Here is a 72089-nt window from a genome sequence, read left to right on the forward strand (position 1 = left end):
GTGTCAGCCTACCTCTGAGTTGGAAATAACAGTTATTACAACGATGCAGACTGATTGTTCGCATATTCTCCAAGGGATATGGAGGGCTGCCAATGCTATTACATCCTGCACATTTCCAGCCAAAGGCGATGGATGGGACCCAAAGTGTGTGTCTGTACGTGTGTGTGTTTGTGTGTGTGTGCGTGCGTGCGTGTGTGTGTCTGTATGTGTGCATACGTGCGTCTGTCTAACTGATATGGAGACGTCAAATCCAATGCCACGTGTGTGTGTGCTCTCGTGTGTGTATTCTTGTATGCATGCGCATGTGTATATATGTGTGTGCTTTTGCTTTGCCTGCTGGCCATAGGCAAACGCTTGAAAATCAGCTGGACATAATTTTTCTTCTTCTCCAAGGGGCTCAACAGCTGGTGACTAGAGGCTTGAGCGACAGTCTTCTTACTTCTTTCACTGATATATACTTAATACATGAAGGGATTTCAATGGAAAGCTTTGTATCAATGACTGATTGTATCACATTCCAATGGGGGTTTGAATGTAGTCAGTATGCATAACTTTGCTTTAATAAACATTCATGTAAATTAGGAGTACATGTTGGGAGTGCATGTTGGGAGTACATGTTGGGAGTACATGTTGGGAGTACATGAACTGCAGTAATTTCCCTGAGAGGGTGATCATCTCAGCAGCATGTGGAGTTATATTATTAAAGTAGGGCTAATAGCATTTCTTAGTACAGTAAATGAAACTACTGCAAGTGCTACCAAGTCATCATGGCTGGAGATGAGCCATTTCAACTGATAAATACATTGTACATCTCTCCATGTGCAAAATGAGGCCCCTTGTTTTCAATGACAAAAGCAGGGGAGAAGCAAACAAGTAAATACATGAAAGAGAGCAATTAAATTGATTAGGGAGTCTGGGAAAGACATCAAATGAGTCTGGAAAGATGTAGCTTAGCAACAGGCTTTATTAAGTCGGAGACACTATTTCCTATGTGCCTTGCTGCTTTTAATAGGCTTATAGGCGGATGTGTGATTTCAGTGCGCTTGTACAGCAGACCTGAGCCATTGTTACATACCACTATTAATCAAAAGCACCCACTGCCAAATGGGACACGCAGTATCAAACACACAGACACAGAGTGATTCCAATTTACAAGCATTTCTTTGACGTAGGGTTGTATCACAAAAGTATGGATTTGTTATTCACACTCAGTATAGGATATAGGACTAATAAATGTTCATGATTTAATTGCAAACACTGTTACAAGCATGAACTGTATATATGCTCATCAACTCTATAATGTAAGAGCATAATATGATAAAGAGCTAAAATAACCTAGTTCACTTTACCAAATGTAATATTACCCTCACACTACAGACAGCACCAAATCCACCGATACACTGTACCACAACATACAGTGAGTGAAAAAAGTATTTGATCCCCTGCTGATTTTGTACGTTTGCCCACTGACAAAGAAATGATCAGTCTATAATTTTAATGGTAGGTTTATTTGAACAGTGAGAGACAGAATAACAACAAAAAAATCCAGAAAAACATATGTCAAAAATGTTATAAATTGATTTGCATTTTAAGTAAATAAATAAGTATTTGATCCCTCTGCAAAACATGACTTAGTACTTGGTGGCAAAACCCTTGTTGGCAATCACAGAGGTCAGACGTTTCTTGTAGTTGGCCACCATGTTTGCACACATCTCAGGAGGGATTTTGTCCCACTCCTCTTTGCAGATCTTCTCCAAGTCATTAAGGTTTCGAGGCTGACGTTTGGCAACTCAAACCTTCAGCTCCCTCCACAGATTTTCTATGGGATTAAGGTCTGGAGACTGGCTAGGCCACTCCAGGACATTAATGTGCTTCTTCTTGAGCCACTCCTTTGTTGCCTTGGCTGTGTGTTTTGGGTCATTGTCATGCTGTAATACCCATCCACGACCCATTTTCAATGCCCTGGCTGAGGGAAGGAGGTTCTCACCCAAGATGTGACGGTACATGGCCCCGTCCATCGTCCCTTTGATGCGGTGAAGTTGTCCTGTCCCCTTAGCAGAAAAACACCCCCAAAGCATAATGTTTCCACCTCCATGTTTGACGGAGGGGATGGTGTTCTTGGGGTCATAGGCAGCATTCCTCCTCCTCCAAACACTGCGAGTTGAGTTGATGCCAAAGAGCTCGATTTTGGTCTCATCTGACCACAACACTTTCACCCAGTTCTCCTCTGAATCATTCAGATGTTCATTGGCAAACTTCAGACGGGCCTGTATATGTGCTTTCTTGAGCAGGGGGACCTTGCGGGCGCTGCAGGATTTCAGTCCTTCACGGCATAGTGTGTTACCAATTGTTTTCTTGGTGACTATGGTCCCATCTGCCTTGAGATCATTGACAAGATCCTCCCGTGTAGTTCTGGGCTGATTCCTCACCGTTCTCATGATCATTGCAACTCCACGAGGTGAGATCTTGCATGGAGCCCCAGGCCGAGGGAGATTGACAGTTATTTTGTGTTTCTTCCATTTGCGAATAATCGCACCAACTGTTGTCACCTTCTCACCAAGCTGCTTGCCGATGGTCTTGTAGCCCATTCCAGCCTTGTGTAGGTCTACAATCTTGTCCCTGACATCCTTGGAGAGCTCTTTGGTCTTGGCCATGGTGGAGAGTTTGGAATCTGATTGATTGATTGCTTCTGTGGACAGGTGTCTTTTTGATATAGAAATTAAAATATATACAGGTTAAAAGTAATGACAAAATGTTCCACCCTTAAATATAGTTGTGAAATGTTCTTGTTTTAAGTATGATTAGTACTTTCTTAGTAGTGACTAATTATTATACTCCGAAACTGTGTGAGATGTGTTAGAATCTACTACCTGGTAATGTGTGAGTGTAGGACCAGTAAAGATTATGACATTGTGTTACTATTTAGCAATGTGAGTAGGAGTTAGACCGGAAGGCGAAGAAGAAGGAGAACTGTTAAACATGGTGCAGAATATTGTGAGAACGGCGATAACTGAGGAATGCAGGGAGTAGAATATGTGTGTGTATGTGTGTGTATGTACAGTGGGGAAAAAAAGTATTTAGTCAGCCACCAATTGTGCAAGTTCTCCCACTTAAAAAGACGAGAGAGGCCTGTAATTTTCATCATAGGTACACGTCAACTATGACAGACATATTGAGAAAAAATTTCCAGAAAATCACATTGTAGGATTTTTAATGAATTTATTTGCAAAATATGGTGGAAAATAAGTATTTGGTCAATAACAAAAGTTTCTCAATACTTTGTTATATACCCTTTGTTGGCAATGACACAGGTCAAACGTTTTCTGTAAGTCTTCACAGGGTTTTCACACACTGTTGCTGGTATTTTGGCCCATTCCTCCATGCAGATCTCCTCTAGAGCAGTGATGTTTTGGGGCTGTCGCTGGGCAACACGGACTTTCAACTCCCTCCAAAGATTTTCTATGGGGTTGAGATCTGGAGACTGGCTAGGCCACTCCAGGACCTTGAAATGCTTCTTACGAAGCCACTCCTTCGTTGCCCGGGCGGTGTGTTTGGGATCATTGTCATGCTGAAAGACCCAGCCACGTTTCATCTTCAATGCCCTTGCTGATGGAAGGAGGTTTTCACTCAAAATCTCACGATACATGGCCCCATTCATTCTTTCCTTTACACGGATCAGTCGTCCTGGTCCCTTTGCAGAAAAACAGCCCCAAAGCATGATGTTTCCACCCCCATGCTTCACAGTAGGTATGGTGTTCTTTGGATGCAACTCAGCATTCTTTGTCCTCCAAACACAACGAGTTGAGTTTTTACCAAAATGTTTCATCTGACCATATGACATTCTCCCAATCCTCTTCTGGATCATCCAAATGCACTCTAGCAAACTTCAGATGGGCCTGGACATGTACTGGCTTAAGCAGGGGGACACGTCTGGCACTGCAGGATTTGGGTCCCTGGTGGCGTAGTGTGTTACTGATGGTAGGCTTTGTTACTTTGGTCACAGCTCTCTGCAGGTCATTCACTAGGTCCCCCCGTGTGGTTCTGGGATTTTTGCTCACCGTTCTTGTGATCATTTTGACCCCACGGGGTGAGATCTTGCGTGGTGCCCCAGATCGAGGGAGATTATCAGTGGTCTTGTATGTCTTCCATTTCCTAATAATTGCTCCCACAGTTGATTTCTTAAAACCAAGCTGCTTACCTATTGCAGATTCAGTCTTCCCAGCCTGGTGCAGGTCTACAATTTTGTTTCTGGTGTCCTTTGACAGCTCTTTGGTCTTGGCCATAGTGGAGTTTGGAGTGTGACTGTTTGAGGTTGTGGACAGGTGTCTTTTATACTGATAACAAGTTCAAACAGGTGCCATTAATACAGGTAACGAGTGGAGGACAGAGGAGCCTCTTAAAGAAGAAGTTACAGGTCTGTGAGAGCCAGAAATCTTGCTTGTTTGTAGGTGACCAAATACTTATTTTCCACCATAATTTGCAAATTAATTAATTAAAAATCCTACAATGTGATTTTCTGGATTTTTTTCTCTCTCAATTTGTCTGTCATAGTTGACGTGTACCTATGATGAAAATTACAGGCCTCTCTCATCTTTTTAAGTGGGAGAACTTGCACAATTGGTGGCTGACTAAATACTTTTTTTCCCCACTGTATATGTGTGTGTGTGTATGTATGTGTGTGTGTGTGTGTGCATGTGTGTCCCGCCTACAGAGGGGTGGGATTTTTGTATGACGTGTGCGTATAAAAAATATTGTACCACCATTTTGTGGGAGAATTCTCAATGAATAAAGGCCTGACTATGCAGACCTGGACTCTGTCCGTTTCTTGATCCAAAAGCCTTACAACCTTTTGGGAGACGCACAGAGACACTGAAATAGTTAGTTAATAAATTCTCTTAAGACTTTTATACAGGTAACAAGCTGAGATTAGGAGCACTCCCTTTGCACTCCCTTTAAGAGTGTGCTCCTAATCTAAGCTCGTTACCTGTATAAAAGACACCTGGGAGCCAGAAATCTTTCTGATTGAGAGGGGTTCAAATACTTACATGTATTTCCCTCATTAAAATGCAAATCAATTTATAAAATGTTTGACATGCGTTTTTCTGGATTTTTTTGTTGTTATTCTGTCTCTCACTGTTCAAATAAACCTACCATTAAAATTATAGACTGATCATGTCTTTGTCAGTGGGCAAACGTACAAAATCAGCAGGGGATCAAATACTTTTTTCCCTCACTGTAAGAGCAGCAGCAGATACACCTTAGGGGCAGTGTTTCCCAACTCCGGTCCTCAAGTACACGGAACAGTACATATTGTTGTTGTGGCCCCGGACAAGCACACCTGATTATACTTGTCAACTAATCATCAAGCCCTTGAAAAGTTGAATCAGGTGTTTTTGTCTGGGGCTACAACAAAAATGGGTGCTGTTGGGGGTACTCGAGGAGCGGAGTTAGGAAACGCTGCACGTTTTGGTTTTTGCCCTAGCACTACACAGCTGAATCAAATAATCTAAGCTTGATGATGAGTTGGTTATTTTGAATCAGTTGTGTAGTGCTAGGGCAAAAACCAAAATGTGCACCCAGGGTGGTCTCCAGGACCGAGTTTGGGAAACCCTGCGTTAGGGAGCATAATAATAATATTTATAATATGCCATTTAGCAGACGCTTTTATCCAAAGCGACTTACAGTCATGCGTGCATACATATTTTATTTTTTTGTGTATGGGTGGTCCCGGGGATCGAACCCACTACCTTGGCGTTACAAGCGCCGTGCTCTACCAGCTGAGCTACAGAGGACCATGCATCAGATGACCATAGCGTCAGAGATCATGCTTGTAGTTGAGATTAATGTAAGGCAGCATCATGATGCCGGTCCTGGTCGAGCGGTTAAGGCCGTGGCCTCCATCACATATAAATGTCCCCCTACCTGCATGGGATTGAATCCCAGCACCCCCCTGGACTTCTAAACTATATATCCCTCTTAATTTCATGCCTCTATATCAATACAACATTGAAATAGATGACTTCTGCAGATTTTGGTTAAGATGATTTACTAGGTATGTTGACAGGGGAACAGGTTTGCCATTACGTCAAACTCCTTGACATGTGCTGACCACCTTTGCCGGCCTCTACAGAGTGGATAGCAGGTAGCCTAGCGGTTAAAATAATTGGGTCGGTAACCAAAAGGTTGCTGGTTCGAATGTCTTAGCTGACTAGGTGAAAGATCTGTTGATGTGCCATTGAGCAAGTCACTTAACCCTAATTGCTCCAGGGTTGCTGATCCCTGGCTTTGACCCCACTCTCCAAGGGTGTCTTAAGTGGAGTGGGATATGCAAAAAAAAACGAATTTCCAATTCACACGTGTATAATACACACTTGTACATAGGCAAATGTAAGCACCCACCTAATTCTATTATTACAGAGCTCCCCATCTGACCTTTCTGTGTTCTACTCGGTTTGACATCAGAACAGCCTGTTCTGTCTTCAGTCCCACCTGACAAAACTGGATGGAGCTGTCAATCAAATGTTCCTTCCGGGCCAGTCGGTGTGAAATCAACATGCTTCTGGTCAATCATCTTTTTTTCATGTCTCTTCCACACAGATGTTACAGCACTTCAAGGGCAGATCTAAGGACAGGGAAACATTTTTGCAGCATATGTTGTGTAGGCATGCAGTTTTTGTGAGGTACACAGTACACAAATGTTTTGCTGCATGCTACGACTGATTGACAAGTGCAAAGTGACATTGTCAACTTATTGATATTAAGAATTATGATATAGTGAATAATGATGATCTGCCTATGATTTCCTCAAGACCACTTTTTTTAATGATTTTTTTATTTATTTGATTTTCCCTATTTTCCTTATCTATAATTTAGTGCAGGGATGGAAAACTCCTGCCCTCGGGGCCTGATTGGTGTCACACTTTTGCCCCAGCCCTAGCCCCAGCTAACACACCTGACTCCAATAATCCACTAATCATGATCTTCAGTTTAGAATGCAATTAGTTTAATCACCTGCGTTTGCTAGGGATGAGGAAAACGTGTGACACCACTCTAGCCCCTGAGGACTGGAGTTGCCCATCCCTGACTTAGTGTGGTAAAGTCCACAAAACATATTGCATGTAACAAACAGTTACAAGACCTACAGCATGATCAAGCAAGATATTGTTTCCGACATTTTCGGACTACTAAACAACTATTGAGTCACCACAAGTCGCAAAGAAAACAGGAGCTGCCTCCACTATTCCAGCACAATTTCAACTTCAACATTTCAACATAATCTAATCCCCTACGTTTAGTCTAATACAACTAAAAGATACCAAAAAAATGTCCAATCAACGTAAGCTAAATACGATGTGGCTGTCCATGGTTCTGATTTGTGTGTGTGTGTGTGTGTGTGTGTGTGTGTGTGTGTGTGTGTGTGTGTGTGTGTGTGTGTGTGTGTGGTGTGTAGAAAAAAACATGTTGACTCACCCTACTTGTAGAGAAACGCCAATGCCATCCTCCTCTTTCATGTTGCCTAAACGGTCTATGACTCTGTCATACAGTACACACTTTTATTTTTTGTTGTCCTAGGCTACCTGGCTAAAATATTTGCTCACTAGCCTAACTTCCTTTCATTGGCAACTATACGCTAGACCAGCTAGCTAACAATAGCATACTACATCTAGCTACATGTTGAACTTCCATCCTCTCAGGCCAGGGGCACAATGTATGAATTTATGGTTGTATCAGAATCGCCATTATTATCCTTGGCCAGTACGGAGAATTAAGTCAAACCACAAGTCCAAATCCCTATCTCCATCCATGGTTAATTTAGGAAAGGGACGATTTTAGCTAGCTAGCTAGCCACCGGAGGACAACAACACAACGAGATGCAACAATTCAAGTTTTTTTCTGTCAATAATGACATTTGGCTTGTGATGTGATTGATCTGAAGCCAAATCCAAACTGGCTTCCCTTCACACTTTTTGGTGCGCCAGGACCATTCACAGCTGAGCTCACTCAGTTTAGCTCAACGCTGATTGGCTATTATTCTTTTTATTTTTTATCAAGGGAGGCCAAATTCTCGCTGGCTTCCCTTGCATTCAATACTACAGGCGTCAACAATGTCATACTCTTTCTGACCAGACAGCATCCGTTAGATACGCTACACATACTAAGACAGAGGGGCGCTGTTTAGTTCGCTCGGATGCCTCTTGCGAATTGAAGGAAATGTTTTCTTGGTCCATTTTTTGGGGAAGCCTGGCTTCCCTTGGCACCCATGAATACACACCACTGAGTTTGAATCTGGGTTTGGAAGATTAATGTTCAGTTTATGCAATTTTTTCAGATTTTGTTTGCTATCTCCATTACATTACAAAAACAATGTCCATTTTCCCATCCTGCTCTGTTGGTAAACTCAATATGCCCTTGCTCCATCCATCCTCTGTCAGTTCAACTGCCTTTGGAAATGTGTGAGCACTGAAATACTGTCACGTTCGTTGAAGGACGGGACGGACCAAGGCGCAGCGTGATATGCATACATGTTTATTTTAACTTAATAAACACTCGACAAAACAATAAACGAAGTCCACGGTAGACACAAACAACATACCTTATACGGAACAAGATCCCACAACCCACTAGTGCCATTAGGCTGCCTAAGTACAGTGGGGAAAAAAAGTATTTAGTCAGCCACCAATTGTGCAAGTTCTCCCACTTAAAAAGACAAGAGAGGCCTGTAATTTTCATCATAGGTACACGTCAACTATGACAGACAAAATGAGAAAAAAAATCCAGAAAATCACATTGTAGGATTTTTAATGAATTTATTTGCAAATTATGGTGGAAAATAAGTATTTGGTCAATAACAAAAGTTTCTCAATACTTTGTTATATACCCTTTGTTGGCAATGACACAGGTCAAACGTTTTCTGTAAGTCTTCACAAGGTTTTCACACACTGTTGCTGGTATTTTGGCCCATTCCTCCATGCAGATCTCCTCTAGAGCAGTGATGTTTTGGGGCTGTCGCTGGGCAACACGGACTTTCAACTCCCTCCAAAGATTTTCTATGGGGTTGAGATCTGGAGACTGGCTAGGCCACTCCAGGACCTTGAAATGCTTCTTACGAAGCCACTCCTTCGTTGCCCGGGCGGTGAGTTTGGGATCATTGTCATGCTGAAAGACCCAGCCACATTTCATCTTCAATGCCCTTGCTGATGGAAGGAGGTTTTCACTCAAAATCTCACGATACATGGCCCCATTCATTATTTCCTTTACACGGATCAGTCGTCCTGGTCCTTTTGCAGAAAAATAGCCCCAAAGCATGATGTTTCCACCCCCATGCTTCACAGTAGGTATGGTGTTCTTTGGATGCAACTCAGCATTCTTTGTCCTCCAAACACGACGAGTTGAGTTTTTACCAAAAAGTTATATTTTGGTTTCATCTGACCATATGACATTCTCCCAATCCTCTTCTGGATCATCCAAATGCACTCTAGCAAACTTCAGATGGGCCTGGACATGTACTGGCTTAAGCAGGGGAGACACGTCTGGCACTGCAGGATTTGAGTCCCTGGCGGCGTAGTGTGTTACTGATGGTAGGCTTTGTTACTTTGGTCCCAGCTCTCTGCAGGTCATTCACTAGGTCCCCCCGTGTGGTTCTGGGATTTTTGCTCACCGTTCTTGTGATCATTTTGACCCCACAGGGTGAGATCTTGCGTGGAGCCCCAGATCGAGGGAGATTATCAGTGGTCTTGTATGTCTTCCATTTCCTAATAATTGCTCCTACAGTTGATTTCTTCAAACCAAGCTGCTTACCTATTGCATATTCAGTCTTCCCAGCCTGGTGCAGGTCTACAATTTTGTTTCTGGTGTCCTTTGACAGCTCTTTGGTCTTGGCCATAGTGGAGTTTGGAGTGTGACTGTTTGAGGTTGTGGACAGGTGTCTTTTATACTGATAACAAGTTCAAACAGGTGCCATTAATACAGGTAACGAGTGGAGGACAGAGGGGCCTCTTAAAGAAGAAGTTACAGGTCTGTGAGAGCCAGAAATCTTGCTTGTTTGTAGGTGACCAAATACTTATTTTCCACCATAATTTGCAAATAAATTCATAAAAAATCCTACAATGTGATTTTCTGGATTTTTTTTCCTCAACTTGTCTGTCATAGTTGACGTGTACCTATGATGAAAATTACAGGCCTCTCTCATCTTTTTAAGTGGGAGAACTTGCACAATTGGTGGCTGACTAAATAATTTTTTTCCCCACTGTATGGTCCCCAATCAGAGACAACGAGCGACAGCTGCCTCTGATTGGGAACCACACCGGCCAACATAGATCTAGAATACTAGATCCTATAACATCGAACAAGCACAACAAGGAATATACACACCCTGACTCAACATATAAGCGTCCCCTGAGTCAGGGCGTGACAGTACCCCCAAAGGTGCGGACTCCGACTGCGCAACATAAACATAACAGGGTAGGGGCCGGGTGGGCATTCCGCCTCGGAGGCGGATCCGGCTCCGGGCGTGACGACCTCTTACTCTCCGCCTCCCTGTTGCGCCCCTGGTCTGGTCTAGACCTCGGCGCGTTGCTTCCCCTCTCCTTCCTCCCACGATACGCCAGGCCCAGTCTGGACCCTGGTGTGGGAGACCCCGAACCTGGAGAGGGGCTGACGTCATGGTCTGGACTGGAGCCGCTGACCGGAGCTGGACTGGGCACCGGTGGAGCGGACTGCTCTGGCTCCGGAGTGGAGTCGCTGACCGGAGCTGGATCAGGCACCGGTGGAGCGGACTGCTCTGGCTCCGAAGTGGAGCCGTTGACCGGAGCTGGACTAGACCCCGGTGGAGCGGACAGCTCTGGCTCCGGAGTGGAGCAGCTGACCGGAGCTGGATCAGGCACCGGTGGAGCGGACTGCTCTGGCTCCGGAGTGGAGCAGCTGACCGGAGCTGGATCAGGCACCGGCGGAGCAGACTGCTCTGGCTCCGGAGTGGAACAGCTGACCGGAACTGGATCAGGCACCGGTGGAGCGGACTGATCTGGCTCCGGAGTGGAGCAGCTGACCGGTGCCGGACCAGGCACCGGTGGAGCAGGAACAGGCCGGGCCGGACTGGCGACGCGCACCACTGGCTTGGTGCGAGGAGCAGGAACAGGCCGGGCCGGACTGGCGACACGCACCACTGGCTTGGTGCGAGGAGCAGGAACAGGCCGGGCCGGACTGGCGACGCGCACCACTGGCTTGGTGCGAGGAGCAGGAACAGGCCGGGCCGGGCTGGCGACGCGCACCACTGGCTTGGTGCGAGGAGCAGGAACAGGCCGGGCCGGGCTGGCGACGCGCACCACTGGCTTAGTGCGGGGAGCAGGTAGGAGCCGGACCGGACTGGCGACGCGCACCACTGGCTTAGTGCAGGGAGCAGGAACGGGCCGGACCGGACTGGCGACACGCACCACTTGCTTGGTGCGAGGAGCGGGACTGGGTTCCTTTATTAACCCCCGCTCCTTCTGTTGCCTAACCAGCTCCTCTCGCCGTGCCTCTACACTTTCCTTCTCCCTTTTAGCCTCCTGTAGCGCCTCCCTCTGACCGAATAACTCCTGCTCCCTCTGAACCAATAGCCCCCGTAACATGGTGGCCTCCTCTCCTAACCTGCAGATTTAACCTTCCACGGCCTCCTGCTGCCTCGTCATCCACACCGTGTGCCCCCCCTCCCAAAAAAAAAATATTGGGGTTGCATCTCGGGTCTCCGTTGTCGGCACTCCTCTTCCCGTGAGGACTCCTCCGGGAGCCCCCACGAGTTAGGGAACAGAAACTCGTCGTCGTCGTCATCCTCCGACTCCTCAGTATAATACTGTTCCCACTCCTATTCCCATGGTCGTAGGGACCCAATCTGAAAACCAACCGGGTGCAGTGGTTGGGGCTCTTCTCTCTCGATCCCCGACCACCCCTTTAGCCCCCCCCAAAAAAATTGGGGCTGCTTCTCGGGCCTCCTCCTCGGCCGGCTTCCGTGTTGCCGTTGCTCCTCTCCTGCCTGGGCTTCCTTCTTCGCCCAGGGTCCTTTTCCCGAAAATATCTCCTCCCATGACCACCAATTGCCCACCTGTGACATGGCTACTCTCTCCGCCTGGGCACGCTGCTTGGTCCTCGTTTGGTGGGATCTTCTGTCACGTTCGTTGAAGGACGGACCAAGGCGCAGCGTGATATGCATACATGTTTATTTAAACTTAATAAACACTCGACAAAACAATAAACGAAACTAAACGTGAAGTCCACGGTAGACACAAACAACATACCTTATACGGAACAAGATCCCACAACCCACTAGTGCCAATAGGCTGCCTAAGTATGGTCCCCAATCAGAGACAACGAGCGACAGCTGCCTCTGATTGGGAACCACACCGGCCAACATAGATCTAGAATACTAGATCCTATAACATCGAACAAGCACAACAAGGAATATACACACCCTGACTCAACATATAAGCGTCCCCTGAGTCAGGGCGTGACAAATACATGTATGTATGCCGCTCAGTAAAGCAATTTCATCAAAGTGATCCAATGATGCACCTATCTTGTCCTACTGCTCAGTGTGATCTTTCATTTTTAATGTTGTATTCCAACATCCCAAAAATGTTAAACAACCTGAGGACAATAGTCTGTTCCAGTCCAGGAGCTCTTGCTAAGCATGAACTGCTGTATTGTTTACCCTAACCATCTTCAAATGAGAATGGAATCCTGGGCAAACCTTGTGCCATAAACACTTTGACATAATACAGAGGAATGTTATTCTCTGAGGGTTGAAGTGAGAGTTGATCTGTTGTGTAACATAGAGAGGCACTTGAACAGACCTTGTGGGGATGAGAGCTGAGAGGACTCCACTCTGCAGTGAGGAGAGACAAGTGGCTTCACAGAGAGTGAGGAGGGGACAGAACAGAGGGTTCCTAACTTGCACAGTAGCCGTCTAGTTGTCCCTGGCATTTGCCTGCCCTGAAACCGTTCTCCATCACAAGTGCTATTTCAGCAGAAAGTAAAGTGCACATGCTGGCAGGAGGGAATGCAACAAGCAGCCCATTTCAGTTCATTTAATAAACATCTGATGAGAGGGCATGCGCCCTGGACATGAGGTCCTTCTAAACCAATTTGAACTTAAATAAACCTTAGATATAAACCCTAGACGCTTATCTTTAGTAATATACCTGTATATATTATGCTTTTCTTTCACCCCTCAATATTTTCAGGAATTAACATTTAAAGGTTCAATATGTAGCAATCGCTCCTCCATTTCCTGGTTGCTAAAATTCTAATAGCTTACCTGTAGTGCAGGGGTTCCCAAACGTTTTCACTCAGGCCCCCCTTCCAGCATTGGGGAACATCCTGTATCCCCCTTGCACACTATTTCTATGGACACAAGCACTGTTCATGACACAAACTGTTCACATCCTTCTTATTGGCAGAGAGATTCTTCACATTTCTTCATGGAGTGCAGAGAAAATGTGGCCGTTTTAAAGCTCATTTTCCTACAATTCTATACATTTTCCCATGTCTAATGTGTATTCATGTGATATTTGTGTGACTCAAACATTGCAACAAACTCTATGGGCTAAAAAACATAGCAAAAACTGTTTTGCTGACATGGGCTAGTTAGTTGATCTGGACATTTTTGACAAGTTATAAATAGCTCTCTAAAGTATGCAATGATTGACATGACAAGAGGAAATACTGATGATGCACTACCCAATTTCGAAATTGCACCATATGTATTCTACTATTACAACTTTCAAGAGTAAGTTGAAAGCCGGAAGTAAAAGACACAAAAACTAAACTTAAGAACGGGAAGCATAGAAATAGTGCACATAGAACAGATCTACCGCATCTTGGACTTGCTTTCAATGAGAATGACAGGTCTATAACCCACATTTCTATGTTACATGTTGCAGCTTTAAGTCAGTGGACATAATTGGATGAAACAATGTGTCTGAAAAAAAAAGAGATGTGCGTATTGTCATGTCAATCAAGCCAGGTCGGTGCGTATTATGTGAGGTCTGGGGGCCTTTCTTTAAGGATGACAGCTGTCCTTGACAAACTGCTCTGCTCATCGACCTGGCTTGATTGACATCCTCTACACTAGCTCTGAGCAACTCAGAGAGGTTCTTGCAGAACAAGCCAGAGCCAGCCAAACCACTTAGGACTTGTCTGCCATCTGCTGTCCATATTTGAAACATTCAATGATTATCATGTTTTTGAATACAGTAACCAACCTGTTATGGTGCGGGGGTGCTTTGCTGGTGACACTGTCTGTGATTTATTTAGAATTCAAGGCACACTTAACCAGCATGGCTACCACAGCATTCTGCAGCCATACGCCATCCCATCTGGTTTGGGCTTAGTGGGACTATCATTTGTTTTTCAACAGGACAATGACCCAACACACCTCCTGGCTGTGTAAGGTCTATTTGACCAAGAAGGAGAGTGATGGAGTGCTGCATCAGATGACCTGGCCTCCACAATCCCACAACCTCAACCAAATTGAGATGGTTTGGGATGAGTCGGACCGCAGAGTGAAGGAAAAGCAGCCAACAAGTGCTCAACGTATGTGGGAACTCTTTAAAGTGTTGGAAAAGCATTCCAGGTGAAGCTGGTTGTGAGAATTCCAAGAGTGTGCAAAGCTGTCATAAAGGGAGGCTATTTGAAGAATCTCAAATAAAAAATATATTTTGATTTGTTTAACACTTTTTTGGTTACTACATGATTCCATATGTGTTATTTCATAGTTTTGATGTCTTCACTATTATTCTACAATGTAGAAAATAGTAAAAATAAAGAAAAACCCTTGAATGAGTAGGTGTGTCCAAACGTTTGACTTGTACTGTGTAGGCAAATGGCTCTTTTTTATGTCTAATGTCTGAGACTTTCCAAAAGAATCAGAATTATTTTTACATACACATGTTTAGCAGATGTTCTTGCAGGTGTAGCGAAATGCTTGTGTTTCTAGCTCCAACAGTGCAGTAATATCTAACAATTCACAACAATACACATAATACACACAATCTAAAAGTAAAAGAATGGAATTAAGAAATATATCAATATTAGGACGAGCAATGTCGGAGTGGCATAGACTAAAATACAGTAGAATAGAATACAGTTAATACGCTACCGTTCAGAAGTTTAGGGTCACTTAGAAATGTCCTTGTTTTCCATGAAAACATGCATGAAATGAGTTTGAATAGGAAAAATAGCAAAATGCATAGGAAATGTAGTCATTGACAAGGTTAGAAATAATGATTTTTAATTGAAATAATAATTGTGTCAAAGAATCCTCCATTTGCAGCAATTACAGCCTTGCAGACCTTTGGCATTCAGGTTGTCAATTTGTTGAGGTAATCTGAAGAGATTTCACCCCATGCTTCCTGAAGCACCTCCCACAAGTTGGATTGGCTTGATGGGCACTTCTTAAGTACCATACGGTCAAGCTGCTCCCACAACAGGTCAATAGGGTTGAGATCCGGTGACTGTGCTGGCCACTCCATTATAGACAGAATACCAGCTGACTGCTTCTTCCCTAAATAGTTCTTGCATAGTTTGGAGCTGTGCTTTGGGTCATTGTCCTGTTGTAGGACGAAATTGGCTCCAATCAAGCGCCTTCCACAGGGTATGGCATGGTGTTGCAAAATGGAGTGATAGCCTTCCTTCTTCAATATCCCTTTTACCCTGTACAATTCTCCCACTTTACCACCACCAAAGCACCCCCAGACCATCACATTGCCTCCACCATGCTTGACAGATGGCATCAAGCACTCCTCCAGCATCTTTTAATTTGGTCTGCGTCTCACAAATGCTCTTCTTTGTGATCCGAACAACTCAAACTTCGATTTGTCTGTCCATAACACTTTTTCCCAAGCTTCCTCTGTCCAGTGTCTGTGTTCTTTTGCCCATCTTAATCTTTTATTTTTATTGGCCAGTCTGAGATATGGCTTTTTCTTTCCTAGAAGGTCAGCATCCCGGAGTCACCTCTTCTTGTGGTCCTCTGTAGCTCAATTGGTAGAGCATGGTGCTTGTAACGCCAGGGTAGTGGGTTCGATCCCCGGGACCACCCATTGGTAAAAATGTATGCACGCATGACTGTAAGTCGCTTTGGATAAAAGCGTCTGCTAAATGGCATATTATATTATTATTATTCACTGTTGATGTTGAGACTGGTGTTTTGCGGGTACTATTTAATGATGCTGCCAGTTCAGGACCTGTGAGGCATCTGTTTCTCAAACTAGACACTCTAATGTATTTGTCCACTTGCTCAGTTGTGCACCAAGGCCTCCCACTCCTCTTTCTATTCTGGTTAGAGCCAGTTTGCGCTGTTCTGTGAAGGGAGAAGGACACAGCGTTGTATGAGATCTTCAGTTTCTTGGCAATTTCTCGCATGGAATAGCCTTCATTTCTCAGAACAAGTATAGACTGACGAGTTTTCAGGAGAAAGTTCTTTGTTTCTGGACATTTTGAGCCTGTAATCGAACCCACAATTGCTGATGCTCCAGATACTCAACTAGTCTCAAGAAGGCCAGTTTTATTGCTTCTTTAATCAGCTCAACAGTTTTCAGTTGTGCTAACATAATTGCAAAAGGGTTTTCTAATGATCAATTAGCCTTTTAAAATGATAAACTTGGATTAGCAAAACACAACGTGCCATTGGAACACAGGACTGATGGTTGCTAATAATGGGCCTCCGTATGCCTATGTAGATATTCCATTAAAAATCAGCCGTTTCCAGCTACAATAGTCATTTACAACATTAACAATGTCTACACTGTATTTCTGATCAATTTGATGTTATTTTAATGGGGGAAAAATTGCTTTTCTATCGAAAATAAGGACATTTCTAAGTGACCCCAAACTTTTGAACGGTGGTGTACATATGAGATGAGCAAAGCAAAAATATTAAACATGATTAAAGCGGCCAGTGAATTCAAGTCTACGTACAGTGAGGGAAAAAAGTATTTGATCCCCTGCTGATTTTGTACGTTTGCCCACTGACAAATAAATGATCAGTCTATAATTTTAATGGTACGTTTATTTGAACAGTGAGAGACAGAATAACAACAAAAACATCCAGAAAAAACGCATGTCAAAAATGTTATAAATTGATTTACATTTTAATGAGGGAAATAAGTATTTCACCCCCTCTCAATCAGAAAGATTTCTGGCTCCCAGGTGTCTTTTATACAGGTAACGAGCTGAGATTAGGAGCACACTCTTAAAGGGAGTGCTCCTAATCTCAGCTTGTTACCTGTATAAAAGACACCTGTCCACAGAAGCAATCAATCAATCAGATTCCACCATGGCCAAGACCAAAGAGCTCTCCAAGGATGTCAGGGACAAGATTGTAGACCTACACAAGGCTGGAATGGGCTACAAGACAATCGCCAAGCAGCTTGGTGAGAAGGTGACAACAGTTGGTGCGATTATTCGCAAATGGAAGAAACACAAAAGAACTGTCAATCTCCCTCGGCCTGGGGCTCCATGCAATAATCACCAGAACGGTGAGGAATCAGCCCAGAACTACACGGGAGGATCTTGTCATTGATATCAAGGCAGCTGGGACCATAGTCACCAAGAAAACAATTGGTAACACACTATGCCGTGAAGGACTGAAATCCTGCAGCGCCCACAAGGTCCCCCTGCTCAAGAAAGCACATATACAGGCCCGTCTGAAGTTTGCCAATAAACATCTGAATGATTCAGAGGAGAACTGGGTGAAAGTGTTGTGGTCAGATGAGACCAAAATCGAGCTCTTTGGCATCAACTCAACTCACCGTGTTTGGAGGAGGAGGAACGCTGCCTATGACCCCATGAACACCATCCCCACCGTCAATCGTGGAGGTGGAAACATTATGCTTTGGGGGTGTTTTTCTGCTAAGGGGACAGGACAACTTCACCGCATCAAAGGGACGATGGACGGGGCCATGTACCGTCAAATCTTGGGTGCGAACCTCCTTCCCTCAGCCAGGGCATTGAAAATGGGTTGTGGATGGGTATTCCAGCATGACAATGACCCAAAACACACGGCCAAGGCAACAAAGGAGTGGCTCAAGAAGAAGCACATTAAGGTCCTGGAGTGGCCTAGCCAGTCTCCAGACCTTAATCCCATAGAAAATCTGTGGAGGGAGCTGAAGGTTCGAGTTGCCAAATGTCAGGCTCGAAACCTTAATGACTTGGAGAAGATCTGCAAAGAGGAGTGGAACAAAATCCCTCCTGAGATGTGTGCAAACCTGGTGGCCAACTACAAGAAACGTCTGACCTCTGTGATTGCCAACAAGGGTTTTGCCACCAAGTACTACATCATGTTTTGCAGAGCGGTCAAATACTTATTTCCCTCATTAAAATGCAAATCAATTCATAACATTTTTGACATGCGTTTTTCTGGATTGTTTTGTTGTTATTCTATCTCTCAATGTTCAAATAAACCTACCATTAAAATTATAGACTGATCATGTCTTTGTCAGTGGGCAAATGTACAAAATCAGCAGCGGCCTCTAAGGTGCAGGGTTACGTAACCGGGTGGAAGCCGCCTAGTATTGTCTATTTAACAGTCTGATGGCCTTGAGATAGAAGCTGTTTTTCCGTCTCTCAGTCCCAGCTTTGATGCACTTGTACTGACCTCGCCTTCTGGATGATAGCGGGGTGAACAGGCAGTGGCTCGGGTGATAGTTGTCCTTGATGATCTTTTTGGCCTTCCTGTGACATCGGGTGCTGTAGGTGTCCTGGAGGGCAGGTAGTTTGCCCCCGATGATGCATTGGGTAGAACGCACCACCCTCTGGAGAGCCCTTTGTAGTACGTGATTGTCTGTAGACCCTGCCACATACGTCTCGTGTCTGAGCCGTTGAATTGCAACTCCACTTTTTTTACGGAGGGAATAACTACACTGTTTGTATTCAGCCATATTCCCAGTCACCTTGCCATGGTTAAATGCGGTGGTTCGCGCTTTCAGTTTTGCGCGAATGCTGCCATCTATCCACGGTTTCTGATTTGGGTAGGTTTTAATAGTCACAGTTGTTACAACATCTCCTATACACTTCCTGATGAACTCAGTCACCGTAATCTTGTATTCGTCAATGTTATTCTCATAGGCTACCCGGAACATATCCCAGTCCGCGTGATCAAAACAATCTTGAAGCATGGATTCCGATTGGTCAGACCAGCGTTGAATAGTCCTTAGCACGGGTACTTCCAGTTTGAGTTTCTGCCTATAGGAAGGGAGGAGCAAAATGGAGTCGCGATCAGATTTGCCGAAGGGAGGGCGGGGGAGGGCCTTGTAGGCATTTCGAAAAGATGAGTAGCAGTGGTCTAATGTTTTCTCAGAGCGAGTTCTACAGTCAATGTGTTGGTAGAACTTCGGTAGCGTTTTCCTCAAATTTGCTTTGTTAAAATCCCCAGCTACAATAAATGCGGACTCAGGGTATGTGGTTTCATTTTTTAGTGATCCAATTTACATTTTAGTCATTTAGCAGACGCTCTTATCCATAGCGACTTACAATTAGTGAGTGCATACATTTTTCATACTGGCCCCCCATGGGAATCGAACCCACAACCCTTGCGTTGTAAGCACCATGCTCTACCAACTGAGCTATAGGAGGGTCAATTTGCATAATGTCCAGCCAATTTGCATAATGTCCAGCGTAGATCTTTGAGGGCCGTCGTGGTATTGGCTTGAGGGGGAATATACACGGCTGTGACTATAACCAAAGATAATGTCACGCCCTGGCTCTGGGGACTCTTAAATGTTGAGCCAGGGTGTGGAGTTTCTATGTATTATTTTCTATGTTAGTTCTAGATCGTGTTAGATCTATGTTGGCCAGGGTGGTTCCCAATCAGAGGCAGCTGTATCTCATTGTCTCTGATTGGGGACCATACTTAGGCAGCCTGTTTGGCACTAGTCGGTGTGGGATCTTGTTCCGTAAGGTTTGTGTTGTGTAACCTAGGACTTCACGTTTCGTTTGTTTGTTGTTTTGTCGTGAGTTAAGTACTTAATAAAATATGTACGCTAATCACGCTGCGCCATGGTCCGTATCTTCCATGAACGATCGTGACAGAAGATCCCACCAAAAGAGGACCAAGCAGCGTGCCCAGGAGGAGAAGATAGCGATGTCTCAGGTGGGCAAATGGTGGTCATGGGAGGAGATATTCGCGGGGAAAGGGCCATGGGCAAAGGTAAATGCCCAGGCAGGAGAGGAGAAACAGCGGCAACCGTGCCGACGACGGACACGCGAGAGGCAACCCCAATAATGTTTTTTGGGGGGCACACGCCGTGGACGACGGGGCAGCAGGAGGCAGCTACAGGGCGAATCTGCAGACTAGGAGAGGAGGCCACCAGGTTACGGGGGCTATTGGTCATGAGGGAGCAGGAGTTAATTGGTCAGAGGGAGGAGCTACTGGAGGCGATAAGGGAGAAGGAGAGTGTAGAGGCACGGCGAGAGGAGCTGGTTAGGCAGCAGAAGGAGCGGAGGTTTATCAGGAAACCCAGTCCCGCTCCTCGCACCAAGAAAGTGGTGTGTGTCACCAGTCCGGTCCGGCCCGTTCCTGATCCCCGCACTAAGTTAGTGGTGCATGTTCCCAGTACGGCCCGACCCGTTCCTGCTCCTCGCACTAAGCCAGTGGTGCGTGTTCCCAGTCCGGCCCGGCCGTTCCTGCTCCCCGCACCAAGCCGGTGGTGCGTGTTCCCAGTCCGGCCCGGCCCGTTCCTGCTCCCCGCACCAAGCCAGTGGTGCGTATTCCCAGTCCAGCCCGGCCCGTTCCTGTCCCTCGCACCAAGCCAGTGGTGCGCTTCGCCAGCCCGGTCCGGCCCGTTCCTGCCCCTCGCACCAAGCCAGTGGTGCGCGTCGCCAGCCCGGCCCGGCCCGTTCCTGCCCCTCGCACCAAGCCAGTGGTGCGCGTCGCCAGCCCGGCCCGGCCCGGCCCGTTCCTGCCCCTCGCACCAAGCCAGTGGTGCGCGTCGTCAGCCCGGTCCGGCCTGTTCCTGCTCCTCCCACACCAAGCCAGTGGTGCGCGTCGTCAGCCCGGTCCGGCCCGTTCCTGCTCCCCGCACCAAGCCAGTGGTGCGTGTGTCCAGTCCGGCACGGCCCGTGCCTGTTTCACCGGTGCCTGGTCCGGCACCGGTCAGCTGCTCCACTCCGGAGCCAGAGCAATCCGCTCCACCGGGGTCCGGTCCAACTCCAGTCAGCGGATCCACTCTGGAGCCAGAGCAATCCGCTCCACCGGTGTCCAGTCCAGCTCCGGCCAGCGGCTCCAGTCTGGAGCCTGTACGGTTTGATCCACCGTCGTCGGGTCCAGCTCCAGTCAGCGGTGCCAGACCAGATCAGGGGCGCAACGGGGAGTTGGAGAGAAAGTGGTGGTCACGCCCGGAGCCGGATCCGCCTCCGAGGCGGAATGCCCACCCGGCCCCTACCCTGTTGTGTTTGTGTGGCGCGGTCGCAGGCCATTGGGCCCACAGGGGTCCTCAGGTTAAGAATCACAACTAAGCTGATATCCCCAGTTATGTTCCCTGGTAACAATACATTCTAATCTTGTCAATAAGATGCTCTATGTGTCTAAATGTTGTTTTTCTGCAAGTAAACAAATGATTGTCCTTCCAAGTGAATGAAGAGAAGCTTCTGCCCACCGCACATTGACAAAAAAACAACACCAGGAAACTGGCTCGTGGGGCATTTATGTCCTGAATGATGCCTGACAGTTAACCTTGTCTCCCAGGCTTCTTTCCGCCCCCAAGACTACAGCCAATCGCATGCAAGGCACAACGGCCCTTACAAAAATGAATTTGTTGCTGCAAACTTCCCGCAAGTTTGTGGCAAATTTTTTGCAAACTAAATAGTATTCCACAAAATGTTGCCTTATTTACATAAGTATTAAGTATTCAATATCAATAGCAGCCTCTGAGGCTGCAATTGAATCTGATCAGCCTGCCAGGAATAGAGCTAACCCATTCTGGATCATATGCATCAGCCTATAAGGGAGTGACAGCTAATCTGCCTGCAATGATCTTTTACCTATGAAACAGTCCACAAGACAGCATCCTGATTTATCAGCCTCTGAGGCTGCAGTTGAATCTGATCATCCTGTCAGGAATGGAGCTCACCCACTCTGTCTATTTTTATCCACAAAACATGACGTGTCCCTTATAATTATACACAGTTATACAAGCTAACAACCCGCATAGATAACAAGCTAGCTTGCTAGCTAGCTAGCAAGACTACCTAGCTAACTAGCTAGCTCACAAGACTTGCCAAGTTAGCTGCCCCTTACCGAAAAAAACAGGCTTCTGGCAAACAGTTGTGGCAAAACTCTGGCCAATTTGCTCATATTTTCACATGCAAATTAGTTTTGTGGCAAACTGTTGCAGTAAATTTGCAGCAACTTGTGAACTTCTGGAAACAATTCTGGGAAACTGCAGATGTATTGGAAATTGGAAGCGGAAATATCACATTTACATAAGTATTCAGACCCTTTACTCAGTACTTTGTTGAAGCACCTTTGGCAGTGATTACAGCCTCGAGTCTTGGGTATGACGCTATAGGCTTGGCACACCTGTATTTGGGGAGTTTCTCCCATTCTTCTCTTCAGATCCTCTCAAGCTTTGTCAGATTGGATGGGAAGCATCGCTGCACAGCTATTTTCAGGTTTCTCCAGAGATGTTCGATCGGGTTCAAATCTGCAAGCTAGCTTGTTGTCTATGCTGGTTGTTAGCTTGCATAACTATGTATAATTATAAGGGACACGTCATGTTTTGTGGATAATATAACAATTGACAGAGTGGGTGAGCTCCATTCCTGACAGGATGATCAGATTCAACTGCAGCCTCAGAGGCTGATAAATCAGGATGCTCTCTTGTGGACTGTTTCATAGGTAAAAGATCCTTGCAGGCAGATTAGCTGTCACTCCCTTATAGGCGGATGCATATGATCCAGAATGGGTGAGCTGTATTCCTGGCAGGCTGATCAGATTCAATAACAGCCTCAGAGGCTGATAAGTCAGGATGCTGTCTTGTAGGCTGTCTACAAGGAGCCTTAGACTACCTATGAAACAGCCTAAAAGGCAGCATCTGAGGCTGAAATTGAATCTGATCAGCCTGTCAGGAATGGATCTCACACACTGTACATTTTAATATTATCCACAAAGTATGAAGGGTCCCTTTATAATTATACACATATCAGTTATGCAAGCTAACAACCAGCACAGATAATGTGTTCGCTCCTAGTTAACAAGACTGCCTAGCTAAATAGCTACCTCACAAGACTAGGCAAGTTAGCTGCGTTGTTTGTTGAATCTTGGAGGTGACACACAGCCTGGGGGATATGGTGTAATGTTAAAGTCCAGCAGTGAGGTAGGAGGGGCTTGGAGGTGGTGGAAGCCTATAAATATTTTAGCCAGCATGTGTGTTCAATAAAAGCATTTTATTGCTTTATTTTAAACAAGATAAACGTACAGAAGTAGTCCGTGTCTTCATAAAGTAGCCTACTCGGCAGGAGACAGGGTTGCCTGTCAGGCATTGTTCAGGGCTGAAATGCCCCACGAGCAGGAAACCGTCCTTCACTGCTCGTGCGCACTCAGTCAGCTGACACACTCAAAGTCATGTGATTTCATTTTTTTAGGCAGATGTAGTGCAAACAGTTGCTGTTAAACATCTTGAAGTGTTCGAAACAAAGTCTCTAGTAATTGTATATTATATCCTCTCGCACGTCCAACATGGCTTGGACAAAGTATCAACTATTTCTTGCGGGTCTTATGCTAACAACAGGCTCAATCAACACGCTATCCGCAAAGTAAGTGAACGCTTCAGTTATGTTGTCATTGATGTCACGGTGTTTACAATGTAGCCAACGTCTAATGTAATGCGGGTTAGACCATCAGGCTGCAATATTTTTCCTGTTTATTGCACTGTTCCTGGTAAACAGAGTTGTCCCTCAATATATTTGTATCTACAGTAGTCTAAATTGGCGATGTTTCATTGTATTTTTTCATTTGGGAAAGGTATGTATTTCCACCATCTTTGTGAATACCTTTTCATACAAAAACACATGGTTGATAATGATATTCTGTAAGTTTACTTTCAGGTGTAAATGTAATGTATGATTACATTTGAAATTGTGAAATTGCTAGACATGCCAGACACAGGGAAACCTTTCACGTGCGCCTTGCGTCACTGTTGATTCATTTCTTGTCATGAAGTGCGAGGACACTGCTGCCTCAGCAAATCAATGGCTTTGTGCCACAAAATAATCAGACTCTCGAAATTGCCTTCTGTAAGTTACGGCAGTTTAACTTATTTTGCTGTCATGCAAAATAGTATGTGGATTGGTTTTATAGGTCGTAGTTCTGATACTCTGTGCTTGTTTATGTAATGTGGAAATGACACCTGATCAACTTTAACATTTTGTCAAAGAGATGGTCTAGTCTGGCAAAAGTCCCTCAGTATGGATCAATCACAGCTGTACTGGAATACTTTATGTTACACATGGTTGCTCTTGTTCAGTGAAATGGGACAATGTAGCAAATATAGAGATCTAGTTTCATCCACTTTTTTGGGCTTCTTACCAGAGCAGTCACCTGAAACCAAACCCTACACTGTCTGCGCTTCACTGAGGATAATGTTATCTTGAGCTGAGAACAGTTGCTTCTTGTGTATAATGGTTTTGGGTTATGTTGGTAGCCCTTTTTGATGGCCCCTTTGAGTTGATTTGACCAACTGTGTATGTTATGACTTGGCAATGTGTGAATGTCAAATTTCGTCAGATCAAGAGCTACATTTGGTCAATAAACCAGTGACTCAATTGGGCATAGTTGTGATATGGAGCTTAAACTGCTGATGTGTGAGTGAAAAGGCGGCATCATCACTTTGTGAGGCCCTATGACTACTACATCCCTTCCTTCTATTGAATCAGCAAGGAGAACACTCACATGCTAGTCATGCCTCTACTGATTAGGCCTATTGGACTATAAAAGTCAATAGGTGCTAGTGCTGAGCGATTTAACTAAAATGTTGGTTATTTTTTGATTTTTAAACAACTGATTGACCGATATCTGTTAAATTATTGGAATTCCATTTTTCTATGAGCTCGATGTGCAGTTTCTGTAGAGATATATCAGATCAAGCCTGAACTGTGCGATGTAGTAGGGAGATGTAGATTCCAACAGGCCAATATTCTACATAGTTTAGCGCAGAAACGTGGTAATTAACTACAGTGGCCCGTTTAAACTTGTCCGGTCTGTGCGGAGCAGACACGAGACTGACGCCTCATGTCCACCAGATGCATCAAACTCATTGAGTTCCGGCGGAAGCCATTCATTGTCAATGGCGCAGTCCGTAACGCAACGTTGGGGGTACCGCACATTCTGTGTACCGCATGCGCTCAATATTTTTACAGTGCGGTGATACAAATGGAAGTACACACACAAACTCCAACTAACTGGCTTTTAGCTATTTGAAAAGCTAAGCACTTGGTCGTCATGTACAGAAAATGCAGGCTAGACATCCGGCAAAACAAAACTATTATTAGTTTTTTAGACTGTTCCTAATAATATTTATTATAATAACGCTCCTTTTTCTTGATCTCCTTCTTATTGTTATTATTACTATTAATATTATGATCATAAGTAATGTCATTATCATTAGTAGCCTTAGTATAGCAGCCTTGTATAACCACCACTGAGCTATAGGCCTAAGAGCGCATCCTGTTTAGTCTTAATACCATAACTTACTTAGGCCTATATTTCAATACTTACAGTGAGGGGGAAAAAAGTATTTGATCCCCTGCTGATTTTGTACGTTTGCCCACTGACAAAGAAATGATCAGTCTATAATTTTAATGGTAGGTTTATTTGAACAGTGAGAGACAGAATAACAACAAAGAAATCCAGAAAAACGCATGTCAAAAATGTTATAAATTGATTTGCATTTTAATGAGGGAAATAAGTATTTGACCCCCTCTCAATCAGAAAGATTTCTGGCTCCCAGGTGTATTTTATACAGGTAACGAGCTGAGATTAGGAGCACACTCTTAAAGGGAGTACTCCTAATCTCAGCTTGTTACCTGTATAAAAGACACCTGTCCACAGAAGCAATCAATCAATCAGATTCCAAACTCTCCACCATGTCCAAGACCAAAGAGCTCTCCATGGATGTCAGGGACAAGATTGCAGACCTACACAAGGCTGGAATGGGCTACAGGACCATCGCCAAGCAGCTTGGTGAGAAGGTGACAACAATTGGTGCGATTATTCGCAAATGGAAGAAACACAAAAGAACTGTCAATCTCCCTCGGCCTGGGGCTCCATGCAAGATCTCACCTCGTGGAGTTGCAATGATCATGAGAATGGTGAGGAATCAGCCCAGAACTACACGGGAGGATCTTGACAATGATCTCAAGGCAGCTGGGACCATAGTCACCAAGAAAACAATTGGTAACACACTACGCCGTGAAGGACTGGAATCCTGCAGCGCCCGCAAGGTCCCCCTGCTCAAGAAAGCACATATACAGGCCCGTCTGAAGTTTGCCAATGAACATCTGAATGATTCAGAGGAGAACTGGGTGAAATTGTTGTGGTCAGATGAGACCAAAATAGGGCTCTTTGGCATCAACTCAATTCGCCGTGTTTGGAGGAGGAGGAATGCTGCCTATGACCCCAAGAACACCATCCCCACGTCAAACATGGAGGTGGAAACATTATGCTTTGGGGGTGTTTTTCTGCTAAGGGGACAGGACAACTTCACCGCATCAAAGGGACGATGGACGGGGCCGTGTACCGTCAAATCTTGGGTGAGAACCTCCTTCCTTCAGCCAGGGCATTGACAATGGGTCGTGGATGGGTATTCCAGCATGACAATGACCCAAAACATACGGCCAAGGCAACAAAGGAATGGCTCAAGAAGAAGCACATTAAGGTCCTGGAGTGGCCTAGCCAGTCTCCAGACCTTAATCCCATAGAAAATCTGTGGAGGGAGCTGAAGGTTCGAGTTGCCAAACGTCAGACTCGAAACCTTAATGACTTGGAGAAGATCTGCAAAGAGGAGTGGGACAAAATCCCTCCTGAGATGTGTGCAAACCTGGTGGCCAACTACAAGAAACGTCTGACCTCTGTGATTGCCAACAAGGGTTTTGTCACCAAGTACTAAGTCATGTTTTGCAGAGGGGTCAAATACTTAATTCCCTCATTAAAATGCAAATCAATTTATAACATTTTTGACATGTGTTTTTCTGGATGTTTTTGTTGTTATTCTGGCTCTCACTGTTCAAATAAACCTACCATTAAAATTATAGACTGATCATGTGTTTGTCAGTGGGCAAACGTACAAAATCAGCAGGGAATCAAATACTTTTTTCCCTCACTGTATATAGGCTACTGTATCAATCAATCATTCATTTGTTCATGTCATCACACAGCATACGAGTCATTCATGATTTTAAAATAAAGCAAACCTTGAATAATTTGCTTAAACAATAAGTAAACCGTTCCATTTCAGAAATTGCATCCGTTCCATTTCAGAATGCGACTGTTTTTAAGTCTTTGCTGTAATAAAGGCTTAGCCAAAAACATTACAACAAACTCTCTGGTACGCTTATCATTTATTTAGTGTTTACATTGTTCCAGATGGTCAGGAAAAGTATATTGTAATCTATACAGCACCTGTTTGGCACACATAATATGCACGCAGAGCTTGCTCCTCACCTTATTTTTCTTGATCTCCAGTATTTTCCACAACTACTCAAATGTATCCCACACATCTGACTTTCCCTTTACCTCCTGAGCAACGAGTAAATATTCCCCTGTTTTGAGTTTATTTGTCATGTCCTCTGCATCCATTTTGCTGTCATATGTGTTACGGTGTTCAGAGTTTGTTATAACCAATTTATTGATGTGATTATGATGCTATATGTCAGGCCCTATTGTGCCCTATTCGGACGGGATTAGTTTTACTGGCGGAGGTCGGGTAATGTAATTACAGTGGGGGAAAAAAGTATTTAGTCAGCCACCAATTGTGCAAGTTCTCCCACTTAAAAAGATGAGAGAGGCTATGACAGACAAAATGAGAAAAATAAATCCTGAAAATCACATTGTAGGATTTTTAATGAATTTATTTGCAAATTATGGTGGAAAATAAGTATTTGGTCACCTACAAACAAGCAAGATTACTGGCTCTCACAGACCTGTAACTTCGAGCACAAAACACCACATCTGTAATTTTTGTCCTGTCTGAATCTGCCATGGCAGTAATTTTTACATGGCAGGAGAGTAACAATTCCAGACAGAATAACCTACTGTTTTTTGGCGATGATAATACTAGTCCCATGCGAATCGATATCCCTGTGTTTTGAGAGAAATGTCTGAGTTTGACAGGTGATGCTCGGGGTTGGCGCAAGAAAACAATAACTGATTCGATAATCAAATTGTATTTGTCATATGCACCAAATACAACAGGTGTAGACCTTACAGTGAAATGCTTACTTACAAGCCCTTAACCATCAATGCCCTGCGGCCTTGTGAATGTTGACCTGTTTAAAGGTCTTACTCACATCAGCTACGGAGAGCATGATCACACAGTCATCCGGAACAGCTGATGCTCTCATGCATGCTTCAGTGTTGCTTGCCTCGAAGCAAGCATAGAAGTAATTTAGCTCGTCTGGTACGCTCGTGTCACTGAGCAGCTCGCGGCTGTGCATCCTTTTGTAGTCCGTAATAGTTTGCAAGCCCTGCCACATCCGACGAGCGTCAGAGCCGGTGTAGTACGATTCAATCTTAGTCCTGTATTGACGCTTTGCCTGTATGATGGTTCGTCGGAGTGCATTGCGGGATTTCTTATAAGCGTCCGGGTTAGAGTCCTGCTCTTTGAAAGTGGCAGCTCTACCCTTTAGCTCAGTGCAGATGTTGCCTGTAATCCATGGCTTCTGGTTGGGGTATGTACGTACGGTTACTGTGGGTATGACGTCATCGATGCACTTATTGATGAAGCCAGTGACTGATGTGGTGTACTATTCAATGCCATCGGAAGAATCCCGGAACATATTCCAGTCTGTGCTAGCAAAACAGTCCTGTAGCTTAGCATCTGCGTCATCTGACCACTTCTGTATTGAGCGAGTCACTGGTACTTCCTGCTTTAGTTTTTGCTTGTAAGCAGGAATCAGGAGGATAGAATTATGGTCAGATTTGCCAAATGGAGGGCGAGGGAGAGCTTTGTATGCGTCTCTGTGTGTGGAGTAAAGGTGGTCTAGAGTTTTTTTTTTCTCCCTCTGGTTGCACATTTAACATGCTGGTAGAAATTAGGTCAAACGGATTTAAGTTTCCCTGCATTAAAGTCCCCGGCCACTAGGAGCGCCGCCTCTCTATGAGCATTTTCTTGTTTGCTTATGGCCTTGTACAGCTCGTTGAGTGCGGTCTTAGTGCCAGCATCGGTTTGTGGTGGTAAATAGACAGCTACGAGAAATATCGATGACGGCGAGTGGGTAATCTGCCTCAGTCCATCAGTCCTATTAGCCAACGTACAATCATTGGATAACAAAATGGATGAGCTTCGATCAAGACTATCCTACCAACGGGACATTCAAAACTGTAATATCTTATGTTTCACAGAGTCGTGGCTGAACGACAACATGGATAACATACAGCTGGCAGGGTTTTTTGGTGCATCGGCAAGATAGAACAGCTGCCCCCTGTAAGACAAGGGGTGGCGGTCTGTGTATATTTGTAAATAACAGCTGGGGCACGAAATGTAATATTTCACGAAGTCTCAAGGTTTTGCTTGCCTGAGGTAGAGTATCTCATGATAAGCTTTAGACCACATTATTTACCAAGAGAATTTTCAACTTTCACATTGAATGCTTTTGTTTATATGTTTTGTGCGTATGAATTGAATATTGGCAAATGCATCAGTGGAAAATATTGAGCCTATTTAATGCAACCCTTGCTGTTAATAAATCGCAAAGCAGCAGCATACAACTGACCTAAACGTTTGGAAATGATAAGTTAACGTTCTCATCCATAGCCTTAAAACACACCTGAAGTGCAATTGCACTGTTTAGCTCACATCTGAAGGCTGGGGGGCATTTAGGACGTACTGTGGATCGCTAAAATATCCTAATTATGATCACACTTCCTCAATTCAAATATTATGGCGACACTATACCAAAGATGTTTTGGTATGGTTTTGAAACTTGGGAACCAAGCTCGAGTTATCAGTGTGGCCCTATCACCTGGATATGTTGAAATACTGTACCTTCGCCTAGAATAAACGCCTAGAATAAAAACCTCCAGGCTTTCGTCATAACTGTCAATTTATTGGAAATAATAACTAATCCCATCAGAATCGTCCTCTGGAATAATGGACATTCTGGAGTAATAATTACATAACCAACGTTCTCTAGTAATACTAGTCCCGTGCGAATAGGTCTTTGGTCACGTGCTTGCGATGCATACATGTGTCACGTAAAGAGAGCAAGGGTTGAGGGAATAGGGAATGTTTTTCCTAAACAAATGAGGGATTTCAGTAACAGAACTTTTCATTCAGAAATAGCTGTTATGTTGCAGCATCAGCAACTCGGACAGCGCGATGAACACTGATGTTCTGTGGTGGTCGCTGCAGCAGGGAGGAGAGAGCGACAGCGGGTGCTAGTCACAGTCACTCGCTGTCAGGTTTTTTTAACACCGCGCAGCAAGTCTGATCCCGGCACAGCACAATCAAATCAATTGCTGGTCGGACTCCCTCTAGTCATTTGTGTGTCTTAATTATTTAATCAAACAGTGTGCTTAAAGCATCAGACAAGCTCAGTGAATATAGTTGATTTGATTAAAAAACATAGGATGTGTCAATATATGGAAAAATACAATGGATTGAACAGACGACTCTTGGTCGACCAAGATTGTTTTTGGTCGGGGACCTTACTAATATGTACACTCACCAGGGATATGGCCGATGTTCTCCGCAGGTGCCAATAATATAGACTACTGTTCGCTCAATTAAGTTACGAATTTTGATAACTAAAAGACAGATTGTAGTCTTCATTGTCATCTCTTTACAGCAATAGCCAATTGCTTTCCAAACAGTTTTTCCGCGATTATATTTTTTTATATTGCGATATGCCTGGCTGGGTCGCTCTGCTTTTCACTGACAGTCACAACTCAACAGTCATCTATTTGGTATTTGCAGAGTGTGCTGCCCAAATTGCATCCCCTTCCGACTGTAGGCTATGCAATTTAAAACAATCTTTTAAGAAGCTAATGATCCTCTGTGGCCAAATAATCATTTCTGGTGTAGTAGCCTATTTTGAATGATTGTATTTATTTCTGTATAGACAGGAGTAAGCTAATTGCACAAATTTGTTTACATCCCTGTTAGTGAGCATTTATCCTTTGCCAAGATAATCCATGCACCTGACAGGTGTGGCATATCAAGAAGCTGATGAAAGAGCATGATTATTACACAGGTGCACCTTGTGCTAGGGATAATAAAAGGCCACTCTAAAATGTGCAGTTTTGTCACACAACACAATGCCACAGATATCTCAAGTTTTGAGGGAGTGTGCAATTGGCATGCTGAGTCCAGGAATGTCCACCAGAGCTGTTTCCAGACAATTGAATGTTAATTTCTCTACCATAACCTTCCTCCAACGTCGTTTCAGAGAATTTGGCAGTACGTCCAACCGGCCTCACAACCGCAGACCACGTGTAACCACGCCAGCCCAGGACCTCCACATCCGGCTTCTTCACCTGCGGGATCGTTTGGGGTGGGGGGGTGGGGTGCTGAAGATTATTTCTGTCTGTAATGAAACGCCCTTTTGTGGGGAAGAAATCATTCTGATTGGCTGGGCCTGGCTCCCCAGTGGGTGGGCCTGGCTCCCAAGTGGGTGGGCCTATGCCCTCCCAGGCCCACCCATGGCTGCACCCTTGCCCTTCATGTGAAATCCATCGATAAGGGGCTAATGAATTTATTTCAATTTACTGATTTCCTTAAATGAACTGTAACTCAGTAAAATCTTTGAAATTGTTGCATGATGCGTCTATATTTTTTGTCAGTATATTCAGAACTTGACTTTTTCCACATTCTGTTACGTTACAGCCTTATTCTAAAATTGATTAAATAAAAATATTTCCTCATCAATCTACACACTATACCCCATAATGAGAAAGCGAAAACTGGTTTTTAGAAATTTTAGCAAATTGTTTAAAAATAAAAAACGGAAATACCTTATTTACATAAGTATTCAGACCCTTTGCTATGAGACTCAACATTGAGCTCAGGTGCATCCTGTTTCCATTGATCATCCTTGAGATGTTTCTACAACTTGATTGGAGTCCACCTGTGGTAAATTCAATTGATTGGACATGATTTGGAAAGGCACACACCAGTCTATATAAAGTCCCACAGTTGACAGTGCATGTCAGAGCAAAAACCAAGCCATGAGGTCGAAGGAATTGTCTGTAGAGCTCCGAGACAGGATTGTGTCGAGACACAGATCAGGGGAAGCATACCAAAAGACTTCTGCAGCATTGAATGTCCCCAAGAACACAGTGGCCTCCAACATTCTTAAATGGAAGAAGTTTGGAAGCACCAAGACTCTTCCTAGAGCTGGCCTCCTGGCCAAACTGAGCAATGGGGGTAGAATGGCCTTGGTCAGGAAGGTGACCAAGAACCTAATGGTCACTCTGACAGAGCTCCAGAGTTCCTCTGTGGAGATGGGAGAACCTTCCAGAATGACAACTATCTCTGCAGCACTCCACCAATCAGGCCTTTATGGTAGAGTGGCCAGACGGAAGCCACTCCTCAGTAAAAGGCACATGACAACCCGCTTCGAGTTTGCCAAAAGGCACCTAAAGGACTCTCAGACCATGAGAAAGAAGTCTCTCTGGTCTGATGAAACCAAGATTGAACTCTTTGGCCTGAATGCCCAAGCGTCACGTCTGGAGGAAACCTGGCACCATCCCTACGGTGAAGCATGGTGGTGGCAGCATCATGCTGTGGGGATGTTTTTCAGTGGCAGGGACTGGGAGACTAGTCAGGATAGAGGGAAAGATGAACGGAGCAAAGTACAGCGAGATCGTTGATGAAAATCTGCCCCAGAGCGCTCAGGACATCAGACTGGGGCGACGGTTCACCTTCCAACAGGACAACCACCCTAAGCACACAGCCAAGACAACGCAGGAGTGGCTTCGGGACAAGTCTCAATGTCCTTGAGTGGCCCAGCCAGAGCCCGGACTTGAACCCGATCGAACATCTCTGGAGAGACCTGAAAATAGCTGTGCAGCGACGCTCCCCATCCAACCTGACAGAGCTTGAGTGGATCTGCAGAGAAGAATGGGAGAAACTCCCCAAATACAGGTATGCCAAGCTTGTAGCGTCACACCCAAGAAGACTCAAGTCTGTAATCGGTGCCAAAGGTTTTTCAACAAAGGACTGCGTAAAAGGTCTGAATACTTATGTAAATGTGATGTATTTAATTCTTTAGATTTTTGTACATTTATAGGGTATTTTGTGTACATTGATGAGGGGGTGGGGAAAACTATTTAATCCGTTTTAGAATAAGGCTGTAACGTAGCAAAATGTGGAAAAAGTCAAGATGTCTGAATACTTTCTGTATGTATGATATGTGTGCGTCTGTAGCTTTCTCACTCATTATTATTCATGGTAGCATCCACATTAATGTAGAAGTGTTTATAAACATATTCTGTTCTTATTTACAATAAAAGTGACTCCAAAATGACACTACATTATTTACCAATCATTTCTATTGGGCACAAAATAATCTGAAACACAACCAAAACAAACAGCAAATGCATCCAACAAATTTGTAGTCACAAGCTTGATGTAATCATTGTGTGCTATGACTATGGGACCAAACACGTAACTTTTTACTCCTTTAATACACATAAGTGAATTATAATTTTTATTTATTTTTTGGTACTTTTACCCCTTTTTTTCCCCCCAATTTGTGATGTCCAGTTGGTAGTTACAGTCATGTCCCATCGCTGCAACTCCCCTACGGACTCGGGAGAGGCGAAAGTCGAGAGCCATGCGTCCTCCGAAACACGACCCTGCCAAGCCGCACTGCTTCTTGACACACTGCTCACTTAACCTGGAAGCCAGCCGCACCAATGTGAAACACGTCCAACTGGCCAAGTCTGCTTGCAGGTACCCGGCCCACCAAAAGGAGTCGCTAGAGCATGATGGGACAAGGAATTCTCGGCCGGCCAAACCCTCCCCTAACTGTAGTGACGCCTCAAGCACTGCGATGCAGTGCCTTAGACTGCTGCGCCACTCGGGAGGCCTGGTGTGACATTCTTGAGCAAACTTAATCAACGCTCTCTTCTTCTCCCCCAGATGGGCTGACATGTTCTCCGCAAATGGTTGTAAAGACTCCCCTGAACACACATTTTCCCACCCATTTGTACAGGTGCAGTCTTTCAAATAAAATAAAAATTCATACTGTATGTGTAAGCTTAGACCTAAGTAAATCACTTGTGTCTTTATCAACATTTTGAATGGATTAAATGTATCATTATTATTTTGTTCTTGCTTAGTGTTTGATGGGTAGGTTGCTGAGTGCTGACCTTGTGCCTCTGTTTGTTTTGTCTGTCTCTCTCTCTTCCTCACAAACCCTCTCTCACTCCTACCCCCATGCCTCCCCTCTCTCTCCTTCTACCCCTCTGCCTCTCTCTCCTTCTACCCCTCTGCCTTCCTCTCTCTCTCCTATCCCTCCTTTTCCCTCTCTAGGCCGTAGGGATGTTCCTGGGGGAGCTCAGTTGTCTGGCTGTCTTCCACATGCTGCTTTGTCACGACAGACGGAGACCAGAACCCAAGATGAACACGGGCCAGAGCTTCAACCCCCTCCTCTTCCTTCCCCCTGCCCTCTGTGACATGACTGCTACCTCCATCATGTATGTTGGTACGTGACCCCGACAACCTGGATATTTATCTTCATTGGGAATTGCAGTGGGCTCCAGAGTTTTCTGGGCATGTTGCTCATTGCTTGAGCCGCCATTTAATTCCCTCGCACCTTGCATAAAATATTTTCATAATGTGACAATTCACACCAAAAAGGGCTTCCAAGTTCTAGTCTTCAAAAGTATTCTTCAAAAACTGCGAGGAAGTCAAAATGAGCTGTAACATATTATGGTCAGAGGCACAATTACAAACTAATCTTAAGTTCCTGTGATATATCTCCCATTTTATTAAGGAACTGGAACACAATAACCGAGAACTCTAGATTGTCATAGTGAAAGTTTGTGCTGACTGCAGACCTGGGTTCAAATAGTATTTGCTTTCTTTTGCCTGTTGAACCAATTGAATAGTCCCAACGTGCAACCGCTGCCCATTTGCCACTCCAGGCAGACTTATTTAAACAATAAATCCTATTTACATTTTAGTCATTTAGCAGACACTCTTGTTCAGAGCGACTTACAGGAGCAATTAGCGTTAAGTATATTTTACCTAGTCGGCTCAGGGATTTGAACCAGCAACGTTTCGGTTACTGGCCCAGCACTCTTAACCGCTAGGCTACCTGCCGCCCTATTTGAACCAAGCTCTGTCTGTGACCCTCTCCCCAGCCCTGAACATGACGAGCGCCTCCAGCTTCCAGATGCTGCGTGGGGCGGTGATCATTTTCACGGGCCTGCTGTCGGTGGCCTTCCTAGGGCGCCGCCTGGTGGCCAGTCAGTGGACAGGCATCCTCGTCACCATCCTGGGCCTGATAGTGGTGGGCCTGGCTGACTTCATGAGCGGACACAAGGACGACTCGCACAAACTTAGCGAGGTGATCACTGGTAAGGTAGAGAGAGTGGGTTGGAAGGAGATACTTGTAGTGGCAAGAGTAGGACTGTTAGAACACAATGTGCACGGTTAATACGATTATTGTGAATAGTCCGATTAATATGATAGTTTGATTTAAATGTTTACATGCTTTGCAAGAAGAACGATTTCCTTAAAAATATTTACATGGACACATCTGAAATCAGGCTACCTGATGGGACTTTGGTAAATGCAGAAAATCTCTAATCAAAATAAACATTCTACCACAGCGGCCATGTTATATTTGTGAAGCCTATTTGATTCTGAGTTCGGACATATAACATATGTATGTGAAAACTATTTCTAAGATGAATACGTCCAGTTTTTCCAAACTCACTACTCGCGCAAAAGAAGGAAGCTTGCGCTGGTCGTGCGCAGATCAAATACACTGCTTTAACTCGTGATAATTTCAAAGGTGCTCAGAAAAGCAGGTGTTTTAATCGGCGTATGCTTACTTCGATTATGACCTTACGCCGATATAAGAAAGCAGAGTAAGGGGTTTACAAGATTAATGCCATATTCTGCCTTTGGGCTGTCCCCGACCAAAAAAGAATCTTGCTCGACCGAGAGTCGTCTCTTCTTTCGACCAATTGATTGGTCGAAATGTTAAAATGTGTATTTTTCCATATATAGACACACCCAATGTTTGAATAAAATGACCTCTATGTAGGCTACTTTGCCTGATGCTTTAAGCACTGCAATTAAAAATAAAGATACACAAGTTACTAAAGAGGGAGCCAGGGATCAATATAGCCTAACCAGGCTACACCAGCGGTCGGCAACCTTTTCCATTTGGAGTGCCAAGTTATCATACAATCTCTACTGATCTGCATGCCAGTTATGATTTTCATATGCACATTTTTGTGGAACATTTAATTTATAATAGTGTTCATATCTTCAATCAAAATTCTATCTAAATGAAAATGATACAAATCTAAAAACTTCTATTGCCATTGCCAATATGTAAAAATAGCCTACATAAAGCCAACAAATAAAAACATTGCAGCCCACCGGTAGAAAATATCCTGATTTAAAAATAAAAATAAATCCTATAAATCACATTGGCTAAACATGGCCTGTCTGCAAGGAACTTGAAACATTGTATCAACTATTAACTTGGGTCCGGCCGGAAGCTCATGCTAGCAAACTTGCAACATTGTATAAAATATTCTGGTCCCTCAGAGTTTCCTGCGCCAGTGCGCTCCGGACAGACAGTCACAGCTGTAGGCTATTTGCACAAGGGATAAGAAGTAATCAGGTAGGCCTTTTTTTTATGACATTTCCACAGGATCAGAACATGAAACATTTTCCCCTTTCATGCTGAGTGGTTATCGAAATTGCTATTGTAATTCTCAATGGATGTACAGTTGGAGTCATTAAAACTCGTTTTTCAACCACTCCACAAATTTCTTGTTAACAAACTATAGTTTTGGCAAGTCGGTTAGGACATCTACTTTGTGCATGACACAAGTAATTTTTCCAACAATTGTTTACAGACAGATTTCACTTATAATTCACTGTATCACAATTCCAGTGGGTCAGAAGTTTACATACACTAAGTTGACTGTGCCTTTAAACAGCTTGGAAAATTCCAGAAAATTATGTCATGGCTTTAGAAGCTTCTGATAGGCTAATTGACATCATTTGAGTCAATTGGAGGTGTACCTGTGGATGTATTTCAAGGCCTACCTTCAAACTCAGTGCCTCTTTGCTTGACATCATGGGAAAATGAAAAGAAATCAGCCAAGACCTCAGAAAAAATATTGTAGACCTCCACAAGTCTGGTTCATCCTTGGGAGCAATTTCCAAACGCCTGAAGGTACCACGTTCATCTGTACAAACAATAGTACGCAAGTATAAACACCATGGGACCACGCAGCCGCCATACTGCTCAGGAAGGAGACGCGTTCTGTCTCCTAGAGATGAACGTACTTTGGTGCGAAAAGTGCAAATCAATCCCAGAACAACAGCAAAGGACCCTGTGAAGATGCTGGAGGAAACAGGTACAAAAGTATCTATATCCACAGTAAAATGAGCCCTATATTGACATAACCTGAAAGGCCGCTCAGCAAGGAAGAAGCCACTGCTCCAAAACCGCCATAAAAAAGCCAGACTACGTTTTACAACTGCACATGGGGACAAAGATCGTACTTTTTGGAGAAATGTCCTCTGGTGTGATGAAACAAAAATAGAACTGTTTGGCCATAATGACCATCGTTATGTTTGGAGGAAAAAGGGGGTCCCTTGCAAGCCGAAGAACACCATCCCAACCGTGAAGCACCGTGGTGGCAGCATCATGCTGTGGGGGTGCTTTGCTGCAGGAGGGACTGGTGCACTTCACAAAATAGATGGCATCATGAGGAAGGAAAATTATGTGGATATATTGAAGCAACATCTCAAGACATCAGTCAGGAAGTTAAAGCTTGGTCGCAAATGGGTCCTCCATATGGACAATGACCCCAAGCATACTTCCAAAGTTGTGGCAAAATCGCTTAAGGACAACAAAGTAAAGGTATTGGAGTGGCCATCACAAAGCCCTGACCTCAATCCTATAGAAAATCGTGTGCCATAACATTTTCTTCATATATTTGCCACTGCTCGACTAAAAAGAGTCTCAGTCGACCAACAGCCTATCGATCAAACAATCGACCAGTCGACTAAATGGGGTCAGCCCTACTCTGCCTACTGCCATAATCAGTTTTAATATCAAATTATTAGTGTGCATGTAAACATACTCATTGTTAAGAGGATAATGAGTGGGCACTTACAGTGACAAAGGTAGGGCCCTGTTCGAATACTCTTAGAGCAGTGTTTCCCAAGCACTGTCTTAGAATATGTCTTTCCCTCCTTCCACACTTGAATTAATGATGCATCTAACTCATGATTGGATAGTTGAAAGCAAGCTTTACACAGCAGTGATTTCACCAGTCCAGTCACATCTAATCAGTGATTACCTCAAGGAAAATGGGAAGGAAGGATACATTTGAATGGTATTCAAACAGGGCCCACAACTGAGTTGGAGTCTATTGACTTTTGATTATTTCGATTTAGCTTCCACAGAGACTGGTTTTCCCTCACTAGCAACATCTTGCTAAAACAAATGTCCAATGAGGAACTGTCATGCAAAGGCCTTACCCATCTCTTCTAATCCTAAGGTGACCTTCTGATCATCATGGCCCAGGTCATTGCTGCTGTCCAGATGGTTCTGGAGGAGAAGTTTGTCTACAAGCATGACGTTCATCCTCTACGGGCAGTGGGCACTGAAGGTACAGTGAGCATACTGTATACATTTATGGCTGTATGCATTTGGTTAATGTATAACTCCATGTACAGAATATAGCAATGGTGTTTGTAGAGCTTTGAGAGTGAAGCTTACAGTCTTAAGAAACACAAGCATAATAATCAGATGTGTAGGTAGTACTTAATGACCTATTTGACAATTTATGTTATAGTTTATTTCTACAGAAAAAAATAATGTTGGTGGTGTTGTCACCATTTCATGCTTGAGATGGTGCTAATGTCTGTAGATCATTAGGGACTGTACGTTATGTATTATGCGGGATACCTGGAGAAAATCGGACCTAAAAAAAAAAAAATAGAAATAAGAAGTGCCCATCCCCTATACCCAAAATAATAATTAAGCATAAAGGACAGACCAGAACCTTAGATATGCAGAAACTGTTCTTCGTTTTGTAAGCATTACATGGCAAAGTAGCCAGAAGGTTGTGGATTCGCAGACCACCGCGGACAAGGGTGAAAAGATCTCCATTATAATAAAAGCATTTTATAAATCTATCATCTTATTTGCGGTCCGAGGAAAAAATAGCCTTTTTATAAACGCATTTCATGCAGTTCTACGTCATTTTACATGACTGGAAAGGGTTAAATGCAGAAGAAACATTTCAGTTGTTAAAAAATAGGATAGTCTAAATTTCGAACAGTGCGAAAGTTTTCTATCAACTGTAAGAATGTAGCGCAACCGAACCAGTTACAACTGAAGTGTCTGATCATCAATGAATTAGAGAAGAAGAAAAAAATACACAGCAGCCGTATATCATCAGGTAGGCCTATATGCCCTAAAACTATAATTTTCTAACGTATTCTATTTTATTCCATGATATTGTTATAAAATAGATTTGTGTTGACTGGGCATGGGAATATAAGAGCATCTGCTTGGCTAAACTAGGCATGCATAGCTCACCGCATGATCCTCAAACCAAAGACGGGCCAAACTTGTGAATTCAAAGGCACTGTAGAATGACTGTATAGCCTAATAACACATTTTTCATTTAATTACTATTCAATTATAAATAAATAATATTTCATTTTATATAGCCTAAATGAGAAATGTATAGGCATGTTGTTGAAGTGCCGTTGTTGATATGTTGTTGAAATGCTGAGCGCTCCTGCCAGCCTGTAGCTGTCACAAATGCTTCACAATGTTTTTCTTAAATGGCAGGCTATATATAGCCTTGAAATAATAATAATAATAATATAGCCTAAATAATTTATTTAGGCTACCTGACTTGTGCCTGACTGATTTTAGCGTTAGTATGTTGTTTAATAGCCTGTTGAAATGTTGAACGTCAACTGATAGTGACAGAATCAAACATTACTGTACTTCCCAAGCAAGGTAACTGTTTTGTCTTCTCGGCTATAGAAGGTTGTAGCGCAGCCTCTGAATATCATAGAGACAAACCAAAGATATCCCATATGGATCGGAATCACATCTTTCCCATTTTACAGCTTGTTTCTAGCATAAAGCATTACAGACTAAATCGTCATTATAGATCGCTTTATATAATCAGGTCAATTTTATATTTTAAACATTTCACCACCCATGTTATCTACATGATTAAATATCCATGTGGGCTGTGTTATGTAGGTAAAACCTCTCGTTCTCTCAAACAGAGAATTAGTGAACATAAATGTTAAATCAGGAGAAACGACAGGGATTATCTAGTCGCAGTACATTTTAATGACCAAAAACATGACATTTCTACCTTTTTGGGGGGGATTTTGTGACATAGAGAAAGTTAAGATATCAGACAGGGGAGGTGATACAAATAATACTCTGAGCAAAAGAGAATGTTTTGGGATTTTCACCCTCCAGACATTATTTCCTAAAGGTCTTAATGATAAAATTCCTATGTATGTTATGTTGTAAATGTGAACATGAATTAATGCCACCATTTCCGATTACGCTGACGTTTTTCTTGCGCTGTACCCAATGATTTATGAAAACTTGCTTGATGGATCGATGTCCTCATTGTGGTTTTATAGACATGTTTAATACGTTTTATGTACACACTTTATTCTAATATTTATGAAATGCACATTGTTATATTTGGTAACACTTACTTATTTTCCCTCGACTCCAACCCCATTCAATGCATTGAACGGATGTGGGTGGAGCTATGTTTACATAAGGGTGCTAATGTTTTAAAACTCACAAAAGCTCTGATGAAGGCCTCAGGGCCGATACGTAAAGTTTATTAAAGAGCGGTGATACTAGCAAGAGCAGTGTGCTGGCTTCTTCTTTTTTCTCATCTTATTCAACTGTTACCATGCACCTGCAAAAAAAGATAGCTCAGATGTGCGAGTGCCTTTTGAATTTTTTCTCAAAAAATCTTATGCTAACAAGGGGTAGGCCCATGCTTTTAGCCATTTACCCTCATATACCCCCTCAATTTGAGCCCTGGTTTTAACGTAACACACCAAGCCCTTCACTGACACTGAGATATTTAAGGAGTGCATGGTGACTGAAGGAATTGGCTGACAAAATGTATGGATTGTAGTCCCCTGTAGCTCAGTTGGTAGAGCATGGCACTTGCAACGCCAGGGTTGTGGGTTCGTTTCCCACGGGGGGCCAGTATGAAAATGTATGCACTCACTAACTGTAAGTCGCTCTGGATAAGAGCGTCTGCTAAATGACTAAAATGTTGTTGTTTTTTATTGTAGACTATAATTTTGTCTGTCAAACAGGTAGGCATACCTCTTTTTTCTTGAATAGGAAGAAGTAACTTCCAACACAAAGCCCTCTTATTGTTAGTAGCCTAAAGTCAAATACAATTGAAGACTGTTTAAATGAATTAACATACTTTCAGCACCCATGCACTCTCCATCTCCGCGGCTGCTTCATAGTAATTTAAGTTATGTAAATTACTCTAATATGGCTTATTGGGAGGTCAATAACTCAGATAAATAGCTTCATTATGGGCAAAGAAACATTTGTTTTTATTCAAATCAATTATAGCAATATAATTATTTTCGGAAGAAGCCTTTGATTCGCCTCCTGAAGTGCCACTGTACACAGCACAGCCATTGGTTAGGCAGCAAAAAAGGGTTTACCTCAGCAAGAGCTGGGCAGGCCAGGGCTCATGATTGGGAACGCCTATCCATTGCAGTGTGTAATGCAGCGTAGCCAAGTTTTCTATACACCATCCCAGCAGCGCAAAAACTCAGGAAGTACATTTTCGTAGAAATATAACTTTACCCTGTCCTTCTCTGAGCATGCTCTTCATTTAGCCTAGGCCTAAAGTCTATAGTATAGGCTATGGATCATTTGATTGAGACCACACTAGGTGCACATGATATTGTGCGCCCAGCAGAGAATCAGTGATGAGGGGCAGCATTGGGCACACATCGAGATATAATAACCAACACATTCTCAAACACTGAGCAATATGACATTTAATAGATTACAAATTACATGACCCTCCCCTGGACTAAATAAAACAATACTGAACTCTCCCCCTAACTGAAATTGAAAAAGCACGATCCTCCTCCATTTTCCTCCAGGTAACAATTGTTTACATTTTGACCACTCCCTTAGTAATTCACCCTGCCTCCATTCATTTCCACCCTTCTTCTTCTCCTCCATTCTCCAGGGTTCTTTGGCTTCTTCATCCTCTCGCTCCTCCTCATCCCATTTTTCTACATCCCGGTGGGCAGCTTCAGCAACAACCCCCGCCACGTCCTCGAGGACGCGCTGGACGCCTTCTGCCAGATCGGCCACAACCCCATGATCATCCTGGCGTTGCTCGGCAACACAGTGTCCATCGCCTTCTTCAACTTTGCCGGCATCTCCGTCACCAAGGAGATCAGTGCCACCACGCGCATGGTGCTGGACAGCCTGCGCACCGTGGTCATCTGGGTGGTCAGTCTGGCTCTGGGCTGGGAGCAGTTCCATGGGTTACAGGTGTTGGGTTTCATTGTGCTGTTGGTGGGTGCGGCGCTGTATAATGGGCTTCATCGCCCCCTGCTTGCAAGGATTCCGTGCTGCGCCAGCATGGTGGAGGAGGAGGAAGGCAACCCAGCGGAGAGGACGAGATTGCTGGACGAGGGAAGGGTGCAGGAAGAGAGCTAACTGACCTGATATGATGACCTCGCAACATACTGAAAGTGTGTGTATGACATGGAGATAACATAACCTTGTTGCACTCCACACCATGTGTGTATGACATGAAGACGACACATTTCTCAGATAACTGTACATGACAATATCTTTAAAACTATTTTTAACTCCTGGTTGTAAATTTCAGGTGACATGTTGATAGGATCTTGGAATAGCCTTCCTCACGGCTTGTTGCAGCATCGGTTAAATGTGTCAGTGGTGGCAGGCATTTTATAAATCACCAAAAGGTTAAGCATAACATCGTTTGATAGAGTGCAGTACCGTGTTCATTGATATATATGGGTTTACTGTGGTTTCTTACACTTTTAACTAATATTTGATTCTGGGAAATGGGAATACATTCGTTTTGGGTTGATTTAATTTCAATACTTTGGTCTTGACCAGTGTCGTTTGGTGGATCTCACCGCTGTTTTTCGATTGGGAAAATGGGCTTGGGTTCAGTATTACGGCCTTGGCATTTATACTGACCTCTTACTTCTGATTTCCCCTGGTGTGAAATCATGGACTTGTAGTAACTTAGACAAGATATTGCATATGGCACCAGTGGGCTGTTGGTTCCATGCTTTTTAAATTGTTTTTCATTGTTGCACTGTACATTTTACTAATGTATCACTAGTGACATGCCAGAAATATTTTGTAATCCATTGGACTTTCATGCACAAAGTAGATGTCCTAACCGACTTGCCAAAACTATAGTTTGTTAACAAGAAATTTGTGGAGTGGTTGAACAACGAGTATCAATTACTCCAACCTAAGTTTATGTAAACTTCCGACTTCAACTGTACTTTGTAATCCATTGGACTTTTAGTACATTTTTAGGGCTTTGAATTTAAACCACACATTTAAATGTTAGCTGAAATGGACCCCACTGACTACTTGTTACAGAATGACTGACATTGTGTGAGTACCAATGCCATTACCATTGCACTATCACAAGTCTGATTTGGGATCTATGATTCAATATTTCCTGCATGCTTTTACTTGTGACATTTTTCCCTGTTTTATTATCAAACAATTGCAATTGTTCTGGATATATTAATCGACTGACACATTATCACATGTATAAAAAAAAAAATGATTGTAAAGTCTATTACTAGCCCATGCTTCTTGGTACATATTTTTTTATCATGGGTAGCGTGGGTGAATATTGCTGGCGCTACCCCGAAGGCTAAGCCATAGATGAAATAAGTTAGTTGAGCAGCCTACCAAGATCTCAGTAAGTGAAAGGGAACTGTTCTCAGGACCAATATTCATATTTAGGTTTTTGTAAGACTTATGTTGCACCTTTTGATTAGGACATAAATTCGCGATTCGTGATTTTAAAGTGCCATGTGAACAACGTTGACTGGATGTATTGAACTTGGCTCAAAAAAGTGGAAATGGAGAGGGTTTTCAGTTAAATGTTTAAAAAAAAAAAAGAATAAATAAATAAATATAAAAAATTGCTAATGTTTTTAGCACTTGAGTTCTGTGCTGTATTATACTTAGAGGGTCGTTCCATGAAAATAATGCCTTTTGTGTCCCTTTTGTTGTTTTAAGTAGAAATTGTGCACCAATATAGCATTTTTATGAAGTGCCCTTTAGTATAGACCATATCGAGAATTCCATAAATCAGATTTTTAATATGAATAAAGGTTTGCTAAAGTGCTCAAATTCAGCATTTTGACATGTCCCTCCGTCAACCCTGGGTCACTTCTAGGAAGATTGTAACCCACTTAATCCCAAAATGTCTCCAAGTTCCACCATCATTTTAAAACGTTAGTTATTTTGTTGCTTTGACAGTCATTTCTGAAGATGTATTTATTTCATGTGATTAGTGACATTTACATCTGTCTCTCATTTTAAGGTCAACTCTGTTTCCTGAACTTAACTCATTTTAATATGGTGAAACTATTCCTTTTTATTTTTTATTTTTTTCAAAAGAAACATTGAACATCTAATCGTCAATTCATAGAGTAAAAGCAGGTGCGCTGGTTCTACTCTTTTTGTCCATTTCCTGGTGTTTTGTGGTGGAAAACTGAGCGGTCCAGCATAACACGTCAACCCTGTTACCAATAGATGGACAGGCTAGAAATGTTTTAAAGTGCAACTGCCCCTAAAAACGAACTTCTCATTTAGAAAACAGCCTATGTGGCATCAATATAAGTCAGAAACATTTATTCTACTGTCAAAATGTACTACAAAGTGTAAATAGGATACTTTTATTCATAAAGTCAGTCTCGTCCAAAACAGAGTTTTGTGATACTTGTGGTCGTGACTTCATCACAACGTAAGTGAAGGTTGGTTGGGTTTGTTTCAATCCTGCCCGCAGCTGGCAGCACACAAGTAATCATTAATTCGGAGAGCAGCTGCACACGACCAGATCATAATGCCTGTGGTAAATGTGGGTTGAGTTTGGATTAGGACTGTCCCCGACCCCCAAAAAATATTGGTCAACCGAAAGTCGTCTGTTCGACTTGTCGAAATGTTTAAACGTGTATTTTTCCATTATTAGACCTATAGATGTGTTTGAATAAAATCAACTATATGCATTGAGCTTGTCTGATGCTTAAAACTTAGGGTTTGATGAAATAAGACAAATGCCTCGAGGGCACCAGAGATCTAGATAGCCAGAAGAAGAAAAAACTTAACCTGACCCAACTATTCTCCTCCCGCTCCTGCTGGTTTTCGCAGATTCTGCCATTACTCCTGAAGTTGCCGTTAATAGGCTACACCTGGAATGCCAATTCATCTTACAAGTTCTACCGATCTGCGTGCCAGTTATGGTTTTCATATGCACATTTTCATGAAACAGTTTCATTTCATTTATACTAAAGTCTAATATCTCAAAATCAAGTGGTTAATCAAAATTCTATCCAAATCTAAATGAAAATTATACAAACCTAAAAAGTAACTTCTATTGCCATTGCCAACTATGTAAAAAAAAGCCTACTTAAAGACAACAAATAAAAACATTACAGCTTGCAGGTAGAAAATATCCTGATGAAAATAAATATCCTATAAAACACATTGGCTACACATGGCATGTCTGCAACGAACTTGAAACATTGTATCAACTATTAACTTGGGTCCTGCCTGAAAGCTTGTGCTAGTGAATTTGCAACATTGTATAAAATATTCAGGGCCCTTAGAGTTTCCCGCACCAGTGAGCTGGGGACAGACACAGCTGTTGGCTATTTGCTCAAGGGATAAGAAGCAGCGCTTGACTTGGGCAGGAGCTCACCGGAGCTGAGTACCGGCACCTCAAGTTTTCAACTGCTTGAGCTCCTGTTCCTCTTATAGAATATTAGCTCAAAAGTATTGTGCACCTAAATATAAACAGTACCAGCACCCAAAATGAGTACTGGAACCTATTTCAGTCGGTCAAGCACTGATAAGAAGTAATCAGGTAGGCCTATTTTATGACATTTCCATTGGATCAGAGCATGACGTTTTTCCCTTTCCCTTTGAGTGGTAATCGAAAAGGAGAGAGCTGGAAAGATTTTTCAAATACATTGCTCCACGGGTCATTAGTGGTGGTGCATTAAGCCAATCAGAAATACTTTCAGATCCCCAAATGGGCCAATTTACAGTGCCTTGCAAAAGTATTCATCCCCCTTGGTGTTTTTTCTATTTTGTTGCATTACAACCTGTAATTTAAATTGAATTTTATTTGGATTTCATGTAATGGACATACACAAAATAGTCCAAATTGGTGAAGTGAAATGAAAAAAATAACTTGTTTCAAAGAATTCTAAAAAATAAATAACGGAAAAGTGGTGCGTGCATATGTATAAATAAGATCTGGTGCAACCAATTGCCTTCAGAAGTCACATAATTAGTTAAATAAAGTCCACCTGTGTGCAATCTAAGTGTCACATGATCTGTCACATGATCTCAGCATATATACACACCTGTTCTGAATGGCCCCAGAGTCTGCAACACCACTAAGCAAGGGGAACCACCAAGCAAGCGGCACCATGAAGACCAAGGAGCTCTCCAAACAGGTCAGGGACAAAGTTGTGGAGAAGTACAGATCAGGGTTGGGTTATGAAAAAATATCCGAAACTTTGAACATCCCACGGAGCACCATTAAATCCATTATTAAAAAATTGAAATAATATGGCACCACAACAAACCTGCCAAGAGAGGGCCGACCCACCAAAACTCCCAGACCAGGCAAGGAGGGCATTAATCAGAGAGGCAACAAAGAAACCAAAGATAACCCGGAAGGAGCTGCAAAGCTCCACAGCATGGTGGTGGCAGCATCATGCTGTGGGGATGTTTTTCATCGGCAGTGACTGGGAAACTGGTCAGAATTGAAGGAATGATGGATGGCGCTAAATAGAAGGAAATTCTTGAGGGAAACCTGTTTCAGTCTTCCAGAGATTTGAGACCGGGACGGAGGTTCACCTTCCAGCAGGACAATTACCCTAAGCATACTGCTAAAGCAACACTCGAGTGGTTTAAAGGGAAACATTTAAATGTCTTGGAATGGCCTAGTCAAAGCCCAGACCTCAATCCAATTAAGAATGTGTGGTATGACTTGCTGTATACCAACCCATCCAACTTGAAGGAGCTGGAGCAGTTTTGCCTTGAAGAATGGTCAAAAATCCCAGTGGCTAGATGTGCCAAGCTTATAGAGACATACCCCAAGAGACTTGCAGCTGTAATTGCTGCAAAAGGTGGCCCTAGTTACTAATAGTTATGCACGCTCAAGTTTAGTGTTTTTTTGTCTTATTTCTTGGTTGTTTCACAATAAAAAATATTTTGCATCTTCAAAGTGGTAGGCATGTTGTGTAAATCAAATGATACAAACCCCCCAAAAATCCATTTTAATTCCAGGTTGTAAGGCAAAATAGGAAAAATGCCAAGGGGGGTGATTACTTTCGCAAGCCACTGTATATGCCTACATTTGCGCGCAGACCAGGTAGCCTATACACTCTAAAAATTAGGGGTTCAACATGGGTTCTTCTAAGATCCTCAAAGTTCTTTGAATAACCTTAAGGTTCTTGGCACTGAACATGTCACCCAAAAAGGTTATTCCAAGAGCCCCATAGGAGGTGGGGTTCATCAAGGAACCTCCTTAGTTGGTGGGGGTTCTTGCAGGAACCTAACTGCCCAACTGAAACATTTTGATTTTAATTTTAAAGGACAGCAGGTGCAGGCACTTGATTGAAAAATGTAAATATCTCCTCAATTTAAGGTAAGGTTTGTCCCTTGTATGATCTAAATGGATATTGTTTTATGATGATGCCATCTATCTTTTCATATTTGTGCAAATCTTTCTAAAAACAGAAAATCACAAAGAGGTATGAATATGTATGCTATAAGAATATGTTGAAGGCTAGCTGTATTGGGTGCAGATGACTGAACTGCTCACTTTTGTGCCTACGTCTGCAGGTATACAGACTAGGAGGCATACAAAGGTATGTCAAAAGGTATTGGTATGTTGTGCAGATCACATGAACCATCCTCCTTCTTTGCCTCTTCAATGAAAATCCCATTGGCCTCTCCATTATGGACAAGGTATGTGTATGAAAACCATTATCAAAACAGTTTTTTTCATTCACATTTACCATGAAAACCAAGGTATGAATACTGTTGTGTGCATATTTTGTTAAACATCTGTATAATTACTATTTGTGGGATTCACAGACTTCACCCTACCTACACCTCTGAGGAATATAACAGGAAACCTGTTAGATCACCATGCAATGCAAAATAATTCTGGCTGTGGATACGGAGAACATCAACACATTAACACCCCAGAGGATATACCCATTGGACTTGGGGCTCTGCTGGAGTTTACCTCATATTTAGATGTTTTTATTCTGCTTTGCCACTAAAATCATAATAAACACTGAGAACTAAAATATTGTGTTATTGTTATGTGTATTATTATTATTATTATTATTATTATTATTATTGATAATAATAATAGGGGAAGGGGGTGTAGTTCAAAAATTTATCCCAAAAGGTTCTTCGAAATGTTCTTCAAGGATCCATTAAAAGGGGTTCTTTGAAGAACTTATAGGGGTTCCCCCAAGGTTTCAATTTGAGGAACCCCTAAACGATACTCCAGGAACCTTTTATTTTTAGAGTGTAGGCCTACTTCTATGCGTGTGCGTCCTAACTCAACATTGACAGGAGCGCTCCAAACAAAAACATTGACAAAACTGTTTCTCACAAGTGTAGCATAGATTGTGCACTCTGCAAACAATGTGTCCACTCTGACAATGAGAACGGGAAGACTGGAATAATAATATTGAATGCATTAAAATAAATTACCATAACCAAAGTAACAAACGTAGATTAGAAATTATAGGAATTAACGGTGAATGTGCTACTGGTGATACAGTTGAAGTCAGAAGTTTACATACACCTTAGCCAAATACATTTAAACTCAGTTTTTCACAATTCCTGACATTTAATCCTAGTAGAAATTCCTGTTTTAGGTCAGTTAGGATCACCACTTTATTTTAAGAATGTGAAATGTCAGAATAATAGTAGAGATAATTATTTATTTAAGCTTTTATTTCTTTCATCACATTCCCAGTGGGTCAGAAGTTTACATACACTCAACTAGTATTTGGTAGCATTGCCTTTAAATTGTTTAACTTGGGTCAAACGTTTCGGGTAGCCTTCCACAAGCTTCCCACAATAAGTTGGGTGAATTTTGGCCCATTCCTCCTGACAGAGCTGGTGTAACTGAGTCAGGTTTGTAGGCCTCCTTGCTCGCACACGCTTTTTCAGTTCTGCCCACAAATGTTCTATAGGATTGAGGTCAGGGCTTTGTGATGGCCACTCCAATACCTTGACTTTGTTGTCCTTAAGCCATTTTGCCACTTTGGAAGTATGCTTGGGGTCCATTTGGAAGACCCATTTGTGACCAAGCTTTAACTTCCTGACTGATGTCTTGAGATGTTGCTTCAATATATCCACATAATTTTCCTTCCTCATGATGCCATCTATTTTATGAGGTGCACCAGTCCCTCCTGCAGCAAAGCACCCCCACAGCATGATGCTGCCACCCTCGTGCTTCATGGTTGGGATGGTGTTCTTCGGTTTGCAAGCGTTCCCCTTTTTACTCCAAACATAACAATGGTCATTATGGCCAAACAGTTCTATTTTTGTTTCATCAGACCAGAGGACATTTCTCCAAAAAGTACGATATTTGTCCCCATGTGCAGTTGCAAACCGTAGTCTGGCTTTTTTATGGCGGTTTTGGAGCAGTGGCTTCTTCCTTGCTGAGTGGCCTTTCAGGTTATGTCGATATAGGACTCGTTTTACTGTGGATATAGATAATTTTGTACCTGTTTCCTCCAGCATCTTCACAAGGTCCTTTGCTGTTGTTCTGGGATGGATTTGCACATTTTGCACCAAAGTATGTTAATCTCTAGGAGACAGAACGCGTCTCCTTCCTGAGCGGTATGACGGCTGCGTGGTCCCATGGTGTTTTTACTTGCGTTCTATTGTTTGTACAGATGAACGTGGTACCTTCATGCGTTTGGAAATTGCTCCCAAGGATGAACCAGACTTGTGGAGGTCTACAAAAACAATTCTGAGGTCTTGGCTGATTTCTTTTGATTTTTTACCATGATGTCAAGCAAAGAGGCACAGAGTTTGAAGGTAGGCCTTGAAATACATCCACAGGTACACCTCCAATTGACTCAAATTATGTCAATTAGCCTATCAGAAGCTTCTAAATCCATGACATCATTTTCTGGAATTTTCCAAGCTGTTTAAAGGCACAGTCAACTTAGTGTATGTAAACTTCTGACCCACTGGAATTGTGATACAGTGAATTATAAGTTAAATAATCTGTCTGTAAACAATTGTTGGAAAACGTACTTGTGTCATGCACAAAGTAGATGTCCTAACCGACTTGCCAAAACTATAGTTTGTTAACAAGAAATGTGTGGAGTGGTTGAAGAACAAGTTTTAATGACTCCAACCTAAGTGTATGTAAACTTCCGACTTCAACTGTATATGTAATGGGGAATTGATATACACTAACAATCAAATGCAAACAATTCACACAATGAAGTTATGAAACAATGAATGTGTACAAATTGGCAGGAGAGAGCGCATTCTGGAGAGAGAAGTCTATCCGACGTCCGCATTGGCCATGCAGCATTTACGGTCATTTAGCCTCAGCAGAAGTCAGGGCATTCATGCTACTTGCGCTTTGTGGAGCAGTGCAGAGCTGTTGTCAAGGAAGTGAGTTTGTGTTTTCTACAGGATGTACTACCCCCACCTACCATCAACCAATCATGTCAATGCGGAGCTATACAGAGCTCGATTTGGCCTCTGGAAGCTCCACAATTGCATCAACACCTTCCATATGGAGCCTCCGACCACATTTTTAGATCAAGCATAAATTGGCTTGTAGTCTAGGCCTCTGTAATGGATTGTTAACTGAGATGGGCGCAAATATATATACAGTGCCTTCAGAAAGTAGTCAGACCCCTGGACTTTTTCCACGTTGTTCGGTTACTGCCTTATTCTAAAATTGATTAAATGTTGTTTTTTTCCATCATCAATCTACACACAATACCCCATAATGATAAAGCAAAAACAGTTTTTATAAATTGTTGCACATTTATAAAAGGAAAAAAGGGAAATATCACATTTAACTAAGTGTTCAGACCCTTTACTCAGTACTTTGTTGAAGCACCTTTGGCAGCGATTATAGTCTCGAGTCTTTTTGGGTATGACGCTACAAGCTTGGCAAACCTGTATTTGGGGAGTTTCTCCCATTCGACTCTGCAGATCCTCTCAAGCTCTGTCAGGTTGGATGGGGAGCGTTGCTGCACAGCTATTTTCAGGTCTCTCCAGAGATGTTCGATCGGGTTCAAGTCCGGGCTCTGGCTGGGCCACTCAAGGACATTCAGAGACTTGTCCTGAAGCCACTCCTGCATTGTCTTGGCTGTGTGCTTAGGGTGGTTGTCCTGTTGGAAGGTGAACCTTCGCCTCAGTCTGAGGTGCTGAGCGCTCTGTAGCAGGTTTTCATAAAGGATCTCTCTGTACTTTGCTACGTTTATCTTTCCCTCGATCCTGACTAGTCTCCAAGTCCCTGCCACTGAAAAACCTCCCCACAGCATGATGCTGCCACCACCATGCTTCACCCTAGGGATGGTGCCAGGTTTCCTCCAGATGTGATGCTTAGCATTCAGGCCAAAGAGTTCAATCTCGGTTGCATAGACCAGAGAATCTTGTTTCTCATGGTCAGTCTTTTAGGTGCCTTTTGGCAAACTCCAAGTGGGCTGTCATGTGTCTTTTACTGAGGAGTGGCTTCCGTCTGGCCGCTCTACCATTAAGGGCTGATTGGTGGAGTGCTGCAGAGATGGTTATCCTTCTGGAACGTTCTCCCATCTCCACAGAGGAACTCTGGAGCTCTGTCAGAGTGACCATCGGGTTCTTGGTCACCTCCCTGACCAAGGACCTTCTCCCCCGATTGCTCAGTTTGGCCGGGGGACCAGCTCTAGGAAGAGTCTTGGTGCTTCCAAACTTCTTCCATTTAAGAATGATGAAAGCCACTGTGTTCTTGGGGACCTTCAATGCTGCAGAAATATTTTGGTAGCCTTCCCCAGATCTGTGCTTCGACACAATCCTGTCTCAGAGCTCTACCGACAATTCCTTCGACCTCATGGCTTGGTTTTTGCTCTGACATGCACTGTCAACTGTGGGACCTTATATAGACAGGTGTGTACATTTCCAAATCATGTCCAATCAATTGAATTTACCACAGGTGGACTCTAATCAAGTTGTAGAAAAATCTCAAGGCTGATCAATGGAAACAGGATGCACCTGAGATCAATTTCGAGGCTCATAGCAAAGGGTCTGAATACTTATGTAAATAAGGTATTTCTGTTTTTGTTTTTTTATACATTTGCTAAAAACGTATAAAAACCTGTTTTTGCTTCGTCATTATGGGGTATTGTGTGTAGATTTCAGATGATTTTTATTTATTTAATCAATTTTAGAATAAGGCTGTAACGTAACAAAATGTGGAAAAAGGTCTGAATATTTTCCCGAATGCACTGTATATACTGAACAAAAATATAAACGCAACATGCCACAATTTAACGATTTTACTGAGTTGATATAAGGAAATCAGTCAATTGAAATGAATTCACTAGGCCCTAATCTATGGATTTCACATGGGAGCCATGTCCATCCACTGGGGAGCCAGGCCCAGCCAATCAGAATGTGTTTTTCCCCACAAAGGGCTTCATTAGACAGAAATAGTCCTCAGTTTCATCAGCTGTATCGGTGGCTGGTCTCAGACGATCCTGCAGGTGAAGTAGCCGGATGTGGAGGTCCTGGGCTGGCGTGGTTACACGTGGTCTGCGGTTTTGAGGCCGGTTGGACGTACTGCCAAATTCTCTAAAATGATGTTGGAGGCGGTTTATGGTAGAGGAATGAACATTCAATTCTCTGGCAACAGCTCTGGTGGACATTCCTGCAGTCAGCATGCCAATTGCACACTTCCTCAAAACTTGACACATCTGTGGCATTGTGTTGTGTGACAAAACTGCACATTTTAAAGTGGCCTTTTATGACCCAGCACAAGGTGCACCTGTGTAATAATCATGCTCTTTTATCAGCTTCTTGATATGCCACATCTGTCAGGTGGATGGATTATCTTGGCACAGGAGAAATGTTCACTAACAGGGATGTAAACAAATTTGTGCACAACATTTTTAGAGAAAAGCTTTTTGTGGGTATGGAAAAATTATGGGATCTTTCAATTCAGCTCATGAAACATGGGACCAACACTTTACATGTTGCATTTATATTTTTGTTCAGTATATAACTACACTTTAGTCCGCAATGCTTTATGCTAGAAACAAGCTATAAAATGCAGTGGAAAGAAGTGACCGATGCATATGGCATATCTTTGGTTTGTCTCTATGATATTCAGAGGCTGCACTACAACAAAACATTTACTTTGCTTGGGAAGCAACCTAATGTGTGATTCTGTCACTATCAATTGATGTTAGACATTTCAACAGGATATTAAAAAACATAGTAACTCTAAATCAGTCAGCAGCAAGCCAGATAGCCAAGAAGAAACGAAAATGAAGGGCCGCCATAGGGCGGGCCTTAGGGGGCCTGGCCCACCCTATCGTACCTCCTCGCCCGTCCAAATAAAATATTGAAATATGTATCATTTATTTCACCGACACGGCGCCAAGAGAAAGAGTCGGAGTGAGCGGAACAGCGCCCCTCTGTCTCAGTATGTGTAGACCATGTATCTGATGTTGTCTGGACCAAAAGAGTATGGCATGTCATACTATTTCTGTCCAGACAGCATCCGATACAAACAGTACATGGGCTACATATAGAGGTGCGCTGTTTCGCTCGCTCGGCTGCTTTCTCTGGTGATATAGTTTCAGCAGAGAGGAAGAGGCGAAGCGAGAGAGGTCACTCTCGCCAAATTATGTCCAGTATAAGCCCAATGCGTTTCTTTGGGAATAATATGCAGACCTAAGCGTGTAGCCTGCCTTCCCGCCTTTGGGACAAAGACTCCCAATTGTTAGGGCTGAGACATGAGCGTCTCATCATTACAGGCTACAGATCTCTGCTTTCAGCCTCTTGCGAATTGGAAAGGAAAGTTGGCGGGTGCACAGTGCTAGAATGCTGCTTTGCCCTAAAGTAAATAGATGTTTCGCCAAAATTATATATATATTTACTTCTGTTTAAATAAAATAATTCAAAATACTTCACCAGGGAGCATGACTTAGCCACAGAGGATTTTTTTTTTAAATCCTGTGGATTGTTTGAAATCACCAGCCTCTTTGGGAAGCCCGCGATTTGGGTAGTGCGCGTGGGTCTAGCTGATTGAGTTGCGGCTGTCAGTAAAAAGCGTCTAAAATATGTGTGAAGATAATCTGTTTTATTTAAAATGTTGTATCAAAAAGAAGGGGAGGATGTGTGTCGACGATATGGTGAGTCTCTGTCCAAAATGTAGGAAAGTGCCCATTTGGCAATGTCTGATTTCTGATTGTCTTAACTCACCACACACACCACTAATTTTTTATTCGCCTCACACAAGTCAACGAAGTCTGTTTTTTAACATCCATTGCGAAAGATACTGTAGTTCCTCAGTATTTGAAAAATATTTCCAACACTCCTGGCCTCGATAGCCACCAAGCCATGTGAAAGAGCAAAATATCATGATCTGATGATCCCATATATCCCCTGAAAACGTCATAAAAAACAGTTGTCTGTTCCGAGCTCACTGGTGCAGGAAACAGAGGGCCTGGAATAAGCTAGTTGATAGAATGTTGCATGTTTGCTAGCTCCGGCGTCAGGTCGGGCCGAGCGATGATTTGATACAATGTTGCACATCTGTAGCACTAGCTCAAGTCAAGACAGATAGAAAGGGAGGCGGACAGGCTGAGTAAATAGATTAATGTGATTGAAAGAACCGGAATTTTCATCAGGATATTTTCTACTGTTTGTATTTGTCGGCTTTAGGCCTATGTATTTTACTTAGTTGACGATGGAAGTTATAGGCCTACAGTTGCATCTATGAGTTCTATGCTCTCATTCACAGTGTATCAATGTGTCCATATGGCAGAGGCTAGTGCTCTCGGCATTGTTGAATTTTAACTTTTTGATTTTTATTATTTTACTTCAGATTTTTAAGATTAAACATGTGACAATGATTTTGAGAAACGAAAACGTTATTATTGAAGTGCAACTGTTCGAAGAAAATGCGCATATAAAAATGATCATAACTGGCACGCAGATCCGTAGAAATTGTAGGGATAAATTGAAACTCACGAACTTACTATGGTCTTTACTATTACAGCTATTAAAAAAATGCGCAAACGCGTTCACACATAGGAGGTCCCGTGAAAAAACTTGCCACCCAATGGAAATCAAAGGCCTGTCCAACTGATTCGTTCTGCCGCCGGGTCTGAGCATTTGTTACACACTACAGGCTGGCAGGAGCGCTCAGCATTTCAACAACACATCAACAACAGCACTTCAACAACATGCCTATAAATTGAGCATTTAGGCTGTATAAAATGAAATAAAAAATTTTTTTTACTTTGAATTAAATAATAATGAAACGAAAAATGCCTTATTAGGCTATACAGTGCCTTTGAATTCACTTTTAGAAACAGGAGTTTGGCCAGTCATTGGTTTGAGAATCATGTGGTGAGCTATGCATGCCTAGCAAATGTAGCCTAGCAGATGCTCTTATATTCGCATGCCCTAATCACAGTCAACACACATCTATTTTGTAACAACAATATCATGGAATAAAATAGAAAACGATAGTTTCATTTTTTTAAATACATTTTTGTCATTTAGCAGACGCTCTTATCCAGAGCGACTTAGTGAGTGCATACATTTTTCATACTGGTCCCCCGTGGGAAACGAACCCACAACCCTGGCGTTGCAAGCGCCATGCGCTACCAACTGAGCTACAAGTACATATAGGCTTACCTGATGATATGCGGATCCTGTGTTAAACAATTAATTGCTTTTTCTCTAATTCATTAATGGTCAGATACTTTAGTTGTAACTGGTTCTGTTGCACTCAACTTTAGCACCGTTACAAACTTAGACTATCCTCTTTTTTAACAAAAGCCTGGATAGAAATCAAAACATCTCCGGTGCTGCAGCATGCGCTCATTCATTGTCATGCTCTATTGTGGTATTAAAAAAGATTCTGCTTGTCTCCAGTCATATAAAATGACGTAGACTTCCATGAAATGCGTTTATAAAAGGCTATTTTTTCTCGGAACGCAAATAAAATGATAGATTTATGCAGTGCTTTTATTAGAATGGATATATTTTAACCCTTTATCCTTGTCCGTGTTGACCTGCAAATCCACAATCTTCTGGCTACTTTGCCATGTAATGCTTACAAAACGAAGAACAGTTTCTAAAACTGCATATCTAAGGCTCTGGTCTGTCCTAGGAGTGAGGGTAAACGGTAGGCATGTTCTCTGCTATCCATTTTATGTTTTTATTATTATTTTGGGTATAGGGGAGGGTCACTTGTTTATTTCAAGCGTTCAGGAGTGTCAGGCGAACACCAGCCACCAGCTGGAGTTCCTGTCTGCATGGCCCAGCCTGCTACCAGCGGAACGTCCTCCCTAATGGTTTAGACCCTAATTGAGGTCAGAGGTTAAACTCCAGCATATCCTCAATGCCAACCACAGGGAGCTGCAATAGACCAACTGCAGCTGGATCATCTGGAACATCCAATACAGTTCAGTGATCCTGTTGTTCTGCTGTTAGATTCAGTTTCCCCTACAGGAAACTGAAAGGTCATATTTCCATCAAATGTCATGGCTTAGTTGTATTATATGATGTGGTAGTCTCGTAAAAGGGATATGGTTTCAACACAACCCAAGATAAGTTTGATCTGTAAGTTCTGAAAACCATGTCCTCCACTGTGTGTCTGGTCATTCAAGCTCAAAGTTTTCATCTTAAGAATAGAAGACTAATGTCAGTATGATGGGCAATTCTGAAAAGTGAAATACGCCTATACATGCAAAAAGCTATACATACATGCATGCCTTACGAAGGAAATAGCATGGGCTACCACTTTAAACCTTGCCATTTAAAATGGATCACTGAAACTGAATCCAAAGTGAGTCTCTATGGGCAGTTTCTTTCCTTAGCAGACTGTCAAGTGGACAGCTGGATCTTTAACACTCTAACTACAGCTGAACTTGTGGTATGAGGAAAGACAAATAGATTGTTTATCGGGATAAGAAACTCGATCAATCCCACCTGTTGTAAATTATTCGCACTTGACAAGCCTGGTGTGCATTAGCTTAGGCCAGGGCTGTTCAATGTCGGTCCTGGAGGGCCAAAACACTTCTGGTTTTCATCCTCTCCTTCTAATCAGGGACTGATTCAGACCTGGGACACCAGGTGAGTGCAATTAACTACCAGGTAGAAACAAAAAACAGAAGTGTTTCAGCTATCTAGGACCGGAATTGAACAGCACTGGTTTCAGCGGAGATGCGCCTTGTCCAAAATACGCTCAATGTGCCTGGATTTGATGATCTACATCGGCATTTTGGGTGAAAAACCCGGGTCGTCTCGCCAAAGCTGTCTCACACTCAATGGTTAGTGCTATCCGGGATCCCACCTTAATGGTTAGTGTTATCCGGGATCCTTAGGATGTCCCTACCTAAACCCTAACCTTAAACCTTACATTAACCATTTAAAATTAAACGTCAGAGTTGAGAAGTCCAAAGGATTCCGGATATCACCGACCAATGTGTAATCCGAATTGAGACATTGTTGGCAAGCGCAGTTATGGTTAAGTGAAAAAGAGAATGTTTTTCTGCACATAACCAGGGGCGCAACTTTCACTGGGGACGGGGGGACGGGGGGGGGGGGGACGAGGGGACATGTCCCCCCAACATTCTGAATTGCATTTTTGTCCCCCCCAGTTTTATAATTGGAATGTTATACAGTGCCTTGCAAAATGATTCTTCCCCCATGGCTGCAAGCGGCACCATGAAGACCAAGGAGCTCTCCAAACAGGTCAGGGACAAAGTTGTGGAGAAGTACAGATCAGGGTTGGGTTATAAAAAAATATCAGAAACTTTGAACATCCCACGGAGCATCATTTAATCTATTATTAAAAAATGTAAAGAAAATGGCACCATAACAAACCTGCCAAGAGAGGGCCGCCCACCAAAACTCACGGACCAGGCAAGGAAGGCATTAATCAGAGAGGCAACAAAGAGACCAAAGATAACCCTGAAGGAGCTGCAAAGCTCCACAGCGGAGATTGGAGTATCTGTTCATAGGACCACTTTAAGCCATTAACTCCACAGAGCAAACACGTTTGGTGTTCGCCAAAAGGCCTGTGGGAGACTCCCCAAATATATGGAAGAAGGTACTCTGGTCAGATGAGACTAAAATTTAGCTTTTTGGCCATCAAGGAAAATGCTATGTCTGGTGCAAACCCAACACCTCTCATCACCCCGAGAACACCATCCCCATAGTGAAGCATGGTGGTGGCAGCATCATGCTCTGGGGATGTTTTTCATCGGCAGGGACTGGGAAACTGGTCAGAATTGAAGGAATGATGTATGGCGCTAAATACAGGGAAATTCTTGAGGGAAACCTGTTTCAGTCTTCCAGAGATTTGAGACTGGGACTGATGTTCACTTTCCAGCAGGACAATGACCCTAAGCATACTGCTAAAGCAACACTTGGAATGGCCTAGTCAAAGCCCAGACCTCAATCCAATTGAGAATCTGTGGTATGATTTAAAGCTTGCTGTACACCAGCGGAACCCATCCAACTTGAAGGAGCTGGAGCAGTTTTGCCTTGAAGAATGGGCAAAAATCCCAGTGGCTAGATGTGCCAAGCTTATAGAGACACACCCCAAGAGACTTGCAGCTGTAATTGCTGCAAAAGGTGGCTCTACAAAGTATTGACTTTGGGGGGGTGAATAGTTATGCACGCTCAAGTTCTGTTTTTTTGTGTCTTATTTCTTGTTTGTTTCACAAAAAAAAATATTTTGCATCTTCAAAGAGGTAGGCATGTTGTGTAAATCAAATGATACAACCCCCCAAAAAAAAAACATTTTAATTCCAGGTTGTAAGGCAACAAAATAGGAAAAATGCTAAGGGGGGTGAATACTTTCGCAAGCCACTGTACAAACGAGGCAACGGTGTGCTTTAGGACTATGCGGACGCCTCCGAGCGGTCGGGTAGGCTGTTTGGAGTGTTTATCTGACCATTTTTTATTTTTTTAAAATATGATGTCCCCCCCACTTTTTATGACATCGCCATAAGCATTTGACAGACATTTTGTTCATGTTTTCTGTTTTTTATGTGCAATATTCTACAGTCGCTCATAGTGTAGGCTTACCATAATGCCATAATGCTGAGACTGTATGTCTCTATGGCTGTGTCTACACAGGCAGCCCAATTCTGATATTTTTTTCCACGAATTGGTCTTTTGACCAATCACATCAGATCTTTTCACATCAGATATTTTTCAGATCTGAAAAAATATCAGAATTGTGCTGCCTGTGTAAACAGTCTATTTAGCTCAAATGATAATTTCCATTTAAATGGCAGGTTGTTTCTAAGAACCACCACTAGATGACAGCATTTTGTTAAAGTTGACCTGTGTATTGAGAGTTTATTAGGCTATAATAAGGACCCCAAATAAGGACTGCATGAGGACCAGAATCTCTGATCACATAAAACAATAGTCTAAAAATGTATCCGATTTCCAGAGTGATGTTAGAATATAGCCTATAATTTAAAGGCCAACTGTAGCCTGGTTGCCGTCTCTTTTCAGCTATTACATTCCACTCCTTATCACTCCTGTCATATGCCAAATATTTCAGTGGAATGTCAACTAAAAAAGACGGGTACCCAGACTAGGCCAACTGAAGCCTAATTGGTGAATCAAGAGTATGGCGTTTGATTAAAAAAGGAGAGGAGCTGTGATGAAATGAGCAATGTAGGCTAGCCTAAAGAATGTATAAATAGGGTATCCTATCACAACCACATAAGCTAGGCCTACACAGCAACACTGCACCTTATACATTTTAATAAAGGCAATGTCTACAACAAAGGGTTTGTTAACTAATATAATTGTCTAAATGCATGTGTGGGCCTGAAATCTGTTGGTAGGATAATTGCACCCGAAAGCCCTGGGTAGCCTACAACTTGACAAGCCTAGGCTACATTTAATAACCCTTCTTTGTTAACAATAGCCTGTAGAGATTTACATTTTTGCAGATGATCTTATCCAGAGCGACTTACAGTTAGTGAGTGCATAATTATTATTTTTTCATACTGGCCCCCCGTGGGAATCGAACCCACAACCCTTTCGTTGCAAGCGCCCTGTTCTACCAACTGAGCTACACGGGACTCGGATAAGCAATAGACAAATGTAATGATAATATAATCACTTTCAGTTATTAATTTATTAATACAGTATTTAGCAGGAATAAATACAATTAGGCTACTGATATTCACAAGCCACTATAGTTGGCATAATAACCAAATAGCCAGATAGTTTCACGTGCTTCCAAAGTAACTTATTTTCATAATAAAAAATGAGGCTACTGTAGCTGTATTGTCTATTATCTGATGACCTTTAGGCTGACATGATACAATATATTTTAAAATGCATTAGCCTACATTAAAACTGTACATTAAAATATAGGGCGCTTGGGATGGTGTGGAAAAACTATTATTGGTGTATTTTTTAACTGCAAGTTTATGGATGCCTCGGGACCTGTGCTCCCTGGGGTGTGATCCTGATAAGTGAAAGTGCATTGTTGTCCTGGGGGAGGAAGTGCTGTAGCCTAACTGTGGCTGTCCAGACGTCCATAATGAAAACTGCACAAAGAAAAGGAATACGGACTTATTAGAGAAAACATTATTGCCACCCAAAGATGGATATGACATTTACAAAACGTTAGGATAATATATAGGCCTAGGGCCTATAACAAAAACGTGGACTTGTCTACAATTATTCATATTTTTGCTAGGCTACTTTATATATTCTATGTTGTACATTTGGATTTATGTCAAATCAATTCAATGACAAGGCATTGAAATAGACATTGACGCATAGTATTCCCACATACTACCCAGATTCGCGATGACGACTCGGAAATTAAATATAATAACTATTATGACTGTTCAATTTATGTTATTGTCTCATTTTGGCATTGCTAAGACGATGTTTCTGGTTTAAGTCCGATACATTCGTAATTTTGACAGCTGTACTTTCAGGGAGAGGTCATAAAACACCGTCTGTTTGGACAGCTCTGGAGCGTTGACAAAACTGGAATCCATCAAGATGATACTTGGGGTGTGAAATGTCGCTCTGCGAGAACACACCCGATCATAACCTTGATTTAATTGTTTTGTTAGCGGCCATAAATCAGGTAGAGAACATTATGGCTGATGTAGACGATAACAATAATTTTCAGAAGTTAAAATAAGGCTATGTAATGTTCTAGGCCTATTGAACGTTATTCAGCTCTAGTAGGCCAAATCTGGGAAGTAGTGGTGCTAAGGGTGCTGCAGCATCCCCTCGCATTTGTTTCCACAGTGGCTTGTTATTAGGCTACAACAATTTTACAGTGTGTGACATCGGTACAGATCTATCGTCTCGGCCCTTAGAGGCTCTGCTTGACCTCAATAGTGAAAGGTTGCGCTAAATACATGCAAAATTGATCACTCTAGCACACAGTCACAGACCATACTTAAAGAGAGCCTATAACTTTAGTTTTTTTGGCCCGCGGGGTTGCCAAGTGTGACCCGGGCCATCGGTCACATGGGCGTCATTACACAGAGTGCGCACTGTTCCTCAAATCTTCTCCGCCTCATGGGATGCCTGCCAGGACACTGGGAGAGAAAAAGCAGTAATGGTTTGTTATGATGACCTTTTACGTTTCCATTAGTCTCCTCTCTTATTTAGCACTGCAACCCGGGAGTACTCAGCAAATGTGATTTAACCCTGTGTACATTGACCCAGCGAGTAATCAGAAGGCCTTAAATGCACCAGTCACAAGAGGCACAGAGGGGAACGACTTTAATCTGCAACGGGGCTGTTTTTATGTAAACACAGAGGTTGTTAATGTACAGACGCTGGGACACCATCATATTTAAAAGCTTCTATTAAAGAAGCCCTTCGATTGTTTAAACGACAGGGCAGACTGAGGCGAGTGTGGTTAGTCTACCACTCCTAATGTCCATCTAATGACCACGTAATGTTTTATCTATACTCTTCTGTGGGGGAAAGGTAGGAGAACAGTATAATTCTATGACCACAAATGGAGAAAAAAAAAAGATAATGTCGCCCACACTGTAGCCTTTCAGGATCTTCCTTTTCAATGATATGATTGTAATGATGTGTCTTCTGGTTAATTCTTTTGATTTTATTTTAATATGGCCTAAAACCACAAGAACTGTGGAGACTAGGCTACATTCAGGTTTGGTTGTTTCCATTATAAATCTGGATGTTTTTGTTTGCGTAATAAGTATAGGGTTTTGCTCTCTTTTTTCTCAAAGAGATGGAGAAAGAAAAACATTAGATAATGATATTTAATTGGGAGGAGTGAGTTGAAATATAACTAGGCCTACTAACTTTGAATAGTCATTATATATGGATTTAATCAAATGTGTTTGTGATGTATTAATCTAGCTAAATATACTAGGGATATAGATCACTTCCCCATTTGGATTGGAACAAGGGGGCATTTATGGGTCACTTGTCTGGGGGTGGACATGTTCAGAGACAATCACTGTTATAGACTGTGATGAAGTTTGTGGAGTTTAATTTAATGGTCATATGAGTGGAACTCTCTGGATGGTGATTGCTGGTCTAAAGGGTAGGGGAAAAACCATGAGGTTTCCATATTTTCCCATGATCAGCTGTGGAGGATTATGATATTTCAATATTTATGTTTCCTGCGTGATGAGTCCTGTCTCCACTGATGGGCAGCTGTGCTATAGCTCCTCTCCTCTTGGCTGGGCCCTAGCAACAGATCAACACAGATAGGCCTCCAAATATCCAGCAACAAAAACAAACAGCCTAAGTCTCCCAAAGGGTCCTGATGCATTTAGATGATGTTACAATCACAAATAAAGGAATACATTAAGAGCTCTCTCCTATCAAATTCAAAACCTGAATAATTGGGTCCGTGTCCTAAAGTGGCCTACTGAGGCCAATAGGGATATATTATATGTGCTAGCTTGTGTCCCAAACCTCTGTCACAGAGTTTATTTTAATACTCATATGGACCAACACAGACATAACACAGACAATTGATGTTTGTTGAACCAGTGGGTGGACAGACACCCTAAAACAATCTTCAAAAACATCTAGACCTTTTCACATGTTGGAGAGCCCATTTCCCTCATAACATGGGGGCCTATTAAACAGAACTGATAAAAATATTAATTAATATAATAAAAGCCACATTTGGGGTCACTAACGGGACAATCCTGTTTTCAATTGACTTTGGATAACTCCCTTAACATTTTTATTTTTTTTGCTTTGGAAATGATGGCACTATGCCATACAGAAGGCCGCGTACAATGGCCCAGGTCCCATTAAATCTACGAAAGTTCCTTCCTGAGACAAACATTGCCAGAAATAGTCATCTTGGCCTGGGTCGGCGTTTTACCAGAGTGGAGTAATAATTCTCAGTGTAGTAATGGAAATTATTTAATTGGCTCCCAACATCTGATCGGAGAGAGTTGTTAGATGAGGCGCTCAATCAGCTTTCCTGAGCTCTGATAACGCTTCCTGAAAAATACACACTGAGCAATCAACCGACAACAATAGGCTTGAAGTGAATGCTGGCTCTCCGTGGTCAGCTGTAGTTGTCAAACTTATATATATATATATATATATATTTTTTATCTGCCAGTGTTTACTGGGACTCATGCAACATTTTGTTTTCAACGTGTTTGCTTATTTAGTAGTTTTAGGAAGTTATGATAGCCTCAACCAACCTTTCCTGGATACAGTACAATACAAAGCACTTTTAAATGGACTATATGTAGCTATTACAATGTTATTGGTGTTGTAACACAATCCTGCATTGATATAATTGAAAACTAAAGGCAAATAAACACTTTTATCAGAGCTGAAACAATAACTGTAGGCCTTTGTCACATGTGTCATACTTTCATTTTAAACTGGGCAAACCTGACATTCACTCACTATGAAATAATTAACTAAATTTAATGGCACTATTTTACTGACTTGCTAACGTTCGAGAGTGTCAATACTCCATTGCTTTGCATGTTTTAATGCTTCCCTCTGAAGGTTCATCCGCACCTGAAATAACTTAGGCGTGCTAACCCGCTATGCCTCTGCTACATCCTTTTCCCTGGATTGTTTTGACTGCATGAACGGGGGCAGACGTTAGCCTACATGTCATTTCTAATTTGAACCCGGAAAAGTGTCATCTGAAAACACCGCGATAGGAGGCAGTCAGGGTCATAGACCCTGCCGGTAATGAATCAAGTCTAATAAATGCAGTAGGATGATGAGAAGCGCACGTAATGACAATGGGTTAAACAGTGCATGGGCCTATAGCTGTGGCGTGGGAATTCGGGAACGTGTACCTGCACGATACAAACCATGTCAGACATGCACGCATGCAGGCACGCAGGCAAACAAACACACACACGCACACTACTTTCTCAATTTTAGAGGAGTGTATGAGAATGTAAGCATGTTATAAAGATTCGGTTTGATTAAAAAACAAAAAAACAAAACATAAAAATCCATGAGTAAACGTTTTTTATATTATTATAAAAAGTAAAGCATGTCTTTATTCATTATTATCAATATGGATATGATTGTACTTGTAATATTATGATGACTTTGATGATTATTATAATTTTTATATTATTATCTATCGAAAATGACAAAAAAAAGTATAGACCTATTCCTGCTTACAATAATAATAATAATAATAATAATAATTACAACATATAATTTACCCTTACATATATTTTGTCATTTTAATAATTTTCAGCCCCCCATTATGTTCGTTACCAGGTGAAGTATTGCCTCTGAAGTTAATTGTGTTTTCGTTTAAGAGGGGAATAGATTTCCTCTGTTTATTATGAGCATTGGGACGGATTTGCGTCACCATGCAACTTGCAGGTCGAGATAAAGTTGCACAAATATTGAAAAAAGGAAGTTCTAACAGTAATTATAAAGTTTCCCCCTCTACTACGGAAGAAATAAGGATTTCTGCTGTATCCTAAAATACTAAAACATGTTCTATTTTGAGACAAATCTAACAGGCATATCTGCTAATTTCGCACGAATCACAGCCCATAAAAAACAGAGTGACCTGAATCTAATAGAAACTATAGTTTCCTGCACTCAGCGCTGCATATACCATGTAGAACACGGTACTTCACTTATATTAGCTTGTAACCCAAATGTATTATGTTCGATTGATGATATTGTCAGAAATTAAACATGGCACGAATATATATGAGATCTTTGTCAAATACAATCTTCAATATTGTCCGTGTTTACTTTTTGTAGCCTACATCGTTTGATAGGCAGTTGTTTCCCCATTTGAGCGACAAACACCCAAATATGAAAATGTGATTCCACTTGTACAGCCTAATAATTTTTTTAATCAACTTTTTAAAAAGGTATTTAGAAACAAATAAAGCTGAATGCCTAAAAACCGAGTGCAAGAATAAACATAATTATTATATTATTCGATATATGTTTACATGATCATCTTGCACAAGGCGTTTGCACTTGCATTTATTGGTCTCATTGCTGCATGCCATCCATGATGAAGAAGATAGTGACGAAGATGATGATGTCTGTGACTGCTGTTGAAAATGTTTATGAAGATATTCAAGAGGTCAACGAGCACATCTCCATCACAAGGGCGTGTTTGGGTGTCGAGGCCAAACTTCTATTGGCTAGAAAGCAACCAATCCGTGTCAGAGGAAAAACTTGACTGTTGAAGTACTTAGACCAAAGACTAACATTTCAGAGTTGTGTGAGAGATTTCTGGCACTTACACAAAGACAACAGCCTTTTCTGACTACAGTTAACTCAACGTTACATGCCGAATTTATTGTTCTATCATCGTTTGTGATCAACCGAGGGGCAACATTACGAGTTCAGGATGTATACGGCCGGACTCAATCCGTTTTACGCATCAAATTTTAGTCTTTGGTCTGCTTATTGCGCGGGTGGTTTCGCTATGGATACAATGAAGAAGCCCTCATTTTGCATTGCTGACATTTTGCAGGTTGGGGATGCCGAGAACATCCCAGGATCCTCGGCCCTCATGGCTCATATGGGACACCGTTCTCAGGTCCACTCCTCTGGATCTCATTTGCATCCTTCCCCGGTGGGGCCAGAACAGTCGGTCTACGGTGGGAGACTGAACCCCGGGTCTCCATATCACAGGCACGGAATACACTTAACGTCTGTATCTAGAACGAGTCTCAACTCCCAACAAGCTCCTCCACCATCAAGCAAGGACCTGAAGTTCGGAATCGATCGGATATTGTCAACAGACTTCGACCCAAAAACAAAAGACATATTGTCTTTAAGAGGTAAGCTTTTAAATGAACTTTCATACTGTTGTCAAAATGAATTCTATAAAATCACTATTAATAGGCCTACATCAAGATTCTGTCACTGCCAAAGAAAGCATTCAAGAATGCCATTATGTTGTAAAGGCACTTTTTATTTTTATAATATGGCTATGTTGACTTAATTAAAGGCTGCGTTTATAAAGTACTGACCTCGAAGGCACCTAAACCACAGTGGCAACATCATGTACCTTATTATTTACGCACTCAAACCCTCTATATGAACATCCAAGCTGCCACCGTTGCCTCATTATAAAACTAGGTATTCTTTAGCTTCAGACAACATTCAGACTCGCACACGAAAGTCATTTTTAGCTGAACATTTTCACCATTGACAAGAACTCGTGTATTATACGTTGCGGTAATTTCTTACTCATTTATCTCTCGCCCTGTGACAGATCTCACTTCCATTGTTAGCTCGAACCGTCAGTCAGGGATCCACATGCCGGTGCAGCCTTCGGCGAGCCAGTACTTCGCATCCATAGACCCAGCGATGAGCGACACGTCCTCCATGATGAGCTCACTAAACGGCGCCAGGCAACCAGGGCAGCATCAGTTTCAGGACACCTTCCCAGGTAGTGTAGCCGTCAGCACATAGGCTACATAGGGCCTTTTTACGCACACAGGACATTTAAGGATTCGAACAATATTTTTACATAGCTTTTAATATTCAGACTTTGCTCAGTGTTTTTAAACCCTAGGCCTATCTTCTGTTGATCGTGTTTTTCAAGTGAATATAATTTGACATGTTTGATGGCATGACACCACTTTTCTAGGATTGCCAACTATAATTGACTAGTGCACTTTGAAATTTGAACGAATAAATAACATTGCTCAACCTTTATGTCCCTTTATTTATACAGGTCCATATGCTGTCCTCACAAAAGACACGATACCACAGACGTACAAAAGGAAGAGGTCCTGGTCGCGAGCAGTCTTCTCCAACCTGCAAAGAAAAGGACTTGAGAAACGATTCGAAATACAGAAATATGTCACCAAACCCGACAGAAAACAACTGGCTGCAATGCTTGGCCTAACAGATGCACAGGTAAATTACTTGCATCATGCTGTAGCCTATAGGCCCCAATTGTATGGACATTGTTTGTATAATGGACTATATGCAAATCTGGAGTTCTTTTTAGAATCCTTGCTTCTTGAGATGGAAAGACATATGCCTAATAGTGTAAAACAATTAAACTTGCGACTATATTAAATATGTTTAGCTGAAGCGTTACTGATTGCGCGATAGAAATGTACCCTAAATGTAATTTCCGATTGAGCCGACATATGGAGCATGAATGCAGTCTCTGCTAATTAATTAACATTGCCTTTAAATTTCAATAATGCTGTAACGCTGAACTTTCTCGATACGGATTGAATAGAGCCCTGGCCGTGTGTTGTTAAGACAGGAAGCCGCCACTCAGAGGACACACCCGGTAATATATCCTAGTAGGCAACTGTAGAATTGCGCAATCGAGAACTTTTAGGGAAATGAAAGTCGATTACAACAAATTATTGCAAACGGAGAAAGGTCATAGTCGTACGTAACTCCATTGGGTTAAGCAATACACATAATTCTAGCCTATAGTATTATAGCCCAGCTGATGTTTTAATAGCAATTTGTTCTTGTGGGCTACAGGCCCACCTTTACGCACATTGTTGATTTATTCTGCATTAACTTTATTGTAGCCTACCTAGGCTACTGTCATGTTATTCATTATGAAATGTAGGCTATGATTTCCTTATCAAGAAGGTTTTGTTCTGTTATGTAGAGGATGTCCTTTTATACTATCAATTAGGTCTCTGGGTCCTATTTCTATGGAGCATAACTCATTGTCAACCTGTTGGCGAGTAGTTTAGGCATCAGGATCAGGCTGACTACATCTAAACGAGCTCGTGCACTTTCTCGGCAGGTCAAAGTGTGGTTCCAGAACAGGCGCATGAAGTGGAGGCATTCGAAAGAAGCCCAGGCGCAGAAGGACAAGGAGAAGGAGACGCTAGACAAGTCACTGACAGAGGCCGAGCCCAAAGAGCCGGAAGAGTCCGAGTGTGAGAGCGAAGCGAGCTGCGAGTCCGAATTCGAGGACGGGCAGGAGGACAAGAGTGACGTGGACATTTCTGAGCATAACAAGACTAGTGTGATCATGACCGGGGCCACCCCTGTGAGTATGGAGGAGGCAACTTCAGTCGGTGCCCTCACAGAAACTGTGGCATCATCACAAATGTGAATATGAGTGCAAAGTCAAACGTTATTTTTTTAATGTAACATTAATAATTTAATATAAATATTATTTTGATAAATTGATATACAGAGTGGAGTTTGTCTTAAAGTGGAGGGCCAGTAGGATGCCCTACTGCAGAGGCTATGGGTTATTATTATTTTTTACTTTCGACTCCTTCCATCTTTCAGCTCTGTCAGTCAATATTAGGCGATGTGCATGACTTTTTCCTCAAATTAAGGAAATATTCTGTTGTGAATTTTAATCTGAAACACGTGTTCCGTGTTCTGAAATCCCAGAACATGACACAATGTTATAGTAATTTACTCTGGAAGCGTTGATAAATATTGTTGTATTTTATATTTTTCAATAATTATTTGCACTGAAAATATTGTAAATAAAATGTTTATTTCTTTTGATTTTCGATTAAATGTAAAATGTTATATATATTATTATTAATAATATTATTATCTTTTGATTGCATTATTGGTCCCCTTATTACCTCCTCTTTCGGGTCTAATCGAATACTGAAAACATCACTGAAGGAGAAAGAACTTCACAACTGACAAGGTCTTGACTAGCCTATAGGCTAATATTCACTCCCATAACAGTTATCTGAAGTGGATAATGCCATTTATTTTTGAATCCTTAAATGAATTCAGTTATAGACTAGCTGAAATGTTTTATCTAGTAACTAATTTAAAGGCTCCCCGTCGTCATAGGCTATACATTTAGGATTGTACCCTTCCTTCCTACAGTTTGTACAAAGTAATATGATGGTCATGATGATGATATAGGTTTATTATTTAATTCCTCACAGCTTACATGCCGATAAAATAATATATGAAGTCTTGGACTTCGCTGCCACGTATTGCTGTGTGAAGAGATCAGAGGGGTGGAATATATGTTTATGTTTCATGCTTAGAATAATCCATATAGCCTACCTAATCTATAATTCTATATTACAATTATGTAATTCATAAAGTAATATTTTGCTGTCTGGGAATAAGCATATAAGCTAATTATGGGTACACTCAAGCCGAAATGGACTGTGAAAACATGGTGGAGCCTGTAATAACTTATCTCAACAATTTGGTGTAAATAGATAAAACTTATCAAGTCTTTTCAAATTAGTTAGTTATTCTGTCTCTCACAATTCCAACACCATTTAAACGTTTGCATTTATGAATGCAGCTTAGGCAAGTCATTTAAAAAAAATCGTAGCTTATCGATGCGTTTTCAAGGAGCAGTTTGCCCAAGTTAATTTGATTTTCAGTAGGTTACCTTGTCCTGTTACATTGACTAACTCTATCTAAATCCTTCTGAGGTAAATGAAAGTGTCTAAAATAAGCTGATGGCAAAAAAATTGGCAACACCAAGGCCCACAAATAGGTTTCCTCATAATTCCGGGAGTCAATCAATCAATCAATCAAATTTGATTTATAAAGCCCTTTTTACATCCGCAGATGTCACAAAGTGCTATACAGAAACCCAGCCTAAATCCCCAAACAGCAAGCAATGCAGATGTAGAAGCACGGCTGCATTTACACAGATGGCCCAATTCTAAAAACAAATTCCACTAATTGGTATTTTGCCCAATCACATCAGACCTTTCCACATCAGATCTTTTTCAGAGCTGATATGATTGGTCAAAAGTCCAATTAGTGAAAAAAATATATAGAATTAGGCTACCTGTGTAAACGCAGCCAGTGAGTAACAGACCACTGAAGTTAGTCAGCCGAACTAATGAAGAATTAGATATTGCCTTATTTAGCAGTCACTTCTTGCTGAGTTTGTTGTAACCCACAAAGTAATGGCATAATAACAACTTTTAATTGCATTTAAAAACATGCCTATATTATTTATAGCAGGTTATATTAAACTCCATGTAGTAAAGTAGACCTATAGGCTACCCATTAGTCTACCCTCTTACTGACAGCCAATATTGTAGTGCAGTATTATGGACCAGACAAAGGTGGTATAGGGCTTATTACCTCACTTTGTCCAATCCCAATGGAAGTGTGAAAAGAAGCATGCAGTGCCTTCAGAAAGTATTCACACCCCTTGACTGTTTCCACATTTTGTTGTCTACAGCCTGAATTTAATATGGATAGAATTGAGATTTTTTTGTCACTGCTGGCCTACACACAATACCCCATAATGTCAATGTTTTTACAAATTAATGAAAAATGAAAAGCTGAAATGGCTTGAGTCAATAAGTATTCAACCCCTTTGTTATGGCAAGCTTAAATAAGTTCAGGAGTAAAAATTTGCTTAACAAGTCACATAATACGTTGGATGGACTGTGTGCAATAATAGTATTTAATATGATTTTTGAATGACTACCTCATCTCTGTACCCCACACATACAATTATCTGTACGGTCCCTCAGCCGAGCAATACATTTTAAACACAGATTCAACCTCAAAGACCAGGAAGGTTTTCCAATGCCTCACAAAGAAGGGTACCTATTGAATATCCCTTTGAGCATTGTGACGTTATTAATTGCACTTTGAATGGTGTATCAATACACCCAATCACTACAAAG

General features: G+C 42.3%; 2 protein-coding genes across 4 annotated transcripts; both read left to right on the forward strand.

Annotated features, from left to right (window-relative positions):
* The first annotated feature begins 23425 nt into the window (after positions 1–23425).
* On the forward strand, positions 23426–45185 carry LOC121549090 (solute carrier family 35 member F6). 2 transcript variants are annotated; one of them, XM_041860922.2, is made up of 6 exons: positions 23426–23781; positions 34326–34398; positions 34719–34890; positions 35552–35767; positions 38948–39058; positions 42683–45185. In XM_041860922.2, the coding sequence occupies exons 1-6, from the start codon at positions 23705–23707 to the stop codon at positions 43159–43161; spliced, it is 1128 nt and encodes a 375-aa protein (XP_041716856.1). In that variant the 5' UTR covers positions 23426–23704; the 3' UTR covers positions 43162–45185. The 2 variants fall into 2 exon arrangements, with proteins under 2 accessions (XP_041716856.1, XP_041716855.1); XM_041860921.2 differs by lacking the exon at positions 23426–23781 and adding an exon at positions 33789–34136.
* Positions 45186–66712: 21527 nt separating this feature from the next.
* Positions 66713–69960, forward strand: LOC121549322 (H2.0-like homeobox protein). Of its 2 annotated transcripts, XM_041861183.2 has the most exons (4): positions 66713–67283; positions 67721–67897; positions 68186–68370; positions 69236–69960. In XM_041861183.2, the coding sequence occupies exons 1-4, from the start codon at positions 66848–66850 to the stop codon at positions 69548–69550; spliced, it is 1113 nt and encodes a 370-aa protein (XP_041717117.1). In that variant the 5' UTR covers positions 66713–66847; the 3' UTR covers positions 69551–69960. The 2 variants fall into 2 exon arrangements, with proteins under 2 accessions (XP_041717117.1, XP_041717118.1); XM_041861184.2 differs by lacking the exon at positions 67721–67897.
* The last annotated feature ends 2129 nt before the right edge of the window (positions 69961–72089 follow it).

Source organism: Coregonus clupeaformis, chromosome 33 (genome assembly GCF_020615455.1).
Source record: "Coregonus clupeaformis isolate EN_2021a chromosome 33, ASM2061545v1, whole genome shotgun sequence".
Taxonomy (NCBI): domain Eukaryota; kingdom Metazoa; phylum Chordata; class Actinopteri; order Salmoniformes; family Salmonidae; genus Coregonus; species Coregonus clupeaformis.

Coding starts and splice junctions, on each gene's coding strand:
- LOC121549090 (XM_041860921.2), top strand. CDS start 34,018: ATGCGTCCTCCGAAACACGACCCTGCCAAGCCGCACTGCTTCTTGACA. Junction 35,768..38,947: donor ACTTAGCGAGGTGATCACTG/GTAAGGTAGAGA, acceptor TCTAATCCTAAG/GTGACCTTCTGATCATCATG. Junction 39,059..42,682: donor ACGGGCAGTGGGCACTGAAG/GTACAGTGAGCA, acceptor TCCATTCTCCAG/GGTTCTTTGGCTTCTTCATC.
- LOC121549322 (XM_041861183.2), top strand. CDS start 66,848: ATGTATACGGCCGGACTCAATCCGTTTTACGCATCAAATTTTAGTCTT. Junction 67,284..67,720: donor AGACATATTGTCTTTAAGAG/GTAAGCTTTTAA, acceptor GCCCTGTGACAG/ATCTCACTTCCATTGTTAGC. Junction 67,898..68,185: donor GTTTCAGGACACCTTCCCAG/GTAGTGTAGCCG, acceptor TTATTTATACAG/GTCCATATGCTGTCCTCACA.